The 72,089-nt window shown below is 41.4% G+C and overlaps 3 protein-coding genes across 3 annotated transcripts; 1 reads left to right on the forward strand and 2 right to left on the reverse strand.

The window, feature by feature from the left end:
• Window positions 1-1,714: 1,714 nt before the first annotated feature.
• Window positions 1,715-10,755, reverse strand: LOC134746414 (membrane-bound alkaline phosphatase-like). Its single transcript, XM_063680781.1, has 5 exons — window positions 10,291-10,755; window positions 3,493-3,685; window positions 3,235-3,407; window positions 2,421-3,078; window positions 1,715-2,033 (listed from the first exon to the last, which is right to left on the reverse strand). Exons 1-5 carry the CDS (start codon window positions 10,651-10,653, stop codon window positions 1,831-1,833), a joined length of 1,590 nt encoding a protein of 529 aa, XP_063536851.1. The 5' UTR covers window positions 10,654-10,755; the 3' UTR covers window positions 1,715-1,830.
• A 1,744-nt stretch (window positions 10,756-12,499) lies between these two features.
• Window positions 12,500-15,006, reverse strand: LOC134746416 (membrane-bound alkaline phosphatase-like). The gene is made up of 5 exons (XM_063680782.1): window positions 14,565-15,006; window positions 14,285-14,477; window positions 13,840-14,012; window positions 13,105-13,762; window positions 12,500-12,762 (listed from the first exon to the last, which is right to left on the reverse strand). The coding sequence occupies exons 1-5, from the start codon at window positions 14,925-14,927 to the stop codon at window positions 12,500-12,502; spliced, it is 1,650 nt and encodes a 549-aa protein (XP_063536852.1). The 5' UTR covers window positions 14,928-15,006.
• Window positions 15,007-18,016: 3,010 nt separating this feature from the next.
• On the forward strand, window positions 18,017-52,798 carry LOC134746417 (uncharacterized). Its single transcript, XM_063680783.1, has 11 exons — window positions 18,017-18,132; window positions 22,794-22,971; window positions 24,556-24,601; window positions 47,773-47,981; window positions 48,409-48,602; window positions 49,656-49,831; window positions 49,951-50,447; window positions 50,596-51,667; window positions 51,775-51,999; window positions 52,130-52,241; window positions 52,661-52,798. The coding sequence occupies exons 2-11, from the start codon at window positions 22,915-22,917 to the stop codon at window positions 52,767-52,769; spliced, it is 2,697 nt and encodes an 898-aa protein (XP_063536853.1). The 5' UTR covers window positions 18,017-18,132; window positions 22,794-22,914; the 3' UTR covers window positions 52,770-52,798.
• Window positions 52,799-72,089: the final 19,291 nt, after the last annotated feature.

The following is a 72,089-nucleotide window of genomic DNA, read 5'->3' on the forward strand; positions in this document are numbered from 1 at the left end:
ATTTACAAAAATACGTTCAAATGTATTTAATATGGATAAATGATTTTTTTATTTGCATTAATTATTTTTATATGATTTTGACCCATGTTCTTCGTTAAAATTATAACTAACAAACGAAACCGTCAACGCCCTCTATACGAGAGTAGGCCAAAACTAGTGGCGCCATCTGATCGAGAATCAAATTTTCGCGATTTTTCGAGGCACGTTTTTTCCTTAGACTGTATCCATCTATTACGGAGTTATATCTATCTTTGGTTACGGTATTCGTCGCTGGAGGGGCTTGCTTGTTGTTGCTTGTAACTGCTTATTTTTCTTCGCCGCATTATGTAACGGGACAGTAGTAGTAGTCGGGGCCTAAAGCGCAAATAAAATAAATAAATATTATAGGACAATTTTACACAGATTGTCCTCGTCTCACAGTAAGCTCATTAAAGCTTGTGTTGTGGGTACTGGTTATAAGTTATAACCTACAAGCAAGTATGAGCAAAATATTGTGATAAACACACAAATAGATGTCCTCAGCTTTATTCGAACCCGGACCTCTTGCTTCGTCTTTACTCTTTACCGACCGGCTAGGACATTTTTTTGAGAGCATAAGCAGTTCATGTTTAGTGTTATTTTACACGTCATAATTTGCACTGCGTCTGCTATCAAAATCGTTGCAGACTTATCTTGGTATAAGTCTACCTAATTAGTTAAAATGAAAGTGGACGACCACCCCGAAATCGCCTTTCCATACAAACGTAGTCCACATTTTCTCTCTGGAGATTAACATTATCAAAAGTATTTTGACACCGTTTGATGTAAGTCAACCACATCTCTACGAGTATATGTCCGCTAGTTTTTTTCTTTAGACTACGTTTATACTGCCGGTAGGCCTCCAACGAGATGGAGCGACGACCTGGTGAAGGTCGCGGGAATTCGGTGGATGCGAGCGGCACAGGATCGGTCGGAGTGGCGAGCCTTGGGGGAGGCCTATGTCCAGCAGTGGACGTCTATCGGCTGACATGATGATGATGATGATGACGTTTGTATTGAGAAGTGATCGTCCCTTTAACCCTCTTAAGCCTGTTAAGTAATCATAATTAGGTAAGAATTTATGGCAGCTGATTTGGTCCATAAACCGGTTGATAGGACAGTTAAGTACTGAATAAATTATCAGGTAACAGTAGTAAAAGTGCGTTGCGAGACTTGAATTTTTTTACGTGTAAGTACCTAATGTTTGGTGGCATATAAATTTGTCAGTGTATGTTCGAATCGGCCTGTTTGCTGATTCTTAACGTGTCGGGCGTGATTGATATATACTGAAACACACTCAACGACAAGTTGAGTTAAAAACAAATGTTTTCGCGAAGGGATGAAGTCTCATAGAAAATTTTAATTTCGCACCTTTTTCTACTAAAAAAGTAGAAAAAGGTGAAATTCAAATTTTCTATGGGACTTCAACCTTTCGAGAAAACATTTTTTTTTATTTGCCGCCTTGTTCTATTTACAGTCACTGTGCCAGAGTATATTATAAAGAAAACGATGAAAAAAATGTCACATTAAAAATACTTATTTATATTTCTTAAATACAATTAAAAAGTAACATAACGTATTAACATATTAAATAAACCACATACTTGAGTCTAGTCTATAAGTTAAAACACTGAACAGATTTTTTGCGTCGTATGTTGTACGAGGTAAAGGGCTGATAGTAATGACACTAATGACGCATCCAGGAGAGTTCAACGTTGTGTTGGCTAATGTGACGCCGCGTATCGTTTACTGCAGCAGGCGGAAGAGCACTGCGACGAACGTGATCAGGAGCGCCGCAGCGGGGGTGGTGAGTCAGGCGCTGCTGCAGAGCTGGCGGTGCTGCGCGGCCGGGCCCAGGCATGCCGCGTGCGCCATGAGGTGCGGCAGCTGGCTCTGCTCGTACAGCCCCGTGAACAGCGCCTGCGCCGGCCCGCGCGCGAACACCGCCACGTCGTCACCGCCGTGCGTCTCCGACTCGAGCGGTACCTCTGCATGTGTTTGCCAAGCGACCGCCTCTGAAATTAGAAAACATACTTTATGTGCAACGACTCAACCAGGTAGGTACAGATCGATGATAATTTGATAATATTAGACATAAGTTGTTTTAATATGTCAAGTATAAATATAAATAAGTAAATGTATAAATGTAACTTTCCGGCTTTCCGGTAGGACAACCGTAGGCTCATGTTTTTCTTTTTCTTTTTCTTTTATCTCCTTTTTATCTTTGCTGTTTAGTGTGTATGTTAACATTATGTACTTACTAATGAACCTCCAGGTCTGTTTTCTTAAGTATGTTAAGTACATTTGTACTTCAAACCCATTTGTATATGTGACTGTTTGTGTTCTAAATAAAGTAAAAAAAAAAAAAAAAATATTATGTTTGAGGCAGATGATGGACTTACGGAAGGTAATGTCACGAGTAACATCAGCACGCCTTCCATCGACATGGTCACGGTAACCGGGCCCATTGGTGTAGGAGAGCGTCATGTAGGGCACGCCATCGTCCCCTATATCGTCAGAGACGCCGAGGATGTCGTTGCCGCGGCTCGAGTAGCCGTTATAAGCCATGACGTGGGCGTGATCCGCCGTGAGCACGAGCAGTGTATTCGCGGCTGGCAACAGCTCATCGGCGCGCTGCACCGCGTCGGCCAGCGCCAGCGTCTCGTCCAGTGCCAGGTGCGGCTGGTTGTCATGGTGGGCCGTGTCGATGCGTCCGCTCTCAACGAACAAGAAGAAGCCACGCGGGTTCTTGGACAGCACGCGGATGGCCGCCTCCGTCATCTCGGCCAGCGTGGGCTCGTCGTTGCCCGCCTGGCGCGCCTCCGCAGCGTACTGCATGTGGCCGCTCTCGAACAATCCTAGCAGGTAGTCGGGCGGGTTGCTTATGGCGTCCAGCAGCTCGGTGCGGTTCCAGACATAAGCGTTCGACTGTCCGGCCTCTTCACGCTGCGCGCGCCATTCTGAGACCAAATCGCGTGCGTCCCAGCGCCGACCCGGTTGGCCCTCCTCATCGTTTGTAGTGTTTGGTCGGAATTCGCGACGCCCACCGCCCAAAATCACCTACAAAATAAATACTATGTTGCAGTGTCGCTAACCTTACTTCCCGAACCTTTATTATAATAACCATAAAAAGAAACCAACAAAATTTTAATCTGTAATATACATATTTACATGTACACTACAGTAAACTACGAGTATGGAATTTTTTATACCGACTTGGAACTTGTTGCCGGGATGAGAGTTGACGAGCTGGTCGGCGATGTCGGGGCACTGTGCGGGGTCGTGTCCGGCGGCGCGGACCTCGCCGTCGTTCTCCCAGTCGCGGTTGGCGATGTTAGCGTACGCGCCGGCGGGAGACGCGTGCGTGACGCGCGTTGATGTCACGATGCCTGCAGAGTATATAGCAAAGACGGTATAACTCTAAATTAGGATGAATATTAATTCAACTGATTCACTGAATGCAAGAGTTCTGACCGGCGCTGCGTCCGTCGGCGAGCGCCCAGGCGGCGATGGAGTCGAGATGCGTGGCGGCGTCGACGGAGGCGGCGCAGTCGTGGCGCGGCACGGCCGCCGTCACGCCCAGCGTGCCGTAGTTGTTCTTCACGCCGCACAGGTACGCCGTGGCCGTGCACGCCGAGTCCGGGATCTGCTTGTCCACGCAGTACGTCTGAAATGATACGACTAATTGTAAACTATTATACTATTGGAAATTCAACAAAGCATCGTGATACCTGGCAAGCTTCTAGCCATCCTCGTGCTTCGTGCTTATGCGAAGTGAAATGCGAAATAGGTATAGGTAAGTATATACACTATTTTTAAAACCTACATTCAATTGTAAATTAGCATTAGTTACCCGTTAGTTTTGCATACCAAATTAGGATGAAAGCATGTAAGCATGCAGGGTAGGACGGGGACGTTTAAAACACTTTATGTTTAACCGCCTGTAACTTTTTAATTTTAATTTTTAACAGTTAGAGGGTTATGTGCCTATAATTATTATTAAACATTTTTTTTTATAAATGCGTTTGAAAAGCCTATCGCCCATGGTTACCTAATGATACGGAATTAAAGAGAATGTGGAAAGTGGTACAATTGACCACATAGGTATATTAATTGAAACACTATGTGGGGACGTTTGAAACACCTTAATATATTCGGCAAAATGAAAGATAATTTGTTATTTCTAGAATAGAATAGAATAGAATATAGAATAGAATAGAATATTTATTTGCTTGAATACGTAACAATCAGATCTTATAAAATAGTTGGACACAGTATTCAGTCGACACAACATCAACATGCAAAATATTTACATAATGGTACAATAAGGTACATTTATTAATTACTAACATGCAATCATTAAAACACTATAATCATAAAACAATGTCAATGAAATTAAATTTAAAAAAAAAAAGAGAGAATTATGGTACATTAGTCAAAAGTAAAATAAAATAAAATAAATTACATGTCAAATAAAAAAACTGTCATTTTAAATATTACGTTTTAAATTTTAAATAATCCTTAACACTATAAAAGCAATGTTCATGTAGCCATTCAGTTAATTTTATTTTAAATACGTTCCCTTTCAACATTCTCAGCTCTATAGGGAGGTTATTGTATATTACAACACACATATTAAAGGCATTTCTCCTATATATATCAGAGGTACAGGCTGGCTGGTATAGTAGATGTTGGTACTGAGCCCGGAGTTGTCTTGCGAACATTTCCTCGCGCTTTATAAAGTATTCCGGGTGGTTTATTGTAAAAATACGTACTTTTAAAATGTACATACAGGCTAGGGGGAGAATGTGAAACTTTTGGAAAAGAGGTCTGCACGTGTCATCATGTTTAACGCCACCCAATGCTCGTATACAATATTTCTGGACCATAAATGCCCTCTGGACCTCAACAGAATTACCCCACAGTAGCAGGCCGTAATTAAGGGTAGATGACACATATCCATGGTAAGCTGCTAACGCGGCCCGAGTGGAAATTGTATTTTTAAGATTTCTCAGGGCAAAAACAAATCGCACTAGTTTAGAACACACTGCGTCGATATGATGTTTCCAGTTTAAATGTTCATCAATAATTATGCCTAAGAATTTGGCACTGTGAGATTCTACAATTGGAGTATTATTAAGTTTAATAGTTAGTTAGTCTAATCTTTTTTAAATATTATTCAATGAGATCAACTAGTTCGCAAAAAAATTACAAACATTTCACAATTTATTTGCATCTGAAGATCTTGATCAAAGAAAGGGATGCAAAAAAAATTGTAAGACATCTAGACTTCTTCGTTACCTTACCCACGTTACCTTACCCATACCTTATGAAGTTATGACCTTACCACCATATCTTGACCATACCTTGTGACCTTGTACATATAGCTTAATCAAACGTGTTTTAATGCAACAACAATATATTACGATAAGGAATTTTTGTAGAAATACATAATTGTGTTTCATACAAAAGCCAGAAGTTTCAATTATAAAATGTTTCAATCATGACCATAATAAAATCACTGTCACTCCCTTTTTCACAAAGCATGTATTATTTTGAAAAAAAAAACAAGCACTTATGAAAATGCTGGGGGCACGGTAGTACGGCAAGACAAGCAAAGCGTAGCGCAAGGGCACTCCCTACCTTTTCTCGAAGTGCTTCGTCGTTTTTTTAAACCCTCATAACTTGGGTTTGGATTATACCAGATAAACAAATTTCTTGGTACAATTACATATCTCTTATACTTTAGATTTTATTCATATCTAAAAAACCCGATTTCGTCACTCACTCACTCACTCACTCACTGATGAACATCAAAAGCTTTAGGGTACTTCCTGAAATCCTAGGATGCTGAAATTTGGTATGTAAGATAGTCTTAGTACACAAAAAATATAAAAAATTCAAAGACTTGAAATTTTTAGCCCCTAAAGGGGTGAAAAGGGGAATATGGAATTTTGGTATGAGGAATTAATAAAAATTTTGAAAAACTTTATTTTTTAATTTTCTCATTCACCCCCCAAAAGTGGTCCCCATGATTAAATTTTATTTGTTTACGTTACATGTCCATCTTTGGGTCACAAACTTACATATGTTTACCAAGTTTCAACTTAATTGGTCCAGTAGTTTCGGAGAAAATAGGCTGTGACAGACGGACAGACAGACAGACAGACAGACACTGATTTAAACTTTCACGATTTTTACTCATTATTGTGAGTGTTGTGTGTCGACCCGGTGACATCCCTAGTGCGCAAAACGTTCAAGTTAATAAACAAGACCAAGTGCGGGTAGTTCGAAAAATTCGCGCGCCTAGAAGATGTTGATGTCAACTTTAGCCAGTCTTCTCCGAGACCACGGGGACAACGCCGTCCTCGAAACGTCGGAGGTAAAAGTTAAAACTTATTTTACGCGATTAAGTCCCGTCGTTGTAATAATAAATTCTAAATAATAGACAGACAGACAGGCAGACAGACAGACAGACTGACAGACAGATCGACTGACAGACAGACAGACAGACAGACGCACGAGTGATCCTATAAGAGTTCCGTTTTTTCCTTTTGAAGTACGGAACCCTAAAAAACAGAACAAAATTAATATTTACGTGGGGCTCCCATACAACAAACGTGATTTTTTGCCGTTTTTTGCGTAATGGTACGGAACCCTTCGTGCGCGAGTCCGACTCGCACTTGGCCGGTTTTTATAAGTAATACGAAAAATTTAAAGTGACGACGAACCTTAGCAAGTCCGGTTATAGGAAAATGCTCGTAGGCAAGTCGCTCCTCCTCGCCGGTGCGACCGGCGCGCTGACCGCGCAGCGTGCGCGCCGCCGTCAGCGTCGGCACCGACAATCCGTCGCCCAGGAACATGATCACATTTTTTGCCACATCGTCATAAGTCGGCTCCGTCAGCCGGTCGTTGATAGCGGCGAACGCCTCCGAGTACCAGTAGGCCGCGCCACGTTCGGCCGCGTCCGGCGTGGCGGCGCGCGAGCTCCCGGCGGCGGCGGCGGCGGGCCGCGCGGCGCGCTCCGGGTGGTAGCGGTCGGCGCGCGCCGGCAGCAGCAGCGCCAGCGACAGCACTAGCAGCGAGGGACGCATTTTGCGGGGTGCGAGGGCGGAGAATGCCTTCTGACGCGCCAGAGGCGGCTGAGCGAGTGAACCTCTCGATTGAACACAATACCTAATTTTTTACTTCTGGTTTTATCTTATCGTTCCAAGTGTACGAGATAAATAGGTATCGATACTCTTACAGTGATAGATTACCGCTCACAATACCGCTGGAATCCGATGCATTTTGATTTCGAATTTAATTTTACTTTTACATCATTCGCTCGCTCGTAACACTCGTTAGGCGAGGCAATAAGAAGGTATAGAGGGAAATGCTAGGAACACAATTTTTGACTCCGTAACTTTGTTTGGACTAGTTAGGAGGTGAACATATCAAAAGTCCCCAGTTTGAAGGACCCATTTTTCAGTTTTTCACTTATATCTTGGAAACTTTGTGTCTTAGCGGTATGACTACTAAAACAAAACTAAAGCAGATTAAAAAGCTACAAGTTTAATGTAGTAATTTTTTTATTTTTATGTCTTAAATAGTTTACGAGATAATTCTCTATTGAAAGTTTATTTGGGGCGCTCAATTTTATCTTAATATCTACATCAATGAAGGTACTAGGCCATGTTTAATATCGTTTTCGTATAAATCGGGGGTGCCAAATTTATTTATGGTATCACATTGACACCATTTCGAAGTAAAAACATATAAACTTTAAACAAATATTTTCTTTCAAATAGCTTTTCGGTGAAGGAAAACATTCTGAGGAAACTGGACTAATCCTAACAAGGCCTAGTTTCCCCTCTGGGTTGGAAGGTCAGATGGCAGTCGCTTTCGTAAAAACTAGTGCCTACGTCAATTCTTAGGATTAGTTGTCAAGCGAACCCCAGGATCCCATGAGCCGTGCCAAAATGCCGGGATAACGCGAGGAAGATGATGATGATAATATTAATAGCATATCCATTCACATACCTACCTACTCGTATTTACAGATTCGCGCTCCTTTTCCTCATAACAATTGAATATCAAAGAAAGGGATGAGTATAATTTTCCTGGTTCTTACTGACTGACAAGTTGTGTTTGCCAGATTATATTTACAATATTAAGGTAATATAATTATTAAAAAAATATAATATCATAATCCTTAAAGCTAATGGAAGAGCGGAGCGACTACGGAGAGTAGTAACGCGACTAAGGGAACAGAGAGCATGACGGAGCCGTTGCAGGCGTCGCGGCGCTTGGCGGCCGGGCCCAGGCACGCCGCGTGCGCCATGAGGTGCGGCAGCTGGCTCTGCTCGTACAGCCCCGTGAACAGCGCCTGCGCCGGCCCGCGCGCGAACACCGCCACGTCGTCACCGCCGTGTGTCTCCGACTCGAGCGGTACCTCTGCATGTGTTTGCCAAGCGACTGCCTCTGAAATCAGAAAAAATACTTTATGTGCAACTACTTAACCGAGAGGTACAGACCGATGATAATATGCTTAATGTAGATAATGGACTTACGGAAGGTATTGTCACGCGTAACATCGGCGCGCCTTCCATCGACGTGGTCGCGGTAGCCGGGTCCGTTGGTGTAGGAGAGCGTCATATAGGGCACGTCGTCGTCACCTATATCGTCAGAGACACCGAGGATGTCGTTGCCGCGGCGCGAGTAGCCGTTGAACGCCATAACGTGAGCGTGGTCTGCCGTGAGCACGAGCAGTGTGTTCGCGGCCGGTAACAGCTCATTGGCGCGCTGCACCGCGTCGGCCAGCGCCAGCGTCTCGTCCAGTGCCAGGTGCGGCTGGTTATCGTGGTGGGCCCTGTCGATGAGTCCGCTCTCGATGAACAAGAAGAAGCCGCGCGGGTTCTTGGACAGCACGCGGATGGCCGCCTCCGTCATCTCGGCCAGCGTAGGCTCGTCGTTGCCCGCCTGGCGCGCCTCCGCCGCGTACTGCATGTGGCCGCTCTCGAACAATCCCAGCAGGTAGTCGGGCGGGTTGCTTATGGCATCCAGCAGCTCGGTGCGGTTCCAGACATAAGCGTTCGACTGTCCGGCCTCTTCACGCTGCGCGCGCCATTCTGAGATCAAATCGCGTCCGTCCCAGCGCCGACCGAGTTGGCCCTCCTCATCGTTTGTAGTGTTCGGTCGGAATTCGCGACGCCCACCGCCCAATATTACCTGCAACAAAAAGTATAGCTTCGTTTACCTCACTCCCAGTGCCTTTATATTTTTATAAAGTTATGTATAACTTCTACATCTACATGCATATTAACGACGTTCAAGGATAGTTAGGCGATATACTGACCTGGAATTTGTTGCCAGGATGTGTGTTGACGAGCTGGTCGGCAATGTCGGGGCACCGTGCAGGGTCATGTCCGGCGGCGCGGACCTCGCCGTCGTTCTCCCAGCCGCGATTGGCGACGCGCGCGTACGCACCGGCTGGAGACGCGTGCGTGATCCGCGTAGTTGTTACGATGCCTATAGAGTAATAAGAGATTAGGTAATCATTTAATGCAAGGATGGTGTACCTCTTAATTATTATAAAAACATTCCACAAGGTTTATGATCGTAAACACAATCACTGATTGGAAGAGTTCTGACCGGCGCTGCGTCCGTCGGCGAGCGCCCAGGAGGCGATGGAGTCGAGGTGCGTGGCGGCGTCGACGGAGGCGGCGCAGTCGTGGCGCGGCACGGCCGCCGTCACGCCCACCGTGCCGTAGTTGTTCTTCACGCCGCACAGGTACGCCGTGGCCGTGCACGCCGAGTCCGCGATTTGCTCGTCCACGCAGTATGTCTGAAATCATACAGCTTATTGCAAACACGGAGGCCAATTCAAAAGTACATTTTGATATCTAATTCATCTTGGTACAGTTCACCTTGTATTTTTTATTAGACCTTTAACCCCCCCCCCCCCCCCGCTGAAGCACAAAATTTCTCACCTCACCAACGCAAAGAAAATAGTAACTGTATATGAAACAAAATCAAACCAAATCCATTCGAAATGAATGTTATAAAATATTTTTCATTTAAAATCATCATTTGAAGGTCAGTTCTACCAGCCCACAAAAGGAAACTACTCAAAATTTGTATTTTATTACTATGCCACTCATGTGGATAAAATGCAACCTTATCATCAGTTTTTGAACAATTAAGAAAATTTTTATTGGTTTTATTTGGTGAATTCAAGAACACTGGTATACTATGTAAACGCAAAAATTCACTTTAAATGCAACGACGAACCTTTGCAAGTCCGGTGACAGGAAAGAGCTCGTAGGAAAGTCGCTCCTCCTCGCCGGTGCGGCCGGCGAGCTGGCCGCGCAGCGTGCGCGCCGCCGCCAGTGTCGGCACCGACAAACCGTCGCCCAGGAACATGATCACATTTTTCGCCACATCATCATAAGTCGGCTCTGTCAGTCGCTCGTCGATGGCGGCGAACGCCTCCGAGTACCAGTAGGTCGCGTCACGTTCGGCCGCGTCCGGCGTGGCGGCGCGCGAGCTCCCGGCGGCGGCGGCGGCGGGCCGCGCGGCGCGCTCCGGGTGGTAGCGGTCGGCGCGCGCCGGCAGCAGCAGCGCCAGCGACAGCACCAGTAGCGAGGGATGCATCGAGCAAGGTGCGGCAAGATGGAAGAACACACGCGCAGCAGCGGTAACTTTGATACTGCATGTTTCGACGAGACTAATTGCTTAAATTGCCGTTTGTATATCTAATCAATTCAAGCTGTCGTCGTTACTGATGATTAATTATAATGCTTATCTTATTTAACGATAATGGTGTGATATGATTTTACATCGCACAAGTGTAGTACTACAAAATGCCGACTTTTTACAATTTGCCTTTGGCAATTTCACAAACGGTGGATTCTTACAATTTGCCTGCGACATCAATATTAGCACGAGAATTTAAAGTGGTTAAACAATAACTTTGTCCCCTTGTTAAACAAATAAGTATTTATTGTTGATTTGTCTATTGTATTTACAGTTAACTAAGGGCCACTTGCACCATTCACTAACCTGGGGTTAACCGGTTAAACCTGGAGTTACCATGGTTACCAGGTACAATTTGACACTGGGTTAACGATGGTACAAGTGGGCCTAAGTATTACATAGTATACTACAGTTGTCACGAGAAAAATATACAATGTTTGGCGAAGCTTGAGGTCTTTGTAGCCAAGTTTTGATTTAAATAACTACTAGTATTAACAATTTAAAACATTTGCTGAAACTATCTATTATACATCAAGTTGTATTTTTACCACCATCAGTTTTTGATGAATTTTTAAAAAACTTCTCTTCATATATTACCGGTGACGCACGCTCGCGACCTCATTATTAAAAGGTGTGAGTGTTAGGCCCTAAGCTTCTTATCGGTCGTAGATCTATTGCACGTAGGGAGGTGGACTGTATGGGTGCGGCATAGGCGGCAGGACGGAGTAAAAACAACAGGAACTTTTCTTTCTTCAGATGCAGGAGGGTCGAGGTCGGAGAGGTTCTTCTTCTCTTAGAGGTGTTTCTTGCTCGGCTGCTCGATTCGTAATGGTTTCCCCGCGCCTCACTGGCGCGCGCGCATGCGTAGACTTCTCTTTCCCTCGACCATCCTACGTTTCTTTATTTATTAAATTATTAATAAAATTACATGTTTTATTTACCAACCTATCTTATTTATCTAATTAGACTGTACCTAGCCTATTATCACAATTTTTCTTATAAGTACAAAGTGCTTGCCGTGGCCTGCGCCACGGTGCATACCAAGCCCTAATTATTATGCACAGCTACGTAATGAAACACAATAGGGAAAACTCTTTATCTTATCTTATTTAAATGATATGAACCTAGTCCTATAACCTAACTGGAATTTTCTTATTAGACTATTCTGACAAGATTCCTTTAAGAGGACAGGTGCAAAGTCTGTGCCGCGGTTATTTGCGGCCCATACTTTGCCCTATAATATAATAAAACACACGGAAATATATTTTTTATTTGTGCAACTGACACGATTTAAAATTAATTACTTGTTAATATGAAGCTAAGTAAAACAAAACAATGCGCGTCGTGTACAAAAGGCAAGATGAGAAGACGTGCCTACAGAAACCAATACTTGTTATTTAGATGTTACGTAACAAAACGTGTATAATTTCAACAACTAAATCTATCAATTTTACATTATTGCTCCAAAATCGTTACCGGGCTCTTAATAATACAAATGTATTTAATGAGAGTGTACGTTGGCACACTTAATGTAGATTAAATTTATATATTGATTTTTTTCCGCAAGCCATTTCGCAGTTCCTTTTACTAGTTATCGCGTAATAAAACTAATAAATATTGCATTTACACAAACCTATCTATTTACAGACTAAAAAGTGGCATATTATAATTATTACCTATTATGTACACATATACAATACTAAGGTTAACTTATAATTATTTAAAAATATCACAATGCGTAAAGCTAATGCAAGAGCGCGGCGACTACGGAAAGTAGTACCGCGAGGACAGAAGCTGAGAGCATGACGGAGCCGTTGCAGGCGTCGCGGCGCTTGGCGGCCGGGCCCAGGCACGCCGCGTGCGCCATGAGGTGCGGCAGCTGGCTCTGCTCGTACAGCCCCGTGAACAGCGCCTGCGCCGGCCCGCGCGCGAACACCGCCACGTCGTCGCCGCCGTGCGTCTCCAACTCCAGTGGAACGTCCGTGTGCGTCCGCCAGCGTAAGGCTTCTGTAATGACAGAGATGACTTTTTGAGAAGTTTTTGGAGCTTTTGATCGGTTTGAATCTTAGGTTGTACCTATTTTATGTGTTAAACACATTGTATTTAGATACTAGACGCAAATAAAATTGCACAACCAGACACTCTACAACTCAGTCAACATGTAAGAGGGACAACGGTAGCAGCAAATATGTATTTGCTTTTCTGCGGATATTAAGGATTCATTTTCTGGAATTACTGATATTAGTGAAGATTGATTGATAGGATGATAAATAGTCAGGAAGTGAGAGAAGATGAAATTATGGTAATTGATCATTTAAAAATTAATGACCGAAATTCAATGTAACTTACGGAAGTTAGAATCGTGCGTGACGTCAACGCGTTTGCCATCGACTTGGTCGCGGTAGCCGGGTCCGTTGGTGTAGGAGAGCGTCATGTAGGGCACGCCGTCGTCGTCGACGCGCTCGGAGACGCCGAGGATGTTGTTGCCGCGACGCGAGTAGCCGTTGAATGCCATAGCGTGCGAGTGGTCAGCAGTGAGCACGAGCAGCGAGCTGGCGGGCGGCAACAGCGAGTCGGCGCGCGCCACCGCCTCATCGAGGGCGAGCGTCTCGTACAGGGCCAGCGCCGGCCAAGTGTCATGATGCGCGTGGTCGATACGTCCACCTTCAATGAACAAGAAGAAGCCGCGAGGGTTTTTGGATAGGACACTAATGGCGGCTTCCGTGAGCTCGGCTAGCGTGGGTTTATCTAAGTTCGCCTCTCGTACTTCCGCCTCGTATCGTAAGTGTGTGTCCTCAAACAGTCCTAGCAGGTAGTCGGGCGGCTTGGCGATGGCGTCGAGCAGCTGGGTGCGGTTCCAGGCGTACGCGTGTGACTCTCCGGCCTCCTCGCGCTGCGCGCGCCACTCCTCGATCAAATCGCGTCCGTCCCAGCGGCGACCCAAAGCGTTCTCCTCGTCCCTGGTTGTGTTCGGGCGAAACTCGCGTCGTCCACCACCCAGGATTACCTGAGCAAATAAAAATATTCTTAGTAATTTTGACAACACCTTGATTTACAAACTTGAGCACTTATAGCGGGACTCACTTTAAACTGGTTCCCAGGGTACGAGTTGATAAGCTGATCGGCGATGTCTGGGCACTGCGCGGGGTCGTGCCCGGCGGCGCGGACCTCGCCGTCATTCTCCCAGTCGCGGTCGGCAGAGCGCGCGTACGCTCCGGCCGGGGATGCGTGCGTGATGCGCGTCGACGTTACGATTCCTATAACGAGATAAAAATATCAGGAAAGCGAAATCGATGACATTATTTCAATCTATTTTAGTCAGTGGTGGTAGGTTTATATTAAAATTTCTTCAAATGGACGAAAACTAGAGCATGGACGAAAACTAGCACAATGACCCTAAACAGATAAATCATTTTACTAATATCAACACTATATTTGTAGGTCTAGTCACGTTTCAATGAGATTTAGTAATGTTTCGTTGACAGTTAACAATGTCGAATCTGGTATATTGTAATGATGTGCTATTAACCGGCGCTGCGGCCGTCGGCGAGTGCCCAGGCGGCGATGGACTCGAGGTGCGTGGCGGTGTCCGCGGAGGCGGGGCAGTCCCAGCGCGGCACGTTCCCGTTCACGCCGAGGGTGCCGCGGTTCACCTTTACGCCGCACAGGTACGCCGTCGCCGTGCACGCGGAGTCGGGGATTTGCGCGTCTAGGCAGTAAGTCTGATGACAAAACATATTGTTACATCAAGTAGGTGGTATTTTACACGCACAAGTTTACAACACAATTGTGGGCACGAATAAATTTACCTTGGCGAGTCCGGTAACAGGAAAGCGCTCAAAAACGAGGCGCTCCTCTTCACCGGTGCGGCCGGCGAGTTGGCCGCGCAGCGTGCGCGCCGGCGCCAGCGTAGGCACTGACAGCCCATCACCCAGGAACATGACCACGTTTTTCGCCACGTCGTCATAAGTGGGTTCCGTCAGTCGCTCGTCGATGGCGGCGAACGCCTCCGAGTACCAGTAGGCCGCGGCACGTTCTGCCGCGTCCGGCGTGGCGGCGCGCGAGCTCCCGGCGGCGGCGGCGGCGGGCCGCGCGGCGCGCTCCGGGTGGTAGCGGTCGGCGCGCGCCGGCAGCAGCAGCGCCACCGTCAGCACCAGCAGCGAGGGACGCATCGTAGAAGGTGCTGGCAAGATGGAAGAATATCTACACGCGCAGCAGCGGTAGCTTGGAGACTGCAATTCCAGACGAATTTAATTGCTTAAATTGTCGGCTGTGTATCTAATCATTTCAAGAGCTACTGAGGATTAATTATAGCATTATCTTGTTCAATGATAATTGGTATCATTAGGATTTGTAATGCGTGATCCTTGTAATAAGGGGTGTGGACCACGTTGTCAATCAGGCGGCGAGCACGCACGGCCGCGGTCATTGCCGCACAAGCATGACTGTTTAATTTTATGATAGAAAAAAAAATACTTATTAGTATTGTTATTATTTTGTCTAACTATATTCAATAACGGACAATGAGGCATAATGAGGTCCATATATCTTTGAATCTTCAGTAAAGTTGCAAGTTACTAGAAGCGATTTAGGTTATTGACATGTATAACATCATCATAATTTATGTACCTACGTACAAATGTCTGACACGATCTTATGTGTATCGCAATAAGAGCGTGTCAATATTATATTTTTGCGGCCTTCCTTGTGTTTATTGCAGGAGACAGTCCGCTGATCAGTAGTCAGCACCACAATGCAAAAGGGTTAAATTATGCGAATTTCTGCGGTATGGATCTATATTCATATTGTGGTTTAACATAACAAGGGCCGATCTTAGATCCTCCTCTGTTTTTCCTTAAAATTTTGATGAAAATGTCTTCATTTATTAGCATTCACCTAAAAATGGGCTAACTGCTATAATAATACAAAACAAATGCCTAATGAAAACTTACCACGCAATGGTGCATGCGGGTGGTCTATGTTACCTTCTAAATCTTCTAATAATATGAAATAAAGGCACAGTTTATTTTCCTCCATAAATTATAAATCTATTTATTCAGTAGAGAAGTTTTCAGTGTAAATAATAACTTAAAAACTAACTATATCAGTCAATAAATCCTTCAAGAATAATTTTTATCGTCTTTAGGGTTACCCAAAGGGTAAAAATGGGACCCTATTACTAAGACCCCGCTGTCCGTCTGTCGGTCACCAGGCTGTATCTCATGAACCGTGATAACATTTGAAATTTTCAAGACGATGACAAGATAAAAAAATCTTTTTGCTTTTTATAAGTTCATGTGTTCTTAATAATTACGGAACCTTAAAAACGCTTTCTGAACCTTCTCAAGCAGTAAAGCATACGTCGATTCGTAGGAGTTCTCCAGCTTACTCCTTACTGGACCATTGTAAACCATTTTTATAGCCACCGGGTCATGAAAATCGCGGATGTTTCGGATTACGAAACCCAGCCTTTGAAAGGAACTCTTGGCAAGAGAAAAAATATGTTCGTGAAAAGTTAGCCATGCATCGATTTTTGATACTGTATCCGCCCTAACTAGCCTCTGAATTTCCAAAAATAAACATTCGAAGTCCTCTGCTGTCTTTAAACCTACATCGAGATCCCCAGCTGCAACTTCTTTTTCACATATATCTGCTATTATCAAATCAAATTTACGTTTAACATCCTGTGCTAACAATAACTTATTCCTACCTTGCACAGTCTGGCGTTTGTCCTTACCTAGCTTAACTATACTATCCCTAATAACACGTAACTCTTCTAACAAACTGACAAGGCTAGCCATAAATCCGTGCGAGAGAAAAAAAATACAAATATACCAAATACCTCCTCACACACCTCTCTAAACATCTTCGCCTCGAATAGCCCGTCGAGCCGCTCGTCGCTCCCAGCCGCTGTATAGGTGTCCTTTCACTCGCTCGTAGATTCGGGACAACGCGTAGAACGACATGAATCCCACGACGACGATCATCAGCACCTCAGTCAGCTCCAGCCCCGCTGACACCATTGACGTAGCGTTGTTATTGGGCGCGGTCACGATAACATTGTCTTTGCTCTGCTGTCCGCCCATTGCCGCCCAACAGGTTATTCCACAACAAATGAGTCAAACGTTACCCCGTCGATGGATTTGCTATGGCTGATTGTCTCCCATGCCGCCTTCCTGCCGTGCCCTCGGTAGCGATGTGACAAGCAGAACCTCACGCAGAATCGATGTCCACGGTCGCCATGTAATACGTGGGGTGGAAGAGGGGAAGGGTTAGTCTGTCAAACACAGTACTCGGCTCACATAGATGTATTGCCTCCAAGCTGGTACACTCTGATCTCCTCGAACCTTAGTCGTCTATCTTTATATATAGTTATTCTACGTGACAGAAGAGGAAATCCCTTATCGGGTGGAGGTGCAAGATCTACATTAAATGTGCTGATCACTCAATATGCACAGACGTGTTAATATGAGTGTCTGCCTATCGCAGTATAAACAGATTCGTGTTGACCGAACGACTAGGCCGAAAGCCATGCTGTGCGTCACACAAAAGGGCCGAACCTGTGAAGACAGAATCCGGTGAAGTATGGACTCAAACAGCTTGCCAAGGGTGGGAAGAACGGCTATGGGTCTGTAATTCTCAACGACGGAAGTGTCACTCGCTTTCGGGATCGGCCTCACTCTAGACACCTTCCAACTTCGAGGATATGACCCAAAAGAGATGTATGTAGTTCAATCCAGTGATTAGTTTCAGTTATCAGCAAGTGTTCAGCTATTGCGGATTTGTGTACTTGGCGATTTTTGACAACCGCTATGTGTTTCTTTATTCTTGATAAAAATACTTAAAAAAAATATTATTCTAAAAACAAAAAATTCTTATGCTTTTAAGCATCTCTGTAATTCTACCATTGGCCTTTTTTTACATTTCATGATGACACATGTGTAATGATTTGATCCATTTTGAACGCGGCGTGGTGTATTCGAGTACTTATAGCACAACATTAAAAAGAAAATCTAATCTAGATTCCTTAGCTGCCCTTGCTTAACGCAAACAAAAGTCAAGTGTAAACAATAATTGCACGATAAGGGTGCAAGTGTACTGTCCTGCAGCGACATTGATTGATAAAAACTTGCAATTGAATAAGCGCGGAGGCTGCGGAATGGGGGCAGTTGCTCCCCGCTCCCTTCCCCTCCCGCGGGCCCCCGCCCCCGCAGGGCGCCCGGCGCCCGGGACGCTCCCGGGCAGTCCCGGCCGGCTCGCGCGGCGGCCGCACGTCGCGCACCACGCCGAACTTGCAACACTCGCGAACGTTCGCGACGCGCGTGAAGTGAGTAACGTGGAAAGTTTGTTGTGCTGTTACTGGATTAATAAAACTTTGTAAGGCAAGTTATTGATTACATTTATGTTATTTACGATGGTGAACTTAATGCCTTAGCGCCTTTTGCAACAGGCAACCTTTGGGCAAAGTAGAAAAGTTTCAGGTAATTTTTAAGTTTTGTCATTCGGATCGAACACAATAATGAAGAATTTCGACTTTAGACTGAACCAAACATAATATGTTGGCTATGGAGCCATTGTAAGCAGCTTTGGAGTTCTGACCAAAGTTTGAAAGTCCAATAATTTTGTATGTATAGGTAAGATAGGTATAAGTATGTCTTTTAACGGATTGTGATCGAGAAACAGTATTTTTTTTCAATACTTACGTTTTCGGTTTACGTGCAAAAATTTTAGAGACTAGTAGACCAACGGGAAAGGTCGTAAACCATGATGGCTGCGAGGAAACTGCTCGCTCGCTGCTACGAGTATGTACTACGAATTTGTAGCACGCGTAGCTTCTGTAGTACGAAGGCGTTATTTGTAGCCACGCTACGCAGCCTGCGCGCGCGACTCGTAGCGGGCTACGAACCACCACACCGATTGCTAAAGCCTACTACGCAATTAGGTGGGTAGGCTTCACCAAAAAGATAACATAATTGTTATTTTTGCTTTTAATAAATCATAGCCCGTAATCTCATTTGTATGCGTTTGATGAACTCGAAAATTTCAAAACCGATTTTGATTCGGTTTTTTTTAAGCCGTGCAGTAAGTACATAATACTTACTGCACAGGTTTTGATGGAAATGATGATAACTAAGTTTCCTTAATCAACTTTGATGGAGGACAAGTACGGGACGTAATATTAATATTCGGTATAGGTAACTATCTGTACTTACCTATTATCTTCAATTCTATGACAATTATAATATAACAACTAAGGAACAAATCAAATTATTTTATGAAATATTTTTTGATCTGTTTTTAAAGTAGTCACACTACTATACAGTGTGGAAAAAAATAATGGACTCTGGAGGAAAAATACCTTAAAGCCTTAAGTTAGCTCATTTTACATAAAGGATTTTTTTTTAAACAGAAACAAAACTGCATTCAAAGATTCGCCTAGCCAGGCGAGCTTTGTGCCGGAGGCCCACCCACTTTTAATATTATCTAATCACAATTGATACGCAACGTTTTACTGGAGTAGGTACACAGTCCACTTCAACTAAAATTTACACACCACTTTTTTATAATAAATTTGGTACATAAATATTATATTGTTTCTACTCAGAATCACAAACTAATTTGATATTTAGAGGAGAAAACAAGTATACCATGTTTTTTCCATTTCGTTACTATCTTTCATAGGCTCGGTATGACGGTAACGGAGCAGACAGACCTAAGATCCTCAGGTACAACTATCATAAGAGCTGTATTTTTAGGGTTCCGTACCCAAAGCGTAAAAACGGGACCCTATTACTAAGACTCTACTGTCCGTTCATCTTCGTCTGTCTGTCCGTCTGTCTGTCACCAGGCTGTCTCCCATGAACCATGCTAGCTAGACAGTTGAAATTTTCATAGATGATTTATTTCTGTTGCCTTTATAACAACAAATACTAAAAAGTACGGAACCCTTGTTGGGCGAGTCCGACTCGCACTTGTCCAGTTTTTACGGAATGGAAGAAGCAATCTTTTAATTTCCTGGCAATTGTGACAAACGATGAGCGGACTTAATGTAATATTAAAGAAGGGAATCAAAGAGCCCATCAACGATTCATGAAATTAACTTCAAAGTTAATCCGTTGGGTTCCCGAAAGGTTGCCTTGCGAATTAATGATAAAAAGCTATGAATACTTACATTTTAAACATGAAGTGCCTACTGATATTTATTCGTAAGCATTATCATTTGATCAGGCACATATTGTAACTGGCAGGATACCAGCGATGTGGCTCGCCGCGTCACAATGCTGAGCCAGCGCCTTTTCTGTGCCACGACACTTGGCGTCATAAAGTAATACTTAATAGTTTTTAGTAAGTAATTAAGTTTTTTTTTTTCTTTATTCAACCTGGGAGTTTTAGCAGTGCGCTAAGCCACCCCCGTAATACAAAAGTTACATTGGTCTATAACTACATATATAAATTAGACTATCTAGTTATGTAGGTAACATTCTACAATGAGGAAAAATAAATATTAAGCAGTTCCTTGGCTTCATCAGATGATGGTGAGGCCAAGGCACTGTTACACCATCCTACATTGCTACTATTACTACTGACACAGCCGCGCCGCTGGGCAGCGCTCCGGACACATTCCGTCAGTACGTGTACGGCGTGTACCACATCTTCCACCATATTACAGTCTGGGCAATTAGGTGAATCTGATAACTTCATGACACATTTAAATTTGTTGGTAGGTATGTGTCCATTACGCAATAATTAACGCGTAATTAAGTTTTTTTGCATGTTCTTATCTTGTACTTTTCAATGCCATGTATTTTGTCAATGCCATAATGTATGTTGTGGGTATAAATAAAGAAATTATTTATCTATCAATTGTATTGCTTTCGCTTTTGCTTTGAAAGGCCTATTATATAGATTGACTATTGGCATTATGACATCTCTAATATACGTATCTTAGTAAAAGTCTCAATCAAAATTCTTAGTAACGAGAAATGGAAAACCTAACATAATGTGCACGATCAAGGTTAGACAGCAGTAGCTACTGGACAATGAATGTAACGTTCACTCTGCAATGTAACGGTCCCTTATCTAAAAACTTCAATCATTATTCGCCGTATCGGTCCGGCGGTAAGATAAGTTAATACGATTATATTTTTGAATATTGACACAACTCAGATAGTGATCGATTAGTTCCCTTACGACGTAAAGATAAGGGTTAATGTTGGGGTAGAAGGAAGAAAGTAATGCTGGCCGGCGGGCGGTGGCGGTGGCCTTGTGGGGATGTTGTCGCGAGGGATGCCGCGGGCGGGCGGCGCGCGCGCTGCAGTGCTCGTCGCGCAGGCGCGGGAAACCTCGGGACACGAGGGATTAGACATATCGGCTTTGATTGCACATAATCTATTCTGATTACTTTGTCATCGTAAGGTATTTATCAGCGTATTAACTACCTAATGATATGGTAAGCCTCGGAGGCTCGATGGGTTCTGTAGGCCTAGTACATGATTGGCGCGACAGTATCTCACCGCGAGATGGACTACCCGTCTTTTTCTAACTGTATTAATTAAAGAGGGACGGGTATTCTACCTCGCAGCGAGATACTGTCGCACCAAATATGTGCTAGCCCTGCTGGCATGACACAACTATAATTTTGGCAAGTCACACTTTATTTTTACAAAAAATCGAATGTAACTTGCAATGTTAAACATGATATTGACATTTCGCGCCATCACGTGAAATTAGAATGCATGTTTTTGTCAAATAACGGCTCAGCAAGATATTTCGCGCATATAGTTTCATACCTATCTCTAACCATTATTCAAATGTTTATTTAGCAACGAGACAGAAAAATGTGCACGTACCCGTACGAACCCGAATGCGCTCTTCGGGTCAGTATAATCAGGATTTAGACAGGCATATTAACTTCAATCATACTAATGTTTTTTACCGTATGTTTAAACGATTATATCTTGACGCAACTGTGATAACGCGTATCAACGCTTAGGTCCATTATAACGTAAAGATAAGGGTTAATGTTGTGGTAGAGGGAAGAAAGTTGTGCCGGCCGGAGGACAGGATTGCGAGGATGTTATCGCTGCGGACGGCGCGCGCGCGCCGCTCGCCGCGCAGGCGCGGGATCCCTCGGGATACAGGGGATTACACATATTATCAGCATTTTGATTACAGGTACATATTAATTATGATTAGGTACTAGTCACGATAATATTTTTATCATCATGCGCGTTGGGCGAACTATTACCCTGTGTTCTAAATCGAAGACTTCATTGCCACTTCTTGTCAATAAACAGGGGCCCTCTCTGTAAGAAATATAACATAATATTTTGTTACTACTTCACAACTGCTTGCAAGCTATGTGTTATTTATACTGATCAATAGGTCGATTAGTAACAACAAAATTCGTTTTAAAATATTGATCAAAATATAGGTAGTAGTTCTTTTTACTTTAGTTCAGTTAGGGCCACTTGCACCGTTCACTAACCCGAGGTTAACCGGTTAAACCTGGAGTTACTATGATTACCAGTATAATTTGACAATGGGTTAACGGTTTAGTGCGATGGTGTAAGTGGCGCTTATTGTTTGAGCTTCTCAACGAGTTCGGCTAAGCTAACTATTATTTTCAGTGTTCTGTAGTTTCTGTACAGTCTGCTACACTAAAGTTCATGTACGCTTCTTCCTGTGTGTACATATATTTTTTCACCCTAAGTTTTTAAGGATATGTAACCATAATAATATTATTTATTTATTTTATTTTATCCGTTTAAACACCTCATTACTGCATGTAGGTACCTACTACAGTTACGGTAATAAAACGAATTACGAGTACGCATTTCGATTTGGAATTTGGCATTTTAAAATTAGTATAAACGTAACGTATTGGAAAGATTTCGTAAAATGTTTTTGTTTATAGATTAACCTTAGAGATTATCGAGTAGGTATCACTATCAAATATAAGTGCGAACGATGGTACTTAAATTTTTTGCGTTTATTGCAGTAGATTCTTCTTTAATTGTACAATTTCCTTGTTTCAGATCTTCCCACTCGAAGTGTCGCGTAGTGAGTGATGCGGTGACAGTGAGTGAGTGTGTGCAGTGAGTGGGGTGCAGTGCGGTGTAGTGGGACAGGGACAGACATGCAGTAAGAACGAGCAGGATGGCGGATGATAGCACCATCATCGAGGGCACTGTCAAGTTCCGCGATGGCAAGAAGGTGAGTTATACGTGGTTTTGTATTGTTAAGTTACCGTTCGGATGCAGACTACTAGCATTACTGTATTTCCTCTCTTGTAGTAGTAGTAAACACTTTATTGCACAAACCAGTACATAACACAGAGAGAATACAGTAAATGTACACATTTACTGTGTTCTCTCTGTGTTATGGTTAAGGCGAACTTATCCCCGTAAGGGATCTCTTCCAGCTCACTTTTGTGTGTTTTGGCAGGAGGGATCTTGCCAATGACGACGTTTTAACACGTACCACGCACGATAAGAATGTTCGGTGCATAATTAATTTTGATTTGGTAAAAGGAAAGGCAAGCAGGAAAGCGGACCCTGGCATAGCCCGGGATAACGCTAGATAGACGAAGAAGAAGAAAAGGAGTTGTGTTGGGAACCTAAAACAAAAAACATTTATTGTTATGGACATCACAGACAGCACAGGACATATGTACAGTTGTTAGAAAAAGAGCGGGAAAGACAGTTTTGACAGTTAGGAAGTATGCCAATATAAGGAGAAATAAGAAATGGACAATAGACATAAGATGATAAGTAGGAGTAAGTAAGTAGGTACTAGAAAATGTAGAGCTGCTGAGCTGAAGCTTTATGTTATTTTCTTGTAAGTATATGCTTAAGAAGAATTCTAGTGATGGACCCCCATGAGAACTAAAGCGTTTGAAAATACTGCATTGCTGCCGCAAATGTCAGAAGTCCGGGCAGCAACATCGATGTTGACATTTGCCCCAGTAATGCATTATAACACGATATTGACACGTCTCGCAGTGCATTTCGTACGCACCAATAAAACGCGTGTGGTCGTTTCATATCTACATATATCACAACTTTAACAGATTTAACAATCTGAATAGCTGAATAACGCTTCTAATTACAATCAGCTGGTCCTAGGAACTATCTCTGCAGTTTACTGTAACCTATAATATTGCGTCATATTCGAGATGTCAACATCCGCACAAACTCTTGATACCTATTTGATAGGCCTCCCGATCCCGCCTCAGAGCGTTGTTGGGTTACATTCTCAAAACGTGTTTGAATGTTAGCATCGGACTACTGTGCATGTGTGCCTATCGTTACTTGTATTTACAATAAACACCAATGCGATAACGCTTATGCTTAAAGGATTACCGTATTAGTTGATATAAATAACTTTAAGTGCGCATTATGATTATGTTATCTGTTGTTAATAAATAAATAAATATTTTTGGGTCACAGAACATGTCAAGCAATCTTCGATTTAAAATACTTAAGCAACCCGTTTTAACATATTTAATGTGTGTATGTCTCACGTAAGTTTTGTTCAAAGTGTTAAAAGTAACACTCAATGAATCATTAACGAAGGATTTAGTGCTTCTATAGTTGGTAGTTGGCTAACTTAAGTTAGCCAAGGTGTATATGAATAATTATGATGTTATGTCATTCAAATACGTCGTAGTTAAGCCGAAGATTAATCTTGATTTTCTTTGTCGAACATGTCGAGCAATCTTTGACTTGAAATACGTGAGTGACCCGTTTTAATCTATTGTCTGTGTGTCATGTTAACTGCGGGCATGTGTTGTTGCAGTGGAAGTCCCGCTGGTGCGTGATGCGGAAGCTGTCGCCTGTCGCAGGTTAGTGCTACTCGTACTACACACAACACAACACACTACTAAATATTACATAATGTACACTTACAGTTACAGTACCTACAGGCACCCAATTGGAACATAGGTCGGCTGATCGTAAAACCATTTTAATATGATAAATATTAATGAAAATTTAAGCAAATCATTTTATTAAAAGTGCTGTTTGGGTCATTTAGTAAAAGCACTACTAGGTATTTATATAAACTATACAGTGTTGAAAAAAATGTATGGGCCCTGGACGGAAAGTGCCTTAAAACTTAGCTCATTTTACTTAAAGTATGTTTCTATTATTTTTTTAAGAAAACAAAACTGCATTAAAAGGTTTTTTAAATTCGTTTGTCTCTCCCGGGAAACGAACCGACTAAAAATTCCAAAAAATAAACACTCGCTATTATCTACTAGTCGATACAGTTAATGCTAATGATAACATTTGTCCAGGAAACATTAGGTCTTACACTCATCTGTCGTATAAAATATCCATAAAACCGAATATTTTAGACAAGCGGAAATCTTTGAATGCAGTTTTGTATTTTTTTTAATAAAAAAATGTTTCCTTTAAGTAAAATGAGTTAACTTAATGTTTTACCTCAAGGGCCCATAATTTTTTTCCACCCTGCTGTATATTTAAATAGATGACATATATTAAACAAAAAGCACTCGTTTTGTTTACTCCACTGAGTTTCTTTTATTTCGTATATCTATTTAGGTTTATACTAAACAAGATTTTCAAGTTTCTGACTAGAGTTAGCCCAAGCTAAGTTGGCAGCCATTTTCAATTTCAAATCAATTTATCCAATGTGCTTATCACGACGTTTTCGAAAGTCCTTGTCACCGCATAAATAATACCTATTTATACTTCCGGTTCGAATACTCGTACATGTCAAACATGTCAGGATGGAATGAGATTATCATTCTTCGCAATCCGTTTGTCAATGTGCTTATCGGGAGAACTAGCCAGCTATGTTTGTTTCTTTGACTAACACAAACATCGATCACGAATGTTGCTCTTGGAATTGTCTTCGAGTTCCCCGCCTTCATATTCGCTTATTATATTCTGAATACCTATTTAACCTTTATGTAAACACCTATGTATACGCTAAAATACATTTTGATATTTAGATACATATTTTGTCTCGAAGTAGCCAAATTGCTTTGAAAGTCGGGCGTATTTACCTGTAACACGGTATTTAATTTTATAATGATATCTTTATAGCTAATTTGATGGTTGTCAAGATTAATGATTAAATAATGACCAGCATACAAAACATTGGATTAGGTACTTTATGCTATCGCTTTGTTTACACGCTGTGCGCACGCGGTTTACGACGCCGGTTTTGACAAAAGACACTAACGTCACCTTTGTTACGGTTATACTTATGCACTTATGTAAACGTAATAATTTTATTCTTCTTTGTTCAAAATGTCCTTTTTTCAACATTTCTTCATCTGGTTAAAATAAATAAATAATGCTAAGGCGAATTGAATAAAAATTTAATTGAATTGAAATTGGCTAGGTGGTACTAAACTATTAAGTACCTATCGAATACACAGACAAATACTTAAATACAAGGCATAAATAACTCGAGAACAAATATCTGTATTTTTCACACAATACATGTCTTTGCCGGGATTTAACGCTGCGTTTCTAGTATACTGCGCGATGTGCGAGGATGCGTTAAGAGGGATGTGTTTGTCAAGCACCAATGGAATCACTTCATTTGTTTTCCTCGCTCAGCGTCCAGTGGTTCTATTGGTTCTTAAAAACACATCCCTCGCAACGCACTTTCGCGCATCTCTGCTCGAAACGCAGCCTAAACCTGGGACTACAAGCTTTGCAAGCATGCAGGCTAAGCGGCAATTTTTCCAGTTCGTTTAAGATTCTTCTCGTTGTTTAGTCATTGGAGTTGAACTATAAACAAACAAATGCTGTATAATGGGCTAGCGGGCGTATTCTTAATTTTAATAACAGGTTATGAATTCGATCTGGATTAGATATGGATCTGATCTGTCAGTGCCAAAAGCGAAATTTCTACAACCAAAAACGTCACTTGTGACACTGATAGATCAGATCCATAACTAATCCAGATCTAATACATAACCTGTTATTAAAAACACTGATTTAAACTTTCACGATTTTTACTTATTATTATTCACAACGACGGGACTTAAAACCGCGTCGTCGGAGGTAAATTTAAAACTTATTCCCCCGCTGTTATTAAAATCAGAATACACCTTTCGGTATCTTAAGTAGCATCAGATTGCATACCGTCTTGTGTCTATCATACGATGATAATGTCAAAATACAAGAAACAACTTTTTCACTACAAGATAACGGTCACAATAGTGTTTGTCATGACATTGAAATACTGATCATGAACTGATAAATAGCAAAAAAAATATGTTTTCAAGGAAACTACTGCGATGTATCGCTTTGTCAGTGTTTATCTTTCAAGAGGTTAATCCGGCTGCGTGCGCGTGGACGTGCACTTGCGCGTGCATTATAATGTTGGAGTCGCGCACGCGCACGCGCACGTCACGCAAGCAGTGTGCCGTCTCTTAACGATAAGGATCTGTATATTTATTATAATACATTGTAACGCGCACTTGCACATGCACGCGCAGACGTCTGCGCACACATATTCGGTGTGCGCAAGACTTAATTAATGTATCGCAACCACAACCATGTGTGTTTTAGTTTTTAAGATATACTTATCTATGGAACAATATTTAGTTGCCTGAAAATAAAGATTTTCAATAGTTTAGCTCGCGCCAAGGCGACATGTCGCCGCGACCTGTTGCTGAAAGAAACCCTGATGAAGCGCCGCCGCGCGCTGCGGAGCGGTCGGTAATTAAACCGCTGACGCTCTGCCATTCAGCCGCGATTGTGAACAAATGTGCTTGTCACGGTACTTGTTCACTAATCGGTACATTTTTGTTACAAATGTTACGATCCCCTCAACTTTTGATGTATTGTAATGGAGGGATTATAACTCGTTGAAAATGAAGTTTTTGTCTTTTTTAATCGTTATCCATATTTTTAAATTATGCATTTATACTTAGTTATCATTAACTGTTACTTGAATTGGATTAACACTCATTGTTGCCTGTGTATTGTAAGCAAAATGGCTCTTCATTCCGCTTAATATTCCTAATTTAAAGATATTCCACTGTTCATTGCTTTACGGCTAGCTATAGTGCTTAAATAAAAATAATTACAATTGAAATGAGGCTCTAGAGTTTCAACACCACGCTGCGATTCGACGCCTCGACAATAACTAGCATTGAATGATTTTAATTAAACATCTTATCATCGAACTTGTCAATCACCAACATGTGCTTGACGTGTTAGTGATCTTGACCCCTGGAGGGTGCGGCTAGGCTTCAATCGATAACCGTGGACTCGCCAACCCCACAAACACCATTAGGATTATATTCGTTTGTTTATTTAAATATAACTTGTTTATTTATCGAACGAGGGTATAACTTCATAAACATTTGACGGTCCCTTTTTGTATTATTCATAGACGGTATTTTTGTAACGTGTTGAGAAGCAAATGGAGTAAAAGCATCGAAACTACATATACGGCGGGAGATAGGAGAATCGATATTATCGGGATGGAGTGATTTGTGGAGGTACCTACGATATTCCAGACACGACATCTTGCTTCGACTGCATGTGCATATCGTGCTGTCAACGTAGCGCACGAAATTGTGGGAGCTACCGGGCTGATACCTACCTAGACTGAAGTTTAAGTACAATTAATATGTCCATTAAATGCATTACCTATATCTGAGGGCACGGTAGTGCCCCCGCCAAGACGAGCAAAGCGAAGCGCAAGGGCACTCCCTACCTTTTCTCGAAGCGCTTCGTCGTTTTTAAGGTTCAGTACCCAAAGGGTAAAAACGGGACCCTATTACGGAAACTCCTCTGTCCGTGCGTGTGTCCGTCTGTCACCAGGATGTATCTTATAAACTGTGATAGCTAGACAATTGAAATTATCACAGAAGATGTATTGCTGTTGCCGCTAGGCCAGGATTACACTTGTAAGTTTTACTTACGTAAGTAGGGACAAAGCTATTTGCTAGAATTTTGTTTATTTGTTTATTATTATACATATCAGCACTTACAGATAAACCTTACGTGCTAATAGTGATGTTAGTAATTATTTCATAAGATTATACACTAATATAATCCTACATATTCATCTTTCTGTTATTATACAATTCTATCAAATGTTCCATTACGAATTATATCATTAAATAGGTACATACTTATATTATATTATTATGTCATTATGAAATTTTACTAAATTATCATCATTATGTATGTCACATGTCACATTATTAACTATTTTTTATTGTAACAAATATTACAGTACAATTTAATCCAAACGAAATTTCAACAAATCATTATTATTTTCACAGTATAAATTAAATTCACATTAACAAATAAAAGATACAACATAACATAATATAATCTAAACTTAATTACAAACGTTTACAACAATTATGTCACAGATTCTACAATAGAGCTAGGGGTAACAATACTTTCCAAGTAACGAGATGTTGCACTTAAAAATTTAGTCTCCGGGGAGAAGAAAATGTCAAGCTGCTTGTCGCTGTCCAGTATGTCATTCATCAATTTTAATAATAATGCGCGTGGTGCAGTGGAGAGGAGGCGAGCGCGCGCGTGCGCGCTGGAGGAATGGCGAAGAGATCGCGACGGCGAGTACGCAGTTGTTTCGTTGATAAACGGGGAACGCGTAACGGTATTTGTGCTAACAGCTGGGAGTTTGTTAATTGACCGCGAATTAGATGGAAAAAATATTTAATTAAGTATATGTTTCTTCGGGCTTCAAGGGATGTATATAGGTAGTTTACCATACCATATATGAAGAGCGTTGGATATAGGAAAGGGTATGCGCCGTATATTTTCTTGTATAGGAATCGCACAAACGATTTTTGCACTCTTTCCAATAGAAGCACGTATTGTTGCTCATGGGGGCTCCAGATGATGGCATTCGTCTCCAGCTTGCTACGCACGTAAGCGTTATACAAGATGGTAATGGCGTGCTGATTGGTAAATGATTTAGCTTGTCGAATGATGAATCCCAGACATCTTCTAGCCTCTTTACTAACGTTGGCTATGTGTGGATTAAATGTTAGTTGGGAATCAAAAGTGACACCAAGGTCTTTAATTTCATTGGTACGCTTCATAGGTTTGCTCTGAAGAGTGTATTGGTAGGTTATAGGCTGGCGAACTCGGGCGTATGTCATTACCGAGCTTTTGTCTATGTTAAGGGTAAGGCTATTTTTTGACGCCCAGTTACAAGTTGCTTCTATATCAAGCTGAAGCAATGTGGGATCATTCGGATCGACAATCGGGAGAACTAATTTTAAATCATCGGCAAATAACAGACAGGTCGAGAATTTAATTTCTGTCGGCAAGTCGTTTATGAGAATTAGGAACATTAAGGGTCCCAGATTACTTCCCTGTCCAATACCAGAAGTGACTACGAATGGGGTAGATCTGCAGCCATTAAACTGAACGTACTGGTGCCTATCTGAGAGGTAACTGGCTAAAAACTGAAGTAATTGTACAGTAAATCCGGCCATAGACAGTTTTTTAAGTAAAATATCACAATCTACTTTGTCGAATGCTTTTTGGAAGTCAAAGTAGGCAACATCTACTTGCCTTCTTTGATCCAAGTTATTAGCTATTAATGTGACAGTATTAATCAGATTTGATGTGGTTGATCGCTTTTGCAGAAAACCGTGTTGCTCGTCAGAAAACCAACCATTCAGCTGCTTTCTTGCTTGGGCATATATAATGGACTCAAATACTTTTCCGAATATCGATAATATTGCAATCGGTCTGTAATTATGAGATAACGATATTCATATCTCATTCTGTAGTATAGCTGTGTCTCTACTTACGTAAGTAAAACTTACAAGTGTAATCCTGGCCCTATAACGACAAATACTAAAAGCTGAATAAATTTAATATTTAAGTGGGGCTCCCATACAAACAAACGTGATTTTTTTGCCGTTTTTTGCGTAATGGTACGGAACCCTTCGTGTGCAAGTTCGACTCGCACTTAGCCGGTTTTTTGAACCCTTGTAACTTGATACAGGTTACTTAAAAATATCTGAACAAGTGTAATATCTGAATAAGTTCTGTATAATCGATACTTTTTTTAAACATTGCCAAGATTATACAAAATTCAAGAAAAATATTATAAATTTAAACTTAAAGTTAAACCTAAAAATAAAATAAATTGTCATCATCATCATCATCATCATTAACTTACTTCTCTTGTCGGTGGAGTATCTTCCAGCTTTCCCTATCCTGCGCCAGCTTTTTGACTTTTTGATACGACACGACCCCTACTTTTTCTTTCACTTGATCTAAAAAGTTGCGTCTGGGTTTTCCTCTACCCCGCTTGCTTCCTATCCGCCCCTCCACAGGATACTTTTAAAGAAGTAGTCGTGTCGTATTAAGTGTCCAATCATTTTCCCGCGTCTATTGCAAATAGTGTTCAGAATAGCTCTTCTTTCACTCACTCTACTTAGCACCTCCTTATTCGTTATCCTGTCTCTCCGACTAATGCCTTCCATTCGCCTCCAGCACCACATTTCAAATGCTTCCATTCTTCTCTTAGGGTTATTTTCCACGTTTCACTTCCATATAGGGTTTTACTCCAGATGTACAACTTAATCAGTAGCTTCTTGCTACTACATGATAAGCGGGATGATAAATTGTTCATTCATAATTTAAGAGCATGGCTCTTGTCGGTGGAGTATGCGCCAGTTTTCTCGGTCCTCGGCCAGGTTCTTTAGGTCCCTGTAAGACACGACATTTGCTTTCGCTTTCAGTTGTTGTGTGTAGCTTGCTCGTGGTTTTCCGCGGCCTCTTCTCGCTTCTATCTTGCCTTCTAATATAGTGTTAAAGAAAGTGTCGTGTCTTATCAAGTGACCTATCATTCTGCCTCGTCTATTTTCTATAGTTCTCAGCAGGTTTCTCTTCTCTCCCACAATTCGAAGCACTTCCTCGTTCGATTAGAGGCTTTTGAGATGTGGTTGTGGAGAAGAATGGAAAGAATAAGTTGGACGGAGAAAAAAACGAACGAGGAAGTGATAAATTGTAATAAACAAAAAATAAATAAGAAGATTACATATAAAAATATACCTACCTAAAATCCCCAATTACAAAAAGGTTGTTTAAGTTTAAGTTGGGAAATTAGTCACGACTGACAATAATATAACAAAACATAAAACTGTTATATACCGTTATCGTGACATAGTAAAGTAAGCGTTTAACGGCCTGGCACTAATCGCGAGATTGAATCTCGAGCGAGCGAGTGTATAGAGTGGAGTGAGACAAATCGGTTTAAAAGACAAACTTCATTAAATATAATGACGTGCCAGCTGACGGCGCGGTGTCGTGAATATGCAGTAACCTTTGCAATTTAGTCTTTTGTAGCTCATGACTCATGACATCGGATATGTTGTTATCCGCTGTAGCATGATATTACTATTATAGGTAAATATTTACTGCAAGTACTGCAACTTACGATGATTTATTGATTTCATTGTTTCGACTCAAAATTTGTCAATCAATAATGACATTGGTTTTCTAATATCATATGTCTTTAAATGTTTTACTGGCCTAATCAAGTGTTCCACTGCTGGGCAAAGGCCTCCCCCATTTTCTTACAATCCACCCTGACGTTCGTATTTTTTTACCATTCTAAGTAGGTTTCAATTAAATTCGCTGTCGTCATAAAAAAATAGTGTTCCCTCAATATGAACATCAAATTGTTGCTGGAGATATGATTCAAAATTGGACCTTAATTTGATGCAATTTTTCGCCAAACCAGGATTTAGTTTGTATAAAAATGGTACATATAATGGTATATATAAGTAACTTGTTCTTCGAAGTATTTTCTGTAGTCATATCGATATTATAAATGTCGCCACGGCCCAGCACATGGGTTTCAGTATACAAAAGTCATTAAGCATAATTGCGTCGCGCGACGAACATGTGTCCAATTGATTCGCGAACGCGCGCCATTCGGCCCGATGATGTCACATATAAATTAGCGGCGGAGGCAGGGGTGTAAGGCAAGCGGTTGAGGGGGTGGAGGGGCAGCAATGATACGGCAGATAAGAGGGGAGATGATGGAGACGTCAGTGAATCGGAGCGATAAGCGAGAAGACTGCGCGCGAGATATTTTACGAGTTATGGATATCGGGCGCGGTATTTGTAAATGTACGAACATCAAATAAATTTGTTGAACACAAAGTAAACAGGTGATAGCTTTTAGTAAAAGAGACCGACTTTGGGCATTTATGTCGGTAAAAATACCGAATTTTAGAACATTTAAAGTGAGATTGCAACTTCACAAAAGTTGATCACTTTTAGGGCTCAGTCTTATTTAGCGGGAAAGCTTACAAGATTACTGAGGTCTATTCCTCTACTGGATACAATACAAGATTGTAATATAGAAATTACTATCTGAATAGACTTCACTCATTAGCAAATGGGTTAATACCTACCCAAGTGGAGTTCTCAAGTAAAAATTACAACATTGTTATCACTTAAATGGGATTACTTTCTACTACTACAGAGATATTCGTGCCACGCGAGCATGACAAAGCAAGACGACTCCGCTAATATTATATTTGATCCCAATAACTGCAGATAGTTATAACTTTAAAGAAATGGGGAACTAGGTTAGCGTGGCGACGAAAACAATAAGTCTCCCTCACATTGCAGCGAGGGGGCCGGCGCGCGCCGAGCTCAGCGAGGGACCCTTTAATGGGCGACTCCCTGAATCGCTGCACTTTGCGCATCACAGACAACCTTAATAAGACGAACTTGTGCAGTAGTTTTGCTTCATGTAAAGAATTGGAGAAATGTTTTTATGCAGTCAGTGACAAAAGTTATAACGACACGAATCTTATTGTCGAGGGGGAAGTGCACTGCACTCATTAATGACACAAATTTTATATTTAGTAAATGTTATTCTTCGCCAGCATATAAAAAAGTTATAAAAGATACCGTAGAACCTTTTATGCACTTGACATCACGGTATAAAGATACGCATTTTGTCACTTAGCTCGTACTTAAATACGACTATAAAATACCTAAAATGACCGAGTGGCCTCCCACGTCGCTCCCTTGACCTCCACTTCTACACTTTAACTCGAACCCCCACAAATTCATTAAACGTGTCGTCTGAACCGCGCGACAATAGACCTTACGTCCCCTTTGGAAAGATTACAGACTTGAGAACAAAGTTTTAAGTATAAAATAAAGTACCTATTTAAAGAATGTGGCAATAAAACGGTGCCTTACGAATCCTACAATTAGTCCCGGCGGCGCCGGCACGTCAGCTATTTGTGTTCGTAAACTTATTTTGTTGTTCATCGGTTCAAAACTTAACGATCTCGTAAAATTTATATTTTATTTCTAATATGTATCGGTAATTTTATTACGATGCGCCAGTGATCAAGCGTAGCTCCTTTATACAAAAGTACGACTTTGTAGCGGAAGTAGTTAAGGGAGCAGCAATAAATGAACAATGTAAGAGCTCTATATACACATTCAGTGTGTTACTGTGACTGACGGAACCACCCACTTGGATTGCTATAAAATCAGGTCGTTTACAAGTAATTGAATGTAGTGAAAGCTTGAGACTTGAAACATTATTAGATATTCTTAGAACGGTACCTATAGGTAAAACTGAAGTAAAGTCCTTATTGCATTAAGTTGTTTAGGTAAAGTATATGAAAAATGCATTTAATAAATTACTTGAAATGCTATGCTCATTCTATCCATTTGGCCACATAGGTATGCAATTTCATAATATCTTGACGAAACTGTATAAGTTTATTATCATAGAGAATATATTTATACCTGCATAGAAAAGTCTGACCATAAATACCTCGTTAGTAATGTTATCATACAACTTTACTTATCTTGGAATGAAATAAATATCATGCACTAAAGATGAACACCTGCAACCTGCACCTGGTTGTCTGGAAGAGATCGCTTTTTAGCGATAAGACCGCCTGTTGTTACCTAATCTTAAGCTTGTATTTCGCTTTCTGTGTATTTTTTTAACTTTATGGTGCACAATAAAGAATATTTACTTACTTACTTAGTTACTTACTACCAAAATTAACGGCCATTGCAAACAATTCCTCTCGTGAATAAATTAGCGAATTATTCGGACCTGCAAATTATTTTTGCACTAAAATATTCCGTGTTCCGATGACCGAATTAAAACGTGCTCCATGACGGATTAATTGCCGCATGCATTTCATGGATTTTATACAATTGAAGGGGAAAATTAGCTGCTGTCTTGGTGGGATAGACAGATTAAGACAGTGGTAAAGTGATTTTGTAGAACTGTTGCGAGGACCTAAATATCGAAGGGATAGAATTAAGCCAAAGAATGTTCTAAATCCATAAATCTCGAAAGTTCGTCCAGACCTGTAACTCATAAAGGGCCGGTGACTTCGGCGAGAGCAGGCATTTGTTTCCATATACTTTAAAGAAGCTCCTCGCTCCAAGGCGCGATATTTTCTCCTCGATAAAGCACCCGACGCCATCGGATTTGAAACGATTTTTTTTGAATCCGCGCCGTCCCCCATTGTTCGCTGCACCCTAAAGTGTAATAAAAATTCTTACAGTACATTCACTCTCCGCATTTATGGGCCGAGGGGTGCAGCAAAAAATGTTATAAAACATTGTCCATAATAACTTGTCGACGGCATATTTATTACAAGTTTGTTTGTGAAAGGGTTTTGTGAACAGGTGAAGCTGAAGAAATAGTTCATGGATCGTACCTATACTTTGCGTTTTTCCATATTATGTTCTATTTTTCTATACGTCTTTTTGTTGTCACTACCATTATAATAGTAGTGGCTATAGGTACTCGTGTTTTGCTGTTGGTATGAATAGTTTTTTTAAGTAAATGTCCCGAATTATTTAAAATATCTACTCAAGTCCAACCATAGCCTGATTATGTGTAATTAACGAATACATAAACTGAATGAAACCTAAATAAAATTAAGTGATTTGAATCCTACCCGCCCCTTTCTGGAGCTATTTCATCCTCGTTGAACACATTGACAAATTGAAATTGTTAATTATTACACATCCAATTTTTAAGGAACATTTGCCATGAACTTTTTGTTGTTCCAAGTAGGGAATAATTAAATTTAATATAAATGATTTCTTTTCATACTCTTCTGGGGGTAGGTATGGGGGGGGGGGGTTTAGTTTTTAGGGTTCCGTACCAAAGGGGTAAAAACGGGACCCTATTACTAAGACTCCTGCTCTGTCCGTCTGTCTGTCACCAGGCTTTATCTCATGAACCGTGATAGCTAGACAGTTAAACATTTATTTTACTTAAATATTTATTTTATTCTGTTGTGGTGGTACAATGAGGATCGTCTAGCTTAATTGATTTGTGATCGAGTGCCTTAGAGAAAATTACCTTCCTTTCTTGTCTTAATAGGAAACAAAACCAACACTGCAGTTAGGGGACATTTCGGTCTCCGGGTCAGTCGTTACTAAGGTCAATATATTAACTGGAGTGAGTACTTTGTTCGGCGGACAATGCAGACTCATCACTCACTCTACCTGATTTCTCCGAGATTTTGACGTAACGAATTTAGTTCAATGCGATATAGTTCTAAATAGTTAACTATCCTGGTATAAATAAGGACCGATTTATTTTCTAGCGCGACCGATCAGGTTAGAATATGTGATTGAGTTGATACATGTATGAGGCTCTTAGCCCATCGTGTACGACCGATATCGTTCTGGTACAGGGACGCCCTACGCCGATCCACGGCCCTTAAACATTGTTATTGGGGGCAATTGACCTCCTTATCGCTGCGAAGCGTTACGTATTCCCATTGTCCAAAGGACCGGTACTTAATAAATTGGGTTCTAGACCCTCCCCCAGTAACCATGGTTCTATATTTATATATATATATATGTATTCAGATAAAGAGTTTTGGTTTGGCCAAACCAAGGTCGGAGGTCAATTGTAAGACATGACGTGTTTTGGGTACCAAGTTATCGCCGCCGCCACGCCGCTCGGACTAAGTACTTCAGTTTCGCCTTTTAGCGGTCAAATTTAATTCAAATTTAAATAATTGCCTCAATATCCCGTACTCTGCGTCACCACCCAAGTTTCTCTTAAGTACTTAGTATCTGTTACCTATCTGCCCAGTGAATACCTACTCAAGCTCCCGGCTGCTCAACTCCCACTCTGGATCTCGCCTCTGCACTCGTTGATTTAATCAGCATGACGAATAGTACTGCTGTAGCCTAGTGCCAGTACTCATATGGCTTGAAACTTAATAGAGTATCTTGGGCCTAACTCAATTGTTATGTAGCATTAAGTAGGTCAACTACCATTGGCTGTGTCGCCTCTGGCTCACTGCATCCTCAGACCTAAGTCGGAGAGGGCTCTAATTCCCTTCCATGACAATTCAGTTGTTTGGCTTTAGTTTAGTCCCCTTTACTCATCTAAATTTAGGTAGTAAGGAGTAGTGTATCTAGTAGTGACCAAGTGAAGTAAGTATCGTGACAGAGTTGTATGAGAGCGGGATTTTTAGTACTGGAGATTCGATCAGGCTCATCTCATGAGTTCAGGATAGTATCCGTGGACTGGCTATAATTATACTTAAACGAAGTCTGAGTCTAGCGAATCTCCATTATTAAATACCCGGGGACGGGTCTTAATCTTAGTAATAAAAGAAGGTAGTATCAGTTTAATTATTTTATTTCCAAATTTTTTTTTAAACTTTTATCTACCCAGACACTTGGGTAATCTAGACTAACACAAACGAAACTGGTTGATTATTTAGACCGCGAATGAATGCAGTGGCATTCATCCGTAGGCCGGACATTCCATTCCTAGCGCCATTCTAATCAAGGGGAAAACGAAATGTCCAAATGAAAAACCCCTTCGGCATCAATCAATATAATATATGTATATACGTGTATATATGTACATCATCGTTATACTAGTGCATGCTTGCAATTTTCTACTCAAAAGAATATTTATTTAATCATTGGTATCACCGAGGTTGAGACACACTGACTTATCATACATTATTCTAGAAAAGCATCTTATCTACAGCGCGTCTAGGTAGTTTCACAGTCAGACCTCAAAGTGGTCCCATTACATTTAAATCTCGCCCATCTCAATATCTACCCGCGAAGAATCCCCCCCGGCCCTGGGACCTCTAACGACTCCCCCGCGACGACAGCAGACTCCCTTATTCCAGATCTCCCGACATAATGCCGCTAGTAAAATGGTAAGTATGATCACCCCCACGACAGCGACTCCAATTTCTATTTGGTTCCACTGCCGGATCCCTTGTTTCTGCCCCGTGGGATAAATGTTGTAAGCTATCAGATAGGTATCCATTTTACCCAATCCGCAGCAAATTGTGAAGCTTTAGCTCTCGATTCTATTACCAAAGCTGTGAAACAACCTGTGACTTACTATGCATAAAGTTAGAAATACTTTACCCGGACTCCCGTAGCCCCACTTATTCTCTTAGAATTAGCTCCTCGAAGCCTCTCGAGTCGCATAAACTCCCACCTCAGTGGATCACAAACACTTCTATTTATTTACACTAGTAATGGCACTCCACTCTCCCGCGATGTAAACTTAGCCCACCAATCACTCAGACTCTCTCTCTGAACGTGACTCGAACCTTTCGCCGGACTTGCTCGACTCGCGCCCAAATTCAGACTGACTTCCAAATCCCGTTCCCTGCTTTGCCTCCCGTTCCAAGAGACTCCTCCCCCTGGAAAGAGAGATGGTACCCCCAAATAAATCTGTCCGGGCTTCATTTTTCGGCCCATGCGTTCACATGCTCGTGATTGGAGAATGACCATTCGATCATCTTAGATCCCGCCCTCCCCAATTCTCAGTAAATGTACCTTTTTTTTTTCGCCACAGTTTTTTTTTCACAATTTCGCTTCCGTCAACATCTGTTATCAATTCGCATTGACTGGCTATTCCAAAGAATCAATTGTACAACTAAATTTATGTCTTCCCGTCTTTGCCTAATTGCCTTAGCGTCGTGTTGCACCCATTGTTTCTTTCCTCTTAATTCTTTGGGCGTAGTTATTTTAGTGTCAATAAATCGTGAATTGTTTTTGTTTAACTTAATGGTTATAGATTGGGTTTTTGTCTAATTTTCGAACAATTCTGACTAAAATTTACCAACACCCTAACCCTTGTCACGCTTTCTAAAATTTATGACAATACGTTATTGGAAACCATTTCGAGTATAATAAATGGACAGATAAATCCATGTCAACCATCTCACACTCCCCCAAATATATTCTTAAACACCTACCAAGTCGTTTAAGGATATATTTCTCCTTCTACTGTTTCTGTTGACATCGAACCCTTATTCCATTCAAATTCCCACACTAATCCAAATTTTCACACGTCTATCTCAAGTTTCCCACGCCTATCCATTATGTCTCAAGGACGGCAATAAAACCTATCCAACTCAGGTCTCCTTTTTGTTCATACACTCTCAACTCCCCGTGTTTATGACGGTGGTCAACATTCTTTACTTCCCTTTGTTCGCCCTAACCCCTAATAAACCCTATTCTGTTAAGCGTTCCCATAATAGCGGAACAGGTGGATTGCATTGAAATTGCCCTTGACACTGTCAGTATGGGGGTCAATCAGGGTGTATACGTTATTGTACGGAACTGCCCCTATTACGTAAGGTCCCTCATACAGACGCATGAATTTCTTCGTTATTTTTTTGTCGGCGTCGGACTTTGCAAAAGTCTTAAGTTTCACCCGGTCTCCGATTTCGAATTGTACTAGCTTATGGTTCATGTTATAATGAAGTTCTCTACTCTGCGCCGCCTTAACTATGTTCTGTCGCGCCTGTATCCGAATCTGCTCTAACACGTCTCCCTGTAGATTTACCCCCTTCGCTATGGTTTTATCAAAATCGGTCGATAGTAGGGTCCTTGTCCCCCATACTATCTCATTTGGCGAGTACCCTGTCGTAGTATGTGTTACCTGATTGTAGCAATCTTCTATCTCCGGTAATATATCTACCCAAGAACGGTGCGATTTATTGCAATATGTTCTAAATAACCTCCCTAATTCCTTATTAACTCTCTCTGTTGAATTCGGTCGCGGATTTCTAACAGATGTGTGTGTTAATTCGATACCTAATTGGCGAACGCCGTATTCAAAGATTTTTGATGTAAAGTTAGCGCCTCTATCCGAGCATAGTGTCCTAACCTTGACCTGGTTGCAGAATTTTTTTACGCATGTTAGTGTAGACTTCCCGCTCGCCTGTCGTAGTGGATATAGCCTGATCAGTTTACTATAAGCGTCCTGTATTACAAATATGTATTTGAACCCGAAACGACCTGCCGGCAAGGGCCCATAGATGTCACAAAAGACCCGTTCTCCTATCTCGGTAGCTATTACAGTTTTGATCGGTCCCGTGTGTGCCTCTAACGCGTGCTTAGACTCCTGGCAAGCTTCGCAAGCTCTCACAACCCGTCCTATTATGCGCGTCATATTTGAGAAATAGTAACGACGCTTCATTAACGCATTGACCTTGTAACGTCCAAAATGACCTATTTCTTCATGTATGCTAACAATCAAATCCCTCTGCAAGACCTCAGGAACATATAACCTTAATGTGTCCTTGTGTAAGTCTTTCCTATAGAGGACCCCTTCTTTTAACACATAGTATTTTGATTCAGGTGTGCCCGCTGTTTCCATACGCCTGGTTATTTCACTAGCTACCCTGTCACGGCCTTGAAGGCTGCCTATTTCCTTCCATCTGTCTTGTACTACCCGCCCTAATAGCACCTTGAATAAATTCATTTCGGGCCCTGTAGCCTTGCTAGTCAGTACATCGGTTGTCCCCTTTATGTGTCGAGATAACACATCGGCTACTGTGTTGGATTGCCCCTTTACGTGCTCAACCGTGTAGTCGAATCGCCCTATGTAGTGTACCCAACGTATCATCCGCGCGCTCAGTAATTTACATGTCTGTAGAAATATCAAACTCTTATGATCTGTTCTAATTACTAATCGTGCCCCCCTCAGGTATGTCTCGAACTTCGATAAGCTAAAAATGATAGCCCACAATTCCTGTTCCGTAACCGTCCATTTTTGTTCCGTTTCCGATAAAGCCTTACTACAGAAGCCTATTATCCTTTCCTCTCCCACATCGTCCAGTTGGTAAACATAACCAGAGACCCCTAAGTTACTGCTATCAGTCTGTAAGTAGTAAGTCTCCTTCGGGTTCGGATGTGCCAGGAGTATTGTGTCTACGAATAATTTCTTGACCCTCTCAAAGCAATCGTTTTTCTCTTGTGTCCATACCCATTTTGTATTTTGTTTTAATAAGTCGCAAAGTGGCCTAACCTCTTCGCTGTACCTCGAGATAAACTTCCTGAAATAGTTCACTAGCCCCAAGAACCCTCGTAATTGTTTGGTTGTTCGAGGTATGGGGAAGTCCAGTATGGATTCCACTCGTTCAGGATCCATACGCACCCCATTAGTATTCACTATGTGCCCCAATAGTTTTACTTCTACACATAAGAATCGACACTTTTCGAGTCTGCCAGTTAACCCCGCGCCTTCCAATCTACCTAGTACTTGGTCTAGATGTTCTAAATGTAGCCTTATGTCCCCTGTGGTGAATATGACGATATCGTCCAAATAGTTCACGCAGTACTCGCGTACCCCCTCTAATATAGAATCCATTGCCCTGGAGAATCCCGCCACAGATGTCTTTAATCCTTGCGGTAAAACGCGGTAAGTGTAAGTCCTCCCCATAAAAGAGAATCCCGTATATTTTCTCGAATCCTGATGTAAGGGTATTTGAAAATAAGCGTTATTTAAGTCAATCAAACTGATATAATTTACTCCATGAAAGGATTGCAAAATCTCTGAAGTGAGTGGCGGTGACCCCGCGTCACCTATCATTTTCTTGTTGAGTTCGCGCGCGTCTAACAAAAGTCTTATTGACCCATCTCGTTTCTTAGTGAACGTGAGTGGGCTACAATACGGGGTTGCCTCCTGCCTGATTACACCTAGCCTTTCTAATTCGTCTAACTCCTCTTTTACCTGTTCCCTATACGCCAATGGTACCGGGTAACTATATTTCACAAAAGGGGTGTCGTCCACCAACTCAATGACGTGTTCGTATTTGTTAGTCAGCCCTAAATTGTCCGTAAATACTTTACAATGCTTGTCTAGTACCGGCATTAAAAGTTCCCTTTGTTCATTACTTAAGGCTGAATCGCCCAGGTAGTACCCTTTATTTTTTTCACTGTCAGAATCATTATCCAATCCACTACGCCCTATCGGCCTAATATCTCGGCTGAGTACCGAATTAATAGTAGCCGCGTTCGCCTCTCCCCCTAACCTTTCAACCTTGCAATCTGTATTCAATCTGACACAAGACTTGACTCCCAAATGCTCGATAGTCAATGTCCGCTCGCTACCGCAGTTCACTACCCCCTTTACTCTTTGTAACCAATCGTACCCCAGGATCAATGATCTAGGTAACCGTCGCATAATTAGTACGGGTGCTTCTACTAAAGTACTTCCCAACTGAAACTCTATTAGTACTAGACGGTTCGTGCTCTCGCTTCGCGATCCAAATGCCCCGTGCACTTGTATTGCTGGAATAGCGATCGCAGGTAAATTCCCATTCTCCCTTTGAATAGAATCGTGCAACTCTCTAGTCATTCCGCTAACCTGACTCCCCGAATCAATAAGCGCATTTATATCCCTCCCGTACAAACACACACATATTTCCGGTAACCTAGGTAAAGAATAGTCAAACCCTAAGTTGTCCAATTCATCGGTTTCATGGAGCATCGTGTACATTCTCACTCCTCCCTTTGTGCAAAACCCACAAGCAAAGTCCATTTCATTACATTCTGCCACGTTGCTAAACTGGTCCTCCAATAAGACGCCTATGGCCCTAATTACTGACTGACTACTATAATTGTCAACGCTTGCACCGCCTTTCAACAATCGTTTTAGACCCCCTTCGCCTACTCCCAGACTCTGTCCTGGCTTCCATCCATTGTTAGTTAAAATTTTATAAGCCACATCTGTCCTTACTCGCTCCGAAGTCCCTCTATCCCCCGTACTACACAACATTAAACTATCGGACCTCGATTGTGTGGGGAAGTCTAGTTTTTTGACTGTCCCTCCCCCACATGTTTCATTTGAGTAGAGCTTTCTCCCTCTTTCACAAAGGCAATAGCCGGTCTAGTGCTGACCCCTTCTCGCTCAACCCCAGATAATGCAGGTCTGTTAAAGTTTGTCCTGTACCCAAATCGACCCTGGTGATAACCCCGTCCTCTCATCGAGCTTCCCCTGCTCCTCCACCTATTAGCTGAAATTGTCGCCACGGTAGGACGTGCAAGTGGAGACATGTTGTACCGTCCTCCTCTAGAGCTACTACCGACTACCCCTCTCGCGACCCCCCTTGACTTCTCAACTATATTTTGCTCCAAGCTTCTCAGAAAGTTCGCCCCGCTCATGATGTTAACTTCCTCAGTCCTAGTAAACCACAACCTCTGTATATCTATCGCGTAGTGTCGCATAATGGAATTTACTAAGTCTCGCTCGCTAAATGCAATAGTCAGCGACTGCATTGATTCGGCATGCTCGGCAAAATGCTCAGACATCGTCATTCCTGAATCGCTCGTATATACTGCATTAATCAGCCTATACCTCACGGACTCCTGAATCTGTTCAGTCCAATAGTTTCGTCTAAAATCAGCCTCGAAGTCGGCGAATGTAACCCACCCCTTCGAATATAAATCCATAACCTTACGGGCGTGCCCAGTAATGCAACCTAGCGCTATATCAATCTCGCGATCTGATCCATTTACTGCCCTTATATACTTCTTTAACCGCTTTAAAAATGCAATAGGATTAGTGAATGGTTTACCGTCGAAACTCGGCTTGCTAACAGAGGGTTGTACCACATATAAATTCCGAGCCTCTGAAGCTGTTGTTACGGTACTCGCGGATGCAATACTAACCGACCCCTGCTTGTCGATTCCATCACTTCCTGCACTAGCTACCCCTGTCACCTCACTTATAGAACCGCTCGCACTTTCCCTTCGTACCCCGCCCGCATTCGAACTCAGCTGTCTTAGTTTCTCTTCGAATTCGTTAATTTTATTCAAAATCAACTCTAACGTCGCATTTCCCCCGGCTTCTGTTCTCTCGTTCACCTCTACCTCGCTAGTATTGGTCCGGCCTAGTCCTACCTGTCTCGCATTGCGTCTCCCTCTACGCGACGACATCTCTTACAAATCTGTATTAACGCAATCTGTACTAAATCTGTACAATTGTAATCTGTAAATCGGTACTATTGACCGTTCGAACCCACCAAGGTTAAGTTAGTTTATATTTTGTACAACCTTTGTCATATAATAGATAAAATTTAGACAGTAGCGAAATGTTTATAACGGATGTTAACGAAGCTCAAAATGTGCTACAAGCATATGAAATCTCAAGGCCCAAGGAACTTAGTCTAAGATATAAGCAAGAAGTAATGTCTCAAACGCCGCAATCTCCTCCGTGGAACCCTGTAAATGTTACATATTTGAGACATACAGTTTATTTTTGCATCCTTATACATAAGGTAAATGTAAATGCACAATATATATACATGATAACAAGCACAGTGTGTCTCTTATCCCACCTCGTATTAAACTCAAAATCTCTCTCTCATAGACCCGGTCACGATTCCTACGTTGTGTTCTATTTTTATGCTATTAAAATAGATCTAGTCGTATCGTTATTTCGAATACGTACTTAGATCCTTGGTCACACGCACCATTTTCTGTGGTGGTACAATGAGGATCGTCTAGCTTAATTGATTTGTGATCGAGTGCCTTAGAGAAAATTACCTTCCTTTCTTGTCTTAATAGGAAACAAAACCAACACTGCAGTTAGGGGACATTTCGGTCTCCGGGTCAGTCGTTACTAAGGTCAATATATTAACTGGAGTGAGTACTTTGTTCGGCGGACAATGCAGACTCATCACTCACTCTACCTGATTTCTCCGAGATTTTGACGTAACGAATTTAGTTCAATGCGATATAGTTCTAAATAGTTAACTATCCTGGTATAAATAAGGACCGATTTATTTTCTAGCGCGACCGATCAGGTTAGAATATGTGATTGAGTTGATACATGTATGAGGCTCTTAGCCCATCGTGTACGACCGATATCGTTCTGGTACAGGGACGCCCTACGCCGATCCACGGCCCTTAAACATTGTTATTGGGGGCAATTGACCTCCTTATCGCTGCGAAGCGTTACGTATTCCCATTGTCCAAAGGACCGGTACTTAATAAATTGGGTTCTAGACCCTCCCCCAGTAACCATGGTTCTATATTTATATATATATATATGTATTCAGATAAAGAGTTTTGGTTTGGCCAAACCAAGGTCGGAGGTCAATTGTAAGACATGACGTGTTTTGGGTACCAAGTTATCGCCGCCGCCACGCCGCTCGGACTAAGTACTTCAGTTTCGCCTTTTAGCGGTCAAATTTAATTCAAATTTAAATAATTGCCTCAATATCCCGTACTCTGCGTCACCACCCAAGTTTCTCTTAAGTACTTAGTATCTGTTACCTATCTGCCCAGTGAATACCTACTCAAGCTCCCGGCTGCTCAACTCCCACTCTGGATCTCGCCTCTGCACTCGTTGATTTAATCAGCATGACGAATAGTACTGCTGTAGCCTAGTGCCAGTACTCATATGGCTTGAAACTTAATAGAGTATCTTGGGCCTAACTCAATTGTTATGTAGCATTAAGTAGGTCAACTACCATTGGCTGTGTCGCCTCTGGCTCACTGCATCCTCAGACCTAAGTCGGAGAGGGCTCTAATTCCCTTCCATGACAATTCAGTTGTTTGGCTTTAGTTTAGTCCCCTTTACTCATCTAAATTTAGGTAGTAAGGAGTAGTGTATCTAGTAGTGACCAAGTGAAGTAAGTATCGTGACAGAGTTGTATGAGAGCGGGATTTTTAGTACTGGAGATTCGATCAGGCTCATCTCATGAGTTCAGGATAGTATCCGTGGACTGGCTATAATTATACTTAAACGAAGTCTGAGTCTAGCGAATCTCCATTATTAAATACCCGGGGACGGGTCTTAATCTTAGTAATAAAAGAAGGTAGTATCAGTTTAATTATTTTATTTCCAAATTTTTTTTTAAACTTTTATCTACCCAGACACTTGGGTAATCTAGACTAACACAAACGAAACTGGTTGATTATTTAGACCGCGAATGAATGCAGTGGCATTCATCCGTAGGCCGGACATTCCATTCCTAGCGCCATTCTAATCAAGGGGAAAACGAAATGTCCAAATGAAAAACCCCTTCGGCATCAATCAATATAATATATGTATATACGTGTATATATGTACATCATCGTTATACTAGTGCATGCTTGCAATTTTCTACTCAAAAGAATATTTATTTAATCATTGGTATCACCGAGGTTGAGACACACTGACTTATCATACATTATTCTAGAAAAGCATCTTATCTACAGCGCGTCTAGGTAGTTTCACAGTCAGACCTCAAAGTGGTCCCATTACATTTAAATCTCGCCCATCTCAATATCTACCCGCGAAGAATCCCCCCCGGCCCTGGGACCTCTAACGACTCCCCCGCGACGACAGCAGACTCCCTTATTCCAGATCTCCCGACATAATGCCGCTAGTAAAATGGTAAGTATGATCACCCCCACGACAGCGACTCCAATTTCTATTTGGTTCCACTGCCGGATCCCTTGTTTCTGCCCCGTGGGATAAATGTTGTAAGCTATCAGATAGGTATCCATTTTACCCAATCCGCAGCAAATTGTGAAGCTTTAGCTCTCGATTCTATTACCAAAGCTGTGAAACAACCTGTGACTTACTATGCATAAAGTTAGAAATACTTTACCCGGACTCCCGTAGCCCCACTTATTCTCTTAGAATTAGCTCCTCGAAGCCTCTCGAGTCGCATAAACTCCCACCTCAGTGGATCACAAACACTTCTATTTATTTACACTAGTAATGGCACTCCACTCTCCCGCGATGTAAACTTAGCCCACCAATCACTCAGACTCTCTCTCTGAACGTGACTCGAACCTTTCGCCGGACTTGCTCGACTCGCGCCCAAATTCAGACTGACTTCCAAATCCCGTTCCCTGCTTTGCCTCCCGTTCCAAGAGACTCCTCCCCCTGGAAAGAGAGATGGTACCCCCAAATAAATCTGTCCGGGCTTCATTTTTCGGCCCATGCGTTCACATGCTCGTGATTGGAGAATGACCATTCGATCATCTTAGATCCCGCCCTCCCCAATTCTCAGTAAATGTACCTTTTTTTTTTCGCCACAGTTTTTTTTTCACAATTTCGCTTCCGTCAACATCTGTTATCAATTCGCATTGACTGGCTATTCCAAAGAATCAATTGTACAACTAAATTTATGTCTTCCCGTCTTTGCCTAATTGCCTTAGCGTCGTGTTGCACCCATTGTTTCTTTCCTCTTAATTCTTTGGGCGTAGTTATTTTAGTGTCAATAAATCGTGAATTGTTTTTGTTTAACTTAATGGCTATAGATTGGGTTTTTGTCTAATTTTCGAACAATTCTGACTAAAATTTACCAACACCCTAACCCTTGTCACGCTTTCTAAAATTTATGACAATACGTTATTGGAAACCATTTCGAGTATAATAAATGGACAGATAAATCCATGTCAACCATCTCACTGTTTTTATATTTAAGTGGGGCTCCCATACAACAAACGTGGTTTGTTTGCCGTTTTTTGCGTAATGGTACGGAACCCTTCGTGCGCGAGTCCGACTCGCACTTGGCCAGTCCCACGAGGCATTCTCTACCAGTCAACCTCAGGGCAAAGCAGAAAAAATTGTAGGCGGTGCATTTACAACTAAAACAATCGTTACTATCAATAGCACATACAACAAATAATCATTTACATAGAAATAATCTTACGCCCTTGATAAAGTTCACATATTGAAATTGGCAAACAAGCGGTTGACGTTGAGTTTCCCCGGCAGACTGCGTGCACCTGCAGCTGTACCGCGACGCGCGCTCGCGCTACAACGCCGCGGCGGGCGGCGTGAAGGCGGCGCTCTCGCTACAGCAGTTTCTCGGCGCCGAGGCGGGCTTCACGCTCGACAAGCACTCCAACACGCTGGCGCTCATCTGCCGCGACCTTGTCGCTATTCTCGCCTTCGAGACTCGGGAGCGGCTCATACAGTGGCAGGTACTGCTTTCTTTTAGTAAAATACACAGAAAAATGCGGTTATTATCTAGTAACTAAATTTAACAAGCGTTTTTAGTGAAATATGTATATTATTTTTACCATAAGGTAAAACAGGCTTAAATTGAACCTTGAGGTATTCCAAACTATTTCTTGGACCGTGCTTATTTACTCTTAGTACTTATTAAACTAACTAACTAATTATTAACTAGTTACTTGCTAAGTTCTACTTGAAAGGTGACATACTGAGGCACTGTCAAAGTCACTTTTAAATCTACTGACTTGTAATAAATGCTCATCATTTACATAATCAAATGCCTTTGATAGATCACTTAAAAACACTTCAAAGGCATTGGCCTTTTCCCGGGCATTAACGAAACATTGTATCGTGCTGGATATTTTGGAAACTGTATGCTAATATTATGTGCAGGTGAAAGTGAACCTACACCTGGGCGAAGCCCGGCAATACCTGGTGGTGCTAGGCGCCGGGGCCGGCACCGGCACCGGCGGCGGCAAGCGGCTGCCGGCGGGCCCGGCGCGACTGCTGCTGCACGAGCGCCGCTGCGCGCTCACCGCCGGCGTGCCGCCGAGGCTGCTGGGCGAGTGGCAACTGCAACATCTCAGGTAAAACCACCAGCCATTAGGGGTGTTTAATCGAAACGAGCCAGAGAAGGCAACGAGAAAATAGTAAAATAGAGGTAGATAGGTCTTTGTAATCACAATTCATTCAATCATTCATTCAAAAAAACTATTGCCCAGCCGGGAATTGTACTCGGAACAACCTGTCAAAAAATGTATTTTTAGAACAATTCTCTGTACTTATTGTTATGTTTCTGTTATTCCCTGTGTCCAAACCGAGACCAAATTATGGTACATGTCATCTTTAAACTTACGTCATTACTGTCATTACTGAATAGATTACAAAAGGGTATCTGTTGGTCATTAGCATATCTTTCTAGCGCTGGGGCGTTTACCTTTACCGCCGACTTTACGACGTCATAGTCACTACCCGCCACTATTTCCGCGCTTGTCATCTCATATATTTGTATTCAGGACATTATACTGAATGCATTGATACCATATTTACCCATATCCGAGATGACTTGAACGGAAAGTAACCTAAAACCTGATTTGCCACTCTACTTAACTATTATATAGGTACATTTAAATATATTTTTCTTCAGTCGGTCCCTCAATACTGAGGATCGTGACATCATGTCCTTCTGTTGAAGACTGGGTTCCTCCATAGGGTTCTGTTCCTCGCCAAGCGCATGGCCTCTTGCAGTTTTAATTTCGTAGGTGCCGTAATTTGAGCACACTATCTAGTAGGGGGAGGGCCCTGAGGTCATTATGGCTCTTTCCAGGCTATCCGGAGAGTGCGACGTGAAAGGTGTCCGAAGTATGTAAGCATTTGGTCCTGGCACATCGTTGACAACCGGCGTTGTATGCGTAGCTCCTCCAGTTCCTAGTACATTTAAGCCTTTATAAGGCAGAGGGAATATATTTCCCACATGATTTTAGACTTTGTTTCAATGTGATAGGGTTCAATTTTGCATAATTTTTGACACCCTTATGCCTTCTAAAGGGTTAAATTAATTAAGTAAATATATAATATGACTGGCATTTTTATGTATTTTTAAGTTTTCAAATTTTTGAATAATATAAAATTGTCTGCAGGCGGTATGGTGTAGTGGAAGGCAAGTTCTGCTTCGAGGGTGGCTCTCATTGCGGCGCAGGCGAGGGTCTGTTCGTGCTGACGACGGACCAGGCGGCGGCGCTGGCGAGGGACTTCGAGTTAGCCGCTCAGGGCCGGCTGTCGCCGCGTCGGCGTCCGCAGTCTGCAAGGGCTGACGGTAAAGACACTCATGAATAACAACGTAGTATGAATCCATCATGTTTAAATATATGTGTCGTGCGTGTAATGACTAGTCTGTATCTATAAAAAGTATTTAATTACTACATTTCCATGCAGGAGCCGAAAGCCCGAAATCTACCAAAGCTTTCCGACCAGATACTCGGTTGTCGGAGCTCAACGCTGGCGAGCGTTCGCTTCCTACAGACTTGCGTCTAGAAGATACGTCAACGGCGCGAAGAATGGGCTCCCCCTGGGGCTCGGCCGAGCGAGACGGCGATACAGCGTCGGTCCACGGGGAGTGGGCACCTGGCGTAGCGTTAGAACGTTGCATGAGCTGCATGTCTAAACTAGGAGCGCTGTCTCGCTCATCCACCGCCGCCACGCCCGGGACGTTTAATCCCGCGTGGACCATGGATGCCTTACAAGAGAAAGAGAGCGACGCCCCGCCGCGGCCGCCTAAGCCCGCGCGGCTGGAGCCCGGGCGACCGCCCGAGCTCCTGCGGTTGGAGCTCGGGCGTCCCCCTGCTCCGCCCCCCAACGCTTGCTGTCAGCAAGACGACTCCAAAGTCGGTCCTTATGAAAATTATGACGTGCCTAAAGTTCACCCTGCTGAGGTGAGACTCATTTATTTTTGAATTTTAATTACATATTCGATACAAAACATTTGCGTTTTACATCTCTCACTTGATGATGATATGGTGAAGCAAAAAGTAGCATTAGCTATCGGAAATTTCTTATTTACTTATACTTTTTTGTTACCAGGTGGAAGGAGAATATTACGATACTCCTAAAAGACTCAAGGAATGTCTAAACGAAGAGCTATTTAAAATAACCAAGAGCTCAACATCGAACGCTATTATTTTAAAGAAACCTTGCGGATGTCTTCTTAAGTTCGGCAAACGACGAAGAGAGGCAACAGTGGTGGAGACCGAGGAGGGTCTGGAACCGGCGAATTGTCCATGCCGGCGAGTCACAGACTGGGCACACAGTTGGATAAAACTACCCTACTGCAGGAAAGCCACGACACCCACCGAGGCGTCAGTACCGAACAAGGAGAATGTGACGCCGAACAGCGATCGGACAGCGCTGTACGCTACTATAGACGTTTCTCGAAAGACGAAGCGGAAAGCGTCGTTAGTTGGCGAAGCGCAGAACGCGGAAGTAGACGACGGACCTCTTGCCAACTACGAGAATTTGAGCTTCGCATTATCTTTAGAACATTACGAGAATGCACGTACGTTATTACGAAAAGCCGGCGTGACGCAGGCTGAACTGGATGCTATCAGCGCAAACTTGAGGCCTATTGGACTGCCGGCGCGAAGTTGCGCCTGCAGTGCCTGTCGCCAGCCTACGTCAGAGTACCTCCTCATGGAGCCCGGTATCGAACCCGGCAAGCTTAAAGCACCTTCGGGCTACACGCCCATGTCACCCATCGGCGGGTTCGCTTTCCACACGCTGCAGCTGCCCGCGCGCGCCGCAAGGAACCTCGGCGAGGAGAAGTCCGCCAGCAATCCCGCGTTATGTCCTGCCGCGCGTGCAGCGCTACGCACAGGAGAAGCACAAGTAACCACGCGAACTGAACGTGCGCGGGTAGAATACCGCAAGCGTTCCAGCTCTGCCGACTCCTCGCGATTCCTGGAAGACGTCAAGGAGTTCGAAGGCAGCGCTGGTAGTCGAGGGTCTTCCTCGTCAGTGGAGACACTGCGAGCGCGCGCCGCGTCACCTTGCGGCTGCCACAAACTATCTGACGCCGATAGTTCAGAAGCGTCAAAGGCGCGAGCGGCGGCGCCGGGGGCGGCCGGCAACAGAGATTCGTCTAGCAGCAACGACTCAGGTTAACTATTACTTTTCGACATCTCACTTATAGCATAGAGAAGTAAGTAAGCTACCTGTGTATTATTATTGGCTATTCATGTTTGTAACTTATTAATCTGTGTCCAGGTGTAAGCAGCAGCAGTCGAGCGGGAGAATTCGAGTTGCCGCTCACGACAGCGGCGGCGCGACGACATTACCGCTCTGCGCGGCGCGCGGCGCTGCCGGCCGGCACCGCGCCGCCGCGCCGCGCGCGCTCCTCCGACGCGCCGCGACTCGGCGCGGCCGACCCTACGCATAAGTCGTCGTCGGCAGAAGCCGAGGTGCCGCTGTTATCTCTTAAGGCACTTAGAGGTACGTATTATACAATGCTTATCACTGAAACAAAAACGTTGTTTACCTATATACTTCTACTATTTCGTGTCAATAATCTATGTCGTACATATTTTTTCCGCAGAAGATTTAACTCAGTATCTGTTTACAGGAGTGCTGGACACGCACAGCTCGTCGAGCGGTGCGTCCGACATGTCGGACTACATCGAAACTCTCTCCATCTGCTCTTCTCATTCATCCAGCGACACACCGGTCACAATGCGGTGAGTTTGTGATGTCAATTAATCTGTACAAGATTTAAATTCACAAGAATATGCAGTTTTACGGTAGGTGTTAATAAGCTGTTTTAATATGGGCCATCAACATTTTTATAACAAAAGAAGGTGAAACACAAGTATGTTGTTATTGATACCTATTGTTATTTTTTATTTATGGGTATTTTAGCTTGAAATTATCATTTTTAATTGAATTGAAACTTGATCAATGCTGTTTCAACTGAATTAATCCTTCTCGAATCTTGCTCGTAGACGTGATGGAAGTACAGTCATGCGGAACGAACTTCGCGGTTTGTTATCTTGCGTTGCTGCCGTACTTTCGTTTGACATATTGAGGAAAAAATGCAACCAGCGCAACTCGATAACCAACCGGGCATTGTCATTATCTAAAATGTTGTACTTTGCAGGGCGGGTCGGCAATGTGCGAGCGTGCTGCGACCGCGCTCAGGCAAGGAGTACCAACCTCTCGGCGCGCGACTGGCTGCTACCTCGCATCTTTACTCCAACCTACCTTGAACAGCACTGCCAACTTTTTCTAGAACTATTACAACTAGGGGCGTAGCCTGATGAACATCGTTTATAGGTAATGCCAGTCGAAACTATATTAACGTTATTGACATTATTGAAATGACATGTTGTCGCATCTGTCATGCCGCATGACAGATGCGTGATGCGATTACCGATACATGGTACTTTTCCACTGTCATTTGTCGATTAACGATTGTCAACTTGGCTATGCCACATTTTCAAACGATTTGGAACTAAAAGAAAGTAATTTTTTGCATATACGTTACCGATCAGTTACAGTACTTGGGATAACATACCTATAAGTAAGAGTATAACAACTGACGCATACGTGGTGGACTAGTGAATTTTTACGAAACAAACTGAAAACTTTCGTAATTATAACGTTTCGTCAGTACCCCCGCGCAATGATCGGAAGAGTGAGATAAATTATTGTTAAATTTGATTACAAACGTGTTAAGTGAATTGAATACTGTGTATTTCTGTACTTATGTAGGTAGATGTAACTCTGTCCGTGTGTGTGTCCGTCCACTGGTAGCGCTCCGGCGGAGCCTTCTCTTATACTACTTTTATTTTATTTCTACTAATTTTTTTTGTACATCAAAATATATAAATGTAAAATAAATTGAAACTTGGGTCTTAATATATTAGAATAAATTGCTATGAACATTAGTGAAATTGTAATAAATGATGATCATGGTGAAATTTCTAATAATTAAAAGTATAATTCCAATTCCAATAGAAAGCGACATTATAATCACGCCGCTGGATTGAATTGAACCATGATACTCGTATGATAATGGTAATGGCCAGTATATAGTACGGGTAAAAATCTCAAATTGAAGTGTGTGTTGCTGCCCATGCCGCTTGCAGTGAGAATTGGAAATATACCATAAAACAAACCGGCGCGACGCGCAACTAAACGAATTACAAGACAGGTCTTATAAATAGTTGTTAATTTTTTATTCAAATACACTATAATATATTAGCCTAAGACTCAGCCAAATATAACTTATTTCTAGTCATTTATACTATGTAAATAGATGCGCTCGAGGCGGAGTGGGCGGAGAGGGTAGGTGTATGTACATAGGCGGGTGTTGTAATATTTTGATACAGAGGTTTATGACTGTACAAGTGTATGTACATGAACTCGACATAGCAATAAGAGTGCAACCACAGGTGATCGAACGTGTAATATATTTATTATAGTTAATTATATTATATTATATAGCGTAGAGCGGTTAGTGAAAGGAGCGGCCCGCGGCCGCAAACGACCGCATTTCATATTGAAACGATAACTAATTGATTTTTTTTTGTTACATCCATCTTAAATAAAAAAAGAACTAAAATCGGACTAAACAGTACCTAATTGCTCAATACAAATTTGTATTCTTCAAGATTTCTGTAATAAAACGAATAAAATATTGCTAAGTTCTGCATTCGCTGTCGTAACGTAACACATGTTATCGACATCGAATAAGAATAAAGACGGAAAAGAGCGTTCTATTTTATCTATGTTTAATATTGCAGTTGCCTCGCAGAAAACACCTGAACATTCTGTAATTAAGGATGATTTAGATTACATGAAATGAATTGAATTTGTACAGAACAGGAACCCTGTTAACCTTATGCCTTTTGTAATAACGTTCACCAATGAACAGTTATCAGTGTGGGCGATGGTACTTCCAAAAGTAGGCGGGGATTTTCCAGATTTAGATGATAACACTCGTAATCATAGTGTTGCTGCTTTAAACCTGCAGTTTTAAAATTTTGACACATTTTCTACTGTTTATTTATAAAGCATAAGAAACAAATTAACTAAAATAAAAAAGTTAAAGAATGCCGAGTTACAAGCTAGGTAGTTAATCGAAATATAACCGGAATTACGGACACTGTGTGTGTAGTACTGTTCTATGTTTGGTCGATGAGATATTATGATATTAAGAGGAAATGGGACGGCCGTTTCTCCATACAAACGTAGTCCCCATTTTCCTCTCTGGATATCGACATTAATTATTGTTTTTTTTTAACATAATTTTTTATTATTGTAAAAAATTGGATTGAAAAACAGTTTTCATAAAAAAAAAAATGCTCATAACTCTTATAGTAATTAAAAATGTGAAAAAATCCAACGCAGGGGCAAAGCTGATGTGGTTGATAGTGGGTTGATATAAGTACAACTAATTGTTTCAAAATATTTTCAATAATGTTAGTTAATATCCAGAGAGAAAAATGAGGATTACGTTTGTATGAAAAGTCGATTTCACGCGGGTCCTCCACTTTCGTCTTAAATTGTAAATGAAAAGGTTGCAGATATTAGTGGAGTGGGGGGTGAAGAGGAGGGGAGGGGTGGTGGGGAGGGGGTTCGGGCCGCGGGAAGACTGGATAGTGCAGGTTGTGTAGAGTGCGCTAGTAACTGAATTTATATTTAACTAATGTTAACAAACTGGACATTTCTCAATAAAACATGACTATGAACATTTGTTTCATTTCAAGTTTTCCTTAACCTATGGAAATATGTTTGCTATCTTTGGGTTTTTAGACAGAAGATCCTATCACATGGTAAGTAGTCATGTTTGGAGATTAGTTAGAATTACCTAAAGGAAATCCCCTCTACAAAGATACATAACAATGAATTCAGGAGACTGTTCATAAGATGTTAAGATTAGCGAAGCTGAAACTGAACGACGCTCAGCGCGTACAGAATCACGATTTCCTTCAAAAATGTTAAAAATGACGCGACTTTATCATCCCACGACATTATTCTTCGACTTAACAACCCTAATTAGCGGCTCGAGACAAAAGACGGTTAATGAGTGGGCTGCGCGCGAGTGCGAGCGAGACGCAACACCCGCCCAAACGACAAGGAGGGTCGCCAATTTTCTTAAAAAGATCCTGACAAGATTTACTTTTTCTTTTAGCTTTTCCTCTTCATGATAGATAACGGATCCGTTTTTTACGAGTCAGAAATATTGACAAATAATGTCTCGTGTTCGGGCTGGCGGCCAAAAGTTGATTAATGATGAAGGGGAAAGAATATAGTCCGTCGGGGTAGCTTGAGGAGGCAATTATTTTAAGAAAAGAATAAGATTACGTGACACGCAGAACATTCCCTCAGAGTGTCACTTACGAAGTACGATCGCTTTTTCAACGAGTTTTTTGAGAATGCTTGAAATCTATGATTTGATATGACACTGTCTTTGTATTCAAAAACATGAAAATCAGAAAAAAAATAGCTTCTACCAAGTCTTCTATCCGTCTCCGCGCGTCTAAGTATGATAAGTTTGCGCCGAGCGCCGACGTGACGTGGCAGCGACAATGTTTAGCGGCGTCATACTCGCACGCAGACGCCTAGCAATTGGCGCGTAGACTTAGCGTAGACTTTCAGAAGTATCGAAAAAACGGGACAAGGGCGAGGTTCCGCACTTTTTAGTATTTGTAGTTATAGCGGCGACACAAATACATCATCTGTGAAAATTTCAACTGTCTAACTATCACGGTTCATAAGATACAGCCTGGTGACAGACAGACAGAAGTCTTAGTAATAGGGTCCCGTTTTTACTCTTTGGGTACCCTATTACTAAGACTCCGCAGTCTGTCTGTCTGTCTGTCCGTCTGTCACCAGGCTGTATCTCATGAACCGTGACAGTTGAAATTTTCACAAATGATGTATTTCTGTTGCCGCTATAACTATAAATGCTAAAAACAGAATAAAATAAATATTTAAGTGGGGCTCCCATACAACAAACGTGATTTTGCTGTTTTTTGCGTAATGGTACGGAACCTTTCTCTCTACTCGCACTTGGCCGGTTTTTTAAATTCAAGATGTGAGAAGCAAATTGGTGGCAATAACCATTCTAAAGTTACATTTCTATTTTCTTGGTCTTTAAGTCTGAACGCTTGAGAACAAATGCACCCTCCTGCATCCGTCCGTAGCGAACAGCTCGCAACAATGTCAAACGCCACTGAAGCAAACTCATTCTTACTTCAAATTAGCAAAGTTCTATTAAGTGCTCAATGTGTGCTCGTTACAATTTTAGGGCCTTTGAAACTAGGTACTTAATTTCTTTGTAGGGTAGGTGCAAACTAACTTCTATGCAGGGGGGTCAGTTATCTCTGCAGCTGACTGTACCTATAGCTTTATCTCCTGTATCTCTTGTCAAAGCTTAAAGTTTAAGTTAAAACTAACAATAATTGGACCAGGATACTGTATGTCTTTATTAAATAAACGGATTGAATATTCAATAAAAGTTAGCACTCTTACAAACCTCTGTTAAATTTTGTTTCTTTCTAACAAACAGAAATGTCAAAATGACGGTTAGGGACAAACGACCATCAACGGTGTGTTGTATTTAAAAAAAAACGTTCATGAATAACGCCATAGGCTTGGATTAGAGCCGCAAGCGCCGGAAGCAGCTAAACGGTCACACATACCGCCAGCCACCACTCCCGATTGTATTTACAACATTAACTACAAGCTTTACGACCCTCTTTACGACTTACCAAATACGGCACTTTATTGCTAACACATATTGGAACTATTAAGTGGGCACCTGTATGCTGTATGCCTAATTTAGATGTTTGGTGATTTGAAACAAAATAAACAGGTAATCAAAATGTAAATAGTGTAAACAAATGTTTAATAGTCCGAAAACACAGATATTTGATGGTTGACTGGTAGAGAATGCCTTTAGGCATTAAGTCCGCCATTTGTACTTTATTTGTTATATTGTGCAATAAAGTTTAAAATAAATAAAATAAAATAAATATTTTTATTAGAACTTTTTATGATTATGATCGAACGATGAATTGAACAATTGCCATCAGATATATCGGAGCGGCTCAAATATAATCGAATTTAAACTGTTGTGAGACATACTAACATCAATAATACGTGCGGCAGTACGCAATACACGGTCATCGTGAACGCTGCTCGCACTATTGGTGCTTGAGAAAGGAGACCTAGGCTCTCCGAAACATGTCGCGCGAGTGACTAAAACAAGAGACACAAATATATTTGAAAATACGTTATAATTTCTTGATAATCAATCTAAAGGCATTGTTCAATCATTTGTTGAACACTGCTCCAGCACCTATATCTAATGGTGACTATACCTACTTACAGGCATCGTCAATTCGTCATTCAGAGAGCGGCATCGCGCACAACAATGTCTGTTAGTGTCATTTTAAATTTGGATTTGTCATCTCCATATCTTTTTTAACTTTTTTAAGTAAATAAAAACTTGGTGCGGCCTAATATACTGTATTTTATTGTCGTAATGGTGTATCAGTTGAGAACACCTGAAAGCATTTTTTTATAAATAAACCAATTACACTAATGAATAAGCCATAATGTAAGCTTGTAAAGTGAATCCAACAGTAAACTGCACAATACTTTTATCTTAGCTCTGAACTAGCTTAGGCTTAATCTGTCTCGAGAAGAACGACGTAAGTCCCATGCTAATAACGTAAGTTTATGTCCTTGTATCCTAGCAAAGCAACAAGCAACACACGTGTAAAACGTCGGGTGCGATTTGGCGCCTCGTGTTCGCTGTCGGCTTTGCTGTGCTTGAAAGTGGGACAGTAGCTAAGTGTAAATAGGCACAACAATGAAATAAGTATACCTACACTTATAGCAGCTCGGTAGAGCAGAAAAGGTGAAGCTCTTCCTTTCTAATTGTGTCAAAGCAACGTACAAATACGAGAAGTCTTGCTCTATGACGGTCTTTACTGCAATAAATTTTATTTGCTGGTGCCACATTGACCTTATCGACTGTTTTTTCTTTATGTTGAAGTCACATCTATCTACGAGTATGTGGGCTAAGGCTAACGTAGCTCGTAGTAACGAAGTGGGTGCTGTAAATATAGAAAGGTGTATGAAAGTGAATAAAACAAGCCACAGCGGAGAACGACTGACGCGGGACCAATCACTAGTCACCTCCTCAGCAACTGGCCGAAAAAATCTACACGACAGCCACAAGTTCCTATTCAAGTCGAAGCTAGTAGAAAGTCCGCGGAAAAATAAAAAACAAACATTGAGTTATTGCTATTCAGCTGAAAAAAGAGGTTTATCTCCTCAGCATCACGTGTCTCATCATCTGATGCACCGCACTCGTTGATCTTCATGTTCCATAAGTACTTTGCATCTTGTTCCCAACCAATTGCAAACTTGTATACGCTAAATGGAAAGATATCTACGTCTGAAAACGTTTAAAGACGTTATATTAACAAAGTTCGCATGTGATGTTGTTGATGTTTTCCCGCGTGGGGGGGGGGGGGGGGGGGGGGTGGAGGGGAGGTCGGTTATTAAGAAGACGCTCGTTAGGCGACGTCAAAGCGGCCGTGACGTCACGACGAGCACCTCTCGAGCCAAGCGACGGTAATTTCATGTTTTGCGAGTTGCGGGATAATGGGAGCACGTGCTACCCGAGCGGCACGATACAGTTGTGAAAAGACGTCTATCGCGTTTGTCGTATTGCATTGTACAGTCAAAGTGTAAAGAAGAAGCCTGGCCTGAAAGCTGGTGGCCTAGCGGTAAGAGCGTGCGACTTGCAATCCGGAGGTCGCGGGTTCAAACCCCGGCTCGTACCAATGAGTTTTTCGGAACTTATGTACAAAATGTCATTTGATACTTACCAGTTGCTTTTCGGTGAAGGAAAACATCGTGAGGAAACCGGACTAATCCCTATAAGGCCTAGTTCACCCTCTGGGTTGGAAGGTCAGATGGCAGTCGCTTTCGTAAAAACTAGTGCCTACGCCAATTCTTGAGATTGGTTGCCAAGCGGACCCCAGGCTCCCATGAACCATGGCAAAATGCCGGGATAATGCGAGGAATATGACCGACACACATGGTCAAGTGTATAATGGTACAAATCACACCACGAGGTGCTTTTGATCGTGGTGACCATTGACATTCTGCTTTAGCTAACGTAGCATGATGTGTCTGTTCCAATGGCCATATAGCAAAGCATACCTACGCTTTCAATATTTTTTTAGTAGCCCTTGGTATTTTTCTATTTCTTCCCTCCTTCATCTCTTTGATTATCTTACTATGCATAGCATATTAATTTTAATCTAAGGTTGATGATGTTAGTGTCAACAACATCAGCTACGCAGACGACATGGTGCTGCTCAGTCCAACGGTCAGGGCATTGAGAAACCTACTAAGCATATGCGAAGAATACGTACGTAAGTAAACATGGCTTACTGTATAATGCTAAGAAAAGCGAATATATGGTATTTAAGGCCGTCTCTGCAGAGTGCGGGCCGGCTCCAACCCCATCCTGGCTACTGTAGCGGGCCGATACGATCCACCTATAATCGGCATTTTGAGTGTGTCATAACCGCTTCTAGGTGATAATTATTGTTATTGCTGTCGGTGTTTGTTTGTTGTTTCTGATTTTGTTTCACTAACACTTAGTTTTTAATCTTAATCGTTACTAACCATTATGGGCCATTGTTGTCTTTTAAATAAATAAATTGGAATTGTAATTAAGGCTAGCATTATAAAACATTAACCCATAACTGCTTGCTTAAAATTTTGGAATTCTGTCAAAAGGACGTTGTGAATAATAATATAGGTAATGATAAGGTATATCAATGTTTTGTTCAGTTCGCAAAACAACATTACATTCCAAAACTACTCGTATTCTGCCATTTCATATACGAGTATGTCGCGAATGGGAAAACAATTTGTAATGATGATACGCCAAGAAAGCGTCTTGTTACTCTTGATACATCAACATGAAGAGACTTCCGAGCTGGTGCCCGATTCGGATATAACAATTTGTTACGGTTTTGATCTTAGTTTGACACCACCTTGAAGATCGCTCATACTGAGAGCGTTTTCACATTGTCCGATCCGATATCGGATGTAGGATCCTACATCCGCGTATTCAGGCCGCGGGGCGCGCCCGCGGGCGCTGTCTTTAGCGGTCACGCATACTACAATAAACATTATGCCTACACATACGCACACAAACAAATATTATCGGTCCGACAGCTGACGGGGAGGCTCCGACATGGCTGAATTTATCGGAAGCGCCTTTCCGATATCGGATGTCGGAAGGCGCCTATGAACAAATTAAAACAGCTGCAGGAGAGTGCCATTGGCATTAAGTCGGCCTTTTTCGCGTTATTTATCGTTATTTTAGCAATAACGATTTATTAAATGCATAATAAATAAATACAGAGAAACACATATATCCTACATTTTATTTCTTTCCGACATCCGATATCGGATCGGACAATGTGAAAACACTGATTGTGCATGCGAGTGAAAGTCGTGCGTGAGATGCGCGCGCGCGCCAATCACCAACCCCATCCTCAAGGTCATATCAAAACCAGTTCAAAGCCATAACCGATTATTAAATTAGAATCGCCCTCCGGAGCCCGTGCCAGTTGCTTTTCAGACTCCATTTCAGAGAATAATTAAGTCAATAATCACACTTATTTCCGGAGCGCCTTTTAAAAATCGCGCAAGGGAGGGAAGAGTAATTAAATGTAATTAATGATGGCGACATTTTTCACCGAGTTCGCCTTTTGCTTTAGTAACTCAATCTACGCTTTGAAATGCAAAGACTTTTGCCGTTAGGAGACTGAATGATAATTTTACCTAGACAGAAAACAAGATAATTTCACAGGGATTTTTTTTATATCTACCTTATCTAGTTAGTATATTTATTGGCTTTTATTAAATATGTATGTATGTGTGTATTTTTGATATTACTATAAATTTATATGAGATGTTTTAGTGCTATGAAACAATTTTAAAAATGTTTGTACTAACAATAATGAGATCAATGTTATCTTCATGAAATAAATGAAATAGACATAATTATGTTACTTAAATATTGACACCAAATTTTACTTTATTTCAGCATGTCCTTTTAAAATGAGAGCACAACTTCGATTGTATGGGAGCGGCTTTTTGGCGGGAGGTTCTTGTGACTCTTAACTTGTATAAGTAGAGTGTAGTAAGAATTATTTTATAATTATAAGGAATAAGTCAGACATTTTTAATAAAACATGAAAGTATTTGTTCATTAGGGATACTATGTAACCCTTGACATATGTGGTCGTAGTCGTATCAAAAATACACGCTGTACCTATACGTAATTAAATTATGTTAATCGCGGTAATCTTATTTATAATCGCGTGACATCATGAAGTTATACCTATACATCCGTGCGTGACATTGACACGGCGTGTTGCCACCGCGTGCTCTCGGATTACGATACGATAGATAGTGATTATGATGATAAAACCGTCGACGATCAATGCATTGCGCTAACATCTTATGCCTCCAAAACGTGCACTCAAAATTCAGATCAAAGCGTCATATTGTGTTCATGTATTTTTAATTAAGTATTCATTTTTAAAAATATTTAGATCAGTACGGTTTCACACCTCTCACTCACTGTTATTTTTAGTCGCTTTTGGTGACATGAGTATGAAACCGTACTGATCTAAGTATTTTTAAATATGTCTCACGATAGTTTAAGTTCGATTATTCATTTTTAGCATATAATATCAGCTATACATGTTAAAATAAGCAAATGCAGAGAAATAAAGGAAAAGTAGCCCATCGCTGCGATGGGAAATGAAATCTATGTACATCCTTCCCATGACCTCGGACCCATACGTCTATTACCAAAACTCAATAGTGGTATAAAATTTCTTATAATTTACTCTGTAATTGAATGTATAAAGGATGACTCACGTTAGACCGGGCTGTGACCGGGACGGAGCTTCCGGCGCTTACTTTTCTATGACATGACAGGTGATCAGGTGGTGCTTTCCATAGAAAACGAAGCGCCGGAAGCTCCGGCCCGGACACGGCCCGGTCTAACGTGAGTCATCCTTAAGTCTGTTGAAACACACCGAAAAAACTGTAATAAGGCATCATACAATATTATGTTCTACTGCATTGTGTGAAACATTCTGATAGTTTAGAAATTCGTTTTAGAGATAGCAACATGGAAATCAATCACACTCTGTTGTATTTTAAACTGACGCAGTCACACTTTGTTCCCGGATCTCATTACTCGTGATCTTGAAATAATCTCACTTTGACTGTGCAATATTGTCTCCGGTCATAAAGTAGTCATTGAGTGGATTAACGAGTGTGCCGGAAGTTTACAGTCCGGGGTGGTCGCGTTCACTCCATTACAATCGCTTACCAAGTTTCGGCGAGAAAACGGCTTGTACAAACCGGTGTAATAGAACTGTGAGGCCTGTCTGTATCTGTGAACATGTCCCAAAACTTGAGAAGGACGTCATCGCCAGTTTTAACGCGACAAAGGATAGATATAGTAGCTACACTAAATTGAGCTACGCATGTGGCAACATAGCAGTAATACACAGGGGTGGCAGGAGCCACGTACATAACGTAGGGCTAAATGAGGAAATTCTCTTCTCTACTTGCTTGATTGAGCTTCACTATAGGTACTGCTCAGTTGTGTGAGTCCTTCTCCTTGCATCGGTTTCCTCATTACTGAGGCTCGTGGCCTCATCTAGGGAACAGATTCTCTTTGACAATCTGCCGCCACCTGTGTGGTCGCCGAATGTGGGGCTTCGTGAAATGTTAATAATAATAACTCATAAAGTGTAAGTATGTAGGTATGAGCGCAGTTGCTGTCGAGGTCATAGTACACTGGCGCTCAAGAGCATGCCTGCTCTCGCGCCACGGACGGAAATAGTCGGCCACGGCGCGGGCCGGTTTACGACTCAGAGACACCGTTAACGCGGTTGATCGCTTCCTTGAGGATTTCTGCCTGTCTTTCGTTCTCTGACACTCACGACGTGACACTCGAGACGATGACAAGTTTTGTCCAATGTGATGAATATTTGGGCAAAATTGGTCAAGTGTATATGTAGGTCGAATTTAAACGGTTACGATAGGCACTGCACTGCAGTCTCCGAATTTTATTCTGGGATAGTGGACAGCTGAACACATGAACTGAAAGTTCTTTATGTGATTAATTAAATATTAATTCTCAGATGATGAAATACAGATTTTGTTGTTTGAGGGACATCTTAACTTCGTTAATAATTAATAATGAGCCTCAGTAATTATGTGCCGTCGATAACTTTCCAAAATTGCGAGATCCACAAGGTAAAATTTCGGAAACTTCTGATTATTTTGTAGGAATTGAAAATTCCATTTGCAAAATGAGTTTTCCTTTTGTCCTGAAATTTTTTGGAACTTTTTGAACTTTCTGGAACTTTCCGCAACTTGCACAATATCATCACTCATCAGTAAGCTCTAGATTCCATACGGTGAACTTTTAGGAAACTACTGAGTTATCTTGAAGTCTCTCTCTTCTTTGTCGTTATAAACTGCCGGTGACCAATTATGCATCTGATCGCCATCTATTAGCGATTGGTCGGTAGCGAAAATAATTCCAAAAGATATCGAACGATCAGTGAAGTGAGACATGATAAGATTATTGAAGTTTTAAATAAGTGGTGGATTGAAACTAAATATTATTGATGATGATAAAATTTTAATGCGGTTTTATTATCTTAACGTAAAATTACTGTGTGTGTAGGCAGCGCACTATAATTATGGATTTTACGAGCTAAATGTTTCGTTTAATAATAAATTGTATTTGTTTTATTATGTGTCAACAATCACCAACATCTCTAAAAAATAATTATTTACTATCGGCCTGATTCGAACCTTAAGATACGTCAAAAATTTGCTAAAGATACGATATGGATCGGATATGTCAGTGTCGAAACTGACATATCCGATCCATGTCGTATTTTTTGCAAATTTTTGATGTATCTTAAAGTTCGAATCAGACTGTATGTACTATTCTAAAACGACTAACCTTCGATAAACATTAGGCAGGTACCTACTTACGAAGAGCACACATCGACGCAGCTGTGCGGAAGTCTGCGACAGGTGCGATTAATTTGACAACTGATAAGCCTACTCGTAGATACATACATGTGACTTGCGGCTTCGCTTATCTGTTCTTAATCACAACCGCGAGAGCGCTCTTGTATCAAAAACACTATACTTGTATCCAAAATTATGAGTAGATAGAGCCAACTGCAGTTTAAAATTTTTGGTTTAAGCATAATTAATTATGTTTAAAATTATAAAAGGGAAGGCTTTCGAATAAAGTAAAACAATAAATAAAACGTTAATAAATTACATCTACTATAGAGCTATTTTATAGGTCTACTATAGCTATTTATGCAACAAGTGCGATGAGTGTATGATTTGCGACGAGCGGAATTTTATTCACGAGCGAGCAAAGCGAGCGAGTATAAATGAATACGAGTCGGAAAACATCTTTACGCACGTGTATCATACAATGTTTTACTATGCATTGTGCGAGTAAATAAAAAAACATATCATGGCAAATAAGTTTGATTATTAAAAGGAGTGTTTTAAATCGACACGAGTTGCAAATTACCTATTCGCACGTGTATCGTACAACGTTTTACAGTACATATGGCCCTTTAAACTTTCGACATATGCACGAAAAGTGCTCTTTTCCGCACTAGTGCGAGAAAGTAGCACCATATATGTACTGTAAAAAAAATTTAAAACAAAAAGCACTATTGCGGAAAAGTAGTACTTTCCACATGATATGGCTCCGTAGGAAACGCACTTTTCGAGCACATGCATTGTAAACAATATTATACTAAAATTTTTGATGAGAATGATTTCGCCATCGTCAAAGTAAATATTTCGCTACGCGACGTCACATCTGTCATAAGTAAACATAATTGAGGCGGAGTTGAGAGGAGACGTGCGGGAATCAATAACTGGCATTGGTTCTTTTCTCCACTCCACTGGATTACAGTTAATAGGTACTAGTAGTACAGTAGTGCCCCGCCAAGACGAACCAAGCGAAGCGCTTCGTTGTTTTTTTGAACCCTCATTAGGTACTTGGGTTTGGATTAATACCAGATAAACCCAATTCTTGGGATATACTGTCAATAGTAGACATATTAAACATATAAAGTTTCGTCTTCGGTTACCGCGATAGTTACTCATGAAATAAAACTATTCAATATACGCGATATAATCCGTTTTCATAGTTTTATTACATGATATAAAGTTTCGTTTCGTTACTCCAAGAATTGTATAACGGAAAAGTAATGAATAGTAAATATGTACATTATTCACCTTACTCCTATTCTTTCAAGCGGCATTCGTCATTTTTGAGTTGAAGGAATTTCAATTTTATTTTAATTAATCAAATTATAAATTTAAATGACGTTAATTGTCCGCGAGGCGGTTAATTCCTGCCACTTCAAGGGCTATATATGTGATGGTAACGAAACAGCCAAGCTACATAACTCAATAAGACGCCATCTCGACTGATACTAAAAATGGGGTTAAATTAAAAACGTTTAATTTTTAGAGATGTTCGAGATTTGAATGTTGTTAGAAAATCGATATCGATGTTATTAGTATGTTAATAATAACATTTCCACAGATAAGAAATTGGTTGTATCAAAACAGTTTATCTTTATACTGGCTGTAATTAGCGGTTTATGAACGCATTATCCGGGGTTAATGATATGTAGATAAATGTAAGTAGCAGGAAATGTTTCGTCACTGATTGTACTTTAAATGATAAGCACAGCTACAACGACATAACTCAAATGATTTGCACGGTCATTAAGCAAGCCAAACGTCACATTCGCAACATCTTGGTCTCTGCTAGATAGATGCACAGAATACCACAGAAATCCTAGTGTACATATCCGTCATGTAATCTGGGTTAGGGCTGCAGAATCTCCTGATACCGCTGAGCGACGTGTTTCGGAGGCCGCCGCCGCCGCGCGCTGATAAAGCCTATTTATTATCGCGATAAGTTCGCTCAGCAAGATCTATATATGAGCATTTGAATCACGGAGAACCACACACAAGAACAGTTGTGTACTGACATAATTACATACCCCAGTTTGACGGAAGCAAAAATGCACCAGCCGGGCTAGCACATGATTGGCGCGAGAGTATCTCGCCGCGACATAGACTACCCGTCCCTCTTTAATTCATACAGTTAGTCAAAGACGGGTAGTCTATCTCGCGGCGAGATACTGTGGCGCCAATCATGTGCTCGGCCTAAATCATAATAACAATAAGACTCCTCCTCGATTAAAACGTTATTAATTTTTTCTCTCATTTATCATTACCTTTTTTTTTTTACTAGCCTAATTTAGTGTCCCAAAGCTGCTGGGCAAAGGCCTCCCCTCGTTTCCTCCACTACCTACCTACTTTATCTAAACCTTTTTCATTTATTGCTGTTGAAACTTTATTCATGATTGTAATATTTTAGAATTACGTATGGTGGCATGTCAAAGTTTATCGATATAAACATATACAGCAACGTCTATTTGCCCTCGCACTATTTAACGTCTAACCAAAATTGCCCGTGAGACCGGGCTATGGACATGAAACAGATAGCGTCTTGTTAAGTTTGTTAATTGTTAATAGTGATGCTGACTTCAAAACTATACTCGGTAGTCTGTTCTTGTATAACTTAAAAGCTTAAATATGAAAAAAAAAATATCTCCGTTCTAAAAAAAATTGAATAGGCAACATCATTTTTAGACGCATAATTAAACAGAGGGTAGATAAAATAAGTTACTATATTTCACGCTCCTTGAGCACACTCACATGCGTATGTGTGACTGTAATGCACGATTGAAATAAAATTGGTCACTTTATCTTCCTCTATAGGTCTTATCGCCTTACTCTACTCTATTTGGTCTTGTCTCAAGTATAGCAGGTAGGTATCCATGAATCAGAATCAGAACATACGATCAGGCGATTTGTCTGCTCGTTTTCCTTATATATCAAAAAATGCATACAGTTTAAAAATCGTCAGCCAATATGCCGTGCCTAAGCCTGTGCCATGCTAATCCGCAGCTTTGTCGAAACCTTCATAAACGGCCGCTTGTTTGCAAACCAGGCTTTCGGCACAAGACACTTAATTAAAGCACTTTCGTACAAAGCCTAGTCTGAGAGATTATTTATGGCTTGGAAATTAATGAAGAGTAACATTACATAAGGAGACAAAATTAATTACAAAAGACGCGTCATTTTGTAAAATGCCGCACGTGCGATGCGACTTCATACAGCATTTAATTTTGATTTAAGACCATAAATTACAACGAGAAGTATGTTTTGGACCAGATCACTGTGGGCCGAGTCGGGATTGCCGGGTGTTAACTAGATCGATATTGGTTATAAACTATAATACTGACCGTTTGTGAATTATTTGCTGACCAAGAGTTGTAGCTTTATTATCGAAATATTAACAACCTGTAACAACATCGAACGCTTTCCATAACAATGCATTTGACGTTGGTAGCAAAAGATATTGACCACTGGTTCAGAAAAGCGTGGCCAGCCAAGCCAAAAATCAAAGGTAACGGCGTCTTGGCTAACGAGCGACGTCTCTGCGCAAAAGGTACCAAGCACCAGCCCATACAGGGTGAGCCTGTCGTAGGGGCTAGTGTTTGCTCTCATCTGCATCATCTGAATTCCTCGCGCGTCCGGCACAGAGGAGCAGAAAAACAGAGTAACAACTTCATGTAGACGTTCTGCTAGAGAGCGCTTTTTCGGAGGTTTTTACATGTCAAGAGAGAAGAGAGACGTCGTGAGCGTGTAATAGGATTAAAATTAGGGACAACTTAAATCGTTATAATTATCGATTAAGTCGAATACTGCTCGCCGTCTGTTGTTAATTGTATTTAGGTACCCTCAAAAATACTAAACTAAACGCCTTATTGGACATAATTATGTAATTCCTTTGACCGCCATCGCGCCGGCGTCAACGCGCGCGGCTTTAGCCCATGCCATTATAATATGCCTACTTGAATAATAAACTTTATTTATCTTTATCTTATCTTATTAACAACCATCGTGCATTCCGACAACGTTTACGACGACGCGCCGCACAAGATAGGCGCCGTTCAAATGGTTCATATCGTTTTTTTTAGTGAAAATGAGTCTTTATTCTTCAATATTAGGCATGTTACAATGCACTTATGGATGAATTTCACTCTTTTTAAGTGCCATCAGGGATACGCGGTTAAAGTCGTTCGGGACTTTCGGGAGGCGTACTCTGATTGTAATAATAGATTACAAATTTGATCTTTGATCTGCGGGGAGCCGTGCAACGAAGGGTTAAAGTCGTTGGGAAATAGACGTGCTGAATTGTTACTCTGATAGTTTCAATGTGCCGTGTTGAATTGACGATGGTCCGGCGAGGCGGGGAGCCGGGAGCGAAGGCATCCACTTATTGAATTCCGAGGTGAATTGACGGCGGCGCGATCGAACATCACCCGTTACTGGAAAAATTATAAGTAAATAAAAATAGAAATAATAAAAAAGGAGACATAACGCTATTTAATGTATAATCTATATGGCCCTATACATACAGTCGCCATCAGATATATCGGAGCGGCCAACGTGTTCACAATATCTGAACACGCACTCTAGCACCTTGACAATAGAGGCGTGTTCAGATATTTGTGAGCGCCTTGGCCGCTCCGATATATCTGATGGCGACTGTACATAAGGATCTGCACTAAACAGCGGCAAAATCTCACCGGCACGGCAGTCCTCATACTCAACTTTGCGTTTCTCTGGAAATTTTCTGCCTCGAACAGCTAAACAGTGGAATGAACTATCGCCCGCGGTATTTCCGGATCGATACGACTTTCTAACCTTCATGAAAAAGTCTTACTTCCATCTCAAAGGAGGGCAACGCACTTGCAACCCGCAAGGCCCTTCTGGTGTTGCAAGTGTCAATGGGCAACGGGTAATTGCCAATTTTCATTCATTGCGGTATCTGATCAAGATTTTGAATGCAGTCCACCTTAGTAGTCGGCAATGTAACATAAAGCATTCTTGTTCTTGCTGTTCTTCTTGTCTACGCCTATAAGGCCTATAGGTTTAGGTTGATTATTGAGACACAAGGCGCCCAAGTAACGTTATGATTACTGCAATAAGGTATAACATTTAATAAAATCTCAAGCTAAAGATAACCAAGGAGTAAGGAGTACTTAACTATTATAAGCGGATCGAACACAAATTTTAATTTAAATAAAATTAATTGAATTCTTAAAATATATTAGCTTCTCCATATTTTGTCCATACTCGTATTACAATATTTAGTTTCACGTTTTACTAAATAAGATAATCTATTTGGGTCTTAGGAAAGGAACCCTTAGGATCCTTAGATACCATGGATTTGTATATTTATATATCACTGTGTTTTGCAATTCATGAAAATATTTCTATTGTGCAATAAACTTTTTACATCCATGCTCAGCCAGCCGGAGCCGGCTATCAGTTTAATAAAAAGTCTGAATGGCTGTTAACACAAAGGTTTTGTAGAGGCTCAACGCAAATTGGAGCTGTCTACATCGTAAAGTATCAGAATGATTTCAATTCGCGCGCAATAACAGATTTACTGTATTTAATCTACGGCATTGCAATTGACGTACTTTATTGGTGCGTTTACTGCGGTTTTTAGGGTTCCCAACGGAAGGGACCTTTTTACTTAAAATACACTAACTGTCCGACTATCAAAAAGTTGTATTTTTAGAACTGTACCTATAATACAGTCTATCGTACTGGTATTTCTTGCAGGCATCTACTAGAGAATTCATGAAATTAGACTATATAATATATATATCTATCTATCATATAAACAATGATTGCATCATCATCACGACCATATCATCATCTTCCTCGCGTTATCCTGGCATTTTGCCACGGCTCATGGGAGCCTCGGGTCCGCTTGACAACTAATCCTAAGAATTGGCGTAGGCACTAGTTTTTACGAAAGCGATTGCCACCTGACCTTCCAACCCAGAGGGGAAAACTAGGCCTTGTTAGGATTAGTCCGGTTTCCTCACGATGTTTTCCTTCACCGAAAAGCGACTGGTATAAATATCAAATGATATTCCGTACATAAGTTCCGAAAAACTCATTGGTACGAGCCGGGGGTTTGAACCCGCGACCTCCGGATTGAAAGTCGCACGCTCTTACCGCTAGGCCACCAGCGCTTTCATGAAATTAGACTATATAATATGTATATATCTCTCTATCATATAAACAATGATTGCATCATCATCACGACCATATATATATATATATATATATAATTATATACGGCTCACTGCACGTGGCAACATGGGGCGGCAACCACGTTAGCACAATGCGGATTAGGGACTTCACACATCCCAATTAATGTATGTTATAAAACTTATAAATGTTGTATTTCTTACACTCAAAATCCAATCTTACCAACAATAAAACCTAGATGGATCGATTTGTCTGCCTCGTTAGCCTCTAGTTTCAAAGTTAAATCGCATCTTTACAATTTATTACCCACTACTACTACTACCGAGTACCGCGAAAACTCGAGCAAAGGTGGTTCATAACACATAAAACTACACAATTACTTTTTTTTTTTCAGAATCTGCCGAAAAATATATCGACAACAAAATAACAATCACACAACACAATCAGCAGAGCAGCCCATTGATTGACTCAGTACATACTTACAGGATAAGTCATGCGAGAAGTATTATTATTGTTAATTCTTTATTTCAGATAAATTTTATCCATAGAATTGTTAGTTTGTAGTGTTGTTGTGTGTAGTAGTATGTGTAGTAGTTAAATAAAGAGGTATTTTAATTTATATTGGACTCTCGCTTGACCGATTTGCTAACAGCCGATCGCCTGTAATGAGAGGGCGCGTAATTGCAGCCAATGGTGGTGATTACCGTCGCGCGCGCAGCGGGGCCGGGGCTAAATACCTACCACCGATGGGAATTTGACGATTATTTAACTTAGACCCCACAATGTATGACAATATGTATTGTGTAGTAGTGTACAATTTTTGATCATAATATTGTAAACCCACCAACCACCAACCAACGGGCAGTTAAGTGTGTATTTCTGGTATTAATTAAACATTTGAACAGTAAAAAAAAAGTTATCGCTACATAATTTACATAAAATATTTTTCTTGCTCGCTTCATTATTTTAATGTATAGAGGTAATTAATATGACCCGTTTAAACAGTAGAGGTAACAGAAAGGACTAAAATAACGGAACTTTTTAACATTGTTTCAGTTATAGGTTTTTTATGTCACGTGTTTAAAACACTAAACCCTGAATTTACGTTAAAGTGGTTCCATAATTTCAAAGGCCTGGACCAGACCTTTGGTTAATTTTTCCATTTATCTGCCAATTAACTAGTTTTCACGTATTTTGTAGAAAGCCTAATCCGATTAGAAAACATATTACTTATATCC

This window comes from Cydia strobilella, chromosome 13 (assembly GCF_947568885.1).
Source record: "Cydia strobilella chromosome 13, ilCydStro3.1, whole genome shotgun sequence".
Classification (NCBI taxonomy): domain Eukaryota; kingdom Metazoa; phylum Arthropoda; class Insecta; order Lepidoptera; family Tortricidae; genus Cydia; species Cydia strobilella.

What these genes read in the sequence shown, in the direction of transcription:
- LOC134746417 (XM_063680783.1), top strand. Translation starts at nt 22,915, where the DNA reads ATGGCGGATGATAGCACCATCATCGAGGGCACTGTCAAGTTCCGCGAT. An exon ending in ATCTCTTAAGGCACTTAGAG is followed by an intron (nt 52,000 to 52,129) that starts GTACGTATTATA and finishes ATCTGTTTACAG; the next exon opens with GAGTGCTGGACACGCACAGC. An exon ending in GACACACCGGTCACAATGCG is followed by an intron (nt 52,242 to 52,660) that starts GTGAGTTTGTGA and finishes TGTACTTTGCAG; the next exon opens with GGCGGGTCGGCAATGTGCGA.
- LOC134746414 (XM_063680781.1), bottom strand. Translation starts at nt 10,653, where the DNA reads ATGCATCCCTCGCTACTGGTGCTGTCGCTGGCGCTGCTGCTGCCGGCG. An exon ending in CTGTCACCGGACTTGCAAAG is followed by an intron (nt 3,686 to 10,290) that starts GTTCGTCGTTGC and finishes GTATCATTTCAG; the next exon opens with ACGTACTGCGTGGACAAGCA. An exon ending in CGCCGACGGACGCAGCGCCG is followed by an intron (nt 3,408 to 3,492) that starts GTCAGAACTCTT and finishes TATACTCTGCAG; the next exon opens with GCATCGTGACATCAACGCGC.
- LOC134746416 (XM_063680782.1), bottom strand. Translation starts at nt 14,927, where the DNA reads ATGCGTCCCTCGCTGCTGGTGCTGACGGTGGCGCTGCTGCTGCCGGCG. An exon ending in ACCCTGGGAACCAGTTTAAA is followed by an intron (nt 13,763 to 13,839) that starts GTGAGTCCCGCT and finishes TTATTTGCTCAG; the next exon opens with GTAATCCTGGGTGGTGGACG. An exon ending in CACGCACGATTCTAACTTCC is followed by an intron (nt 12,763 to 13,104) that starts GTAAGTTACATT and finishes CTGTCATTACAG; the next exon opens with AAGCCTTACGCTGGCGGACG.